General features: G+C 35.5%; 1 long non-coding RNA gene across 2 annotated transcripts; it reads left to right on the plus strand.

Moving 5' to 3' along the window:
* Positions 1–13,606: 13,606 nt before the first annotated feature.
* Positions 13,607–55,039, plus strand: LOC131998765 (uncharacterized). 2 transcript variants are annotated; one of them, XR_009398854.1, is made up of 4 exons: positions 13,607–13,705; positions 14,338–14,392; positions 53,315–53,440; positions 54,786–55,039. It is a non-coding gene; the product is annotated as an uncharacterized LOC131998765 (long non-coding RNA). The 2 variants fall into 2 exon arrangements; XR_009398855.1 differs by lacking the exon at positions 13,607–13,705 and adding an exon at positions 14,177–14,253.
* The last annotated feature ends 17,050 nt before the right edge of the window (positions 55,040–72,089 follow it).

Genomic DNA, 72,089 nt, shown 5'->3' on the forward strand with positions numbered 1-72,089 from the left:
GTTGAGTGAGCTGATATTTATGGATTCTTAACATTTTCATTTCTTATAATTCCTGTGCTAAGTTATTGGTTGCTAGTGTGTTTCTCACATTCTCTTGCTTTACTCTGTATTACAGATTTTTCTGTCTATTGACTTCTGGTTATATTCAGCAAATTGCAGATATTGGTGGGTGAGAAGAAACTAAATCAGGGTTTTACTCCCTATCCCTCTTTCCTGCCTACAGTCGCTTTCCTAGCAGTGATTATGTATCCATCTTGATTCCTGCTTCTGGTAGAAAGCCAGTGTTCCATGGTTCCTACTTCCATCTGCCAAGCCGTAGACAACCCTACCTTCTTGCTCTTCTTACACCATTTCCTCTCATTGTCCCTTTTTGCCCTAGGAATACTTGGTGTCTTCCTGCTGTTGCTGCTATTTGTCGTGCTTCAAGGCACTCATTTCGGTTCTCAACTTTAACACTCGTTTAAATGATAATGTTAAATTTGTTCTGTATGAAGGAACTAAATGGATTTCTGTTCTTCTTACTTGGTATAGTTCTTAAAAGTGGTCACATAATTCTGTCATAAGAGAACAGAATTCCTCCTAAGTCAAGTTAGATATGGTCTCACATGAAGACAGAAAATTAAGTTTTGTGGATTTCTCAATACTTCTCCAAGAATTATCATGACATATTATACTTTTGGGTGTTAAATGCAAATCAAAGAACTCATTTCTTTTGTTGCCTATGACATTTTACATTCCATCACTTCGTTAACAAGAAGTTAACCGTAGGATTGCTCCTCCCAAAATACTTTTTTTTATTATTTAAGTTTTAATAGAGGATTTAAAATGTATTGTTGGTGAATTGGAATCACAACTGGGACCTTTCTATTCGTGTTCTGATCTTAGCTATTTTAGAACTGATTGTGTTGTTTGGTGTAACTGATTTGAAAAATATCTCTAGGCTGAGTGTAAATGCCAGTGTTTAGAAGAAAATTTATAAAGACATTGTATCTTCCAATTTCATTCTATCAAACAATATTTCACTAGACACTAAGTGATTACATTACAGATTCCTTATTGCACTGTTCTTGAGATTCTTGCCATGGGCCCACCTTATAAGCAAGACTGGAAAACAATTACTTCAAGTTATTTAAATGGTTTACTGGGAAGACGTATGTATACAAAGGCTTTTTTTTTTAATCGTAGAGTTCCATGATTTATTCCCTTGATCTATATGTGACTCATTACTTTACCCATATTTTAAACATTAATGTAGCCCACTGTATCCTTAAGAGTATAAGAAATCTGGCCACTGTGCTGAGCTGGACTTTGAGTGTAATCCAGTTAGACCCCAGGGAGAGAGTGAATATTAAAAGCAGCATGCACTAAAAAAGAAGTCCATTGGGAGAAGAGCAACATTCTGTTCTGCCTGGATCTGAGCTCAGTGACCCAGATGCAGCTGAATGACCTTAGAGCTCCCAAAACAATTCCTTAACTTCCAGAGTGAATGGCAGCTGGTACTTCAAACTCTGAAAAATCATAGTTTACATGTGTGAAAAATGCTGAAATGTTGGGAAATCATGTAAGGACTGGATGCATACTGAGTATATGTACGTATGTGTTTGAAAATTTGAATTTAAGACAAATTAACATATAGTAAGAAAATCATTCATGTACATGTGTATATATGCAGATAGATGATAGATAGATGATAGATAGATATCCCAATTTTAAATCAATTACCTATGAGTTAATCTCAATATATCTGAGTATTAGAGAATTCTCTCAATCTTTTTATGATAAATACTCAGATTCTACAACCAAATGTAGTGTATGTCGGAAAGCCGTAAGTTGCTTCAAGGTGAAATTCAAAGGAAATAAAAGATTCCTCTACATGTTTTTTTTTTTTTTTTTTTTTTTTTTTCCAAATAGAGTCTCTCTTCTGGTACTTGTGATTGACTCTTTATTCATCATTAGAATTCTTCTCAACGAAGTAGCTGAGAATCTCCAGACTTTTATACGAAAAAGTTCTTCAGATATGATATTTCTTTTATAACACAAAAAGAATCAATAAAAGTCAGCTTTTTAGGATTAGAAGATTCACCAAATACTGGAGGGGTTTAAAGGAAAGATTTTGTTCCATTCCGTCTGCCAACAGGTCAGGTTCAATTTGATGCCACACTTTTGTTTTTGTGGTTATCTTAGAGCTTTAACACAGTTGTAACACAGAAGTGGAATTCCAAACAGCAAAGGAATAGAAGAAAAAAGTTTCTCAGAGTTCTAAAGGCTTTTATGAAGGAAGATTTCTCAAAAAAATAAAAAAATATATATAAATAAATAAAAAGTGAAACTAGGGCAAGGGAGCGTTAGAAATTTGGGCTTTTGAGTTTCAAGCACCACAGGAAAAAATATTTTGTCAATCTTGATCTAAATTTAACAGGCAATATGCAGGTGGTGAAGTATTTTGTCAACTACCTGTGGGTAATGAGGCTTTTCTTGACTACATATGAGTTTGCAGATCTCTAATTATATGCCAGAAATTCTGTACCTGAATTGGAACTAATATCTGTTATTTTCCTTATTATCAGTGATAGTTCAGTAACTAAAATTTAAGGAGGACTTAACCTGCATTTAAAAAGTGAAATACAATTATGAAGTTGTTGTTGTTTTAAATAATTGCCAAGTAATGCATAATAAGATAATTTCCTTGTTATAGGGGTTTAGTGTTCTGTTGACCCCTTAGGAATTATAGATAGTGTGATATGAAGAGATTTCTATAACAGTGCTTAGATTTGATATTATTTAAAACTATATTTTTATAACAGCCATATGGCATGACTGCCTCTAGGGAAGTAGTTCTGTCTCTAATTCCTTTATGAGTTGCTATAGTTTACTGATAATGAGATAATATTATAGTTCTCAGTGCATGCAGCAGAAGTCAAGATGTCCTATTGACTCAAACAATAACTCAGTGGTATCTACATTTATCATTTGTCAGGGTCAACTTTGCTCTACACTGCAGCAATGTTCTAAGATCTTACTGTAATGATAGCAAAATGTACCACAGAGATATTGTTTCACTTGCCTCAAATCTCACATGTTCAAAGTAAAAGTTGCTCCTTTGGGGGGCACCTGGGTGGCCCAGTAGGTTAAACCTCTTACTTTTGATTTCAGCTCAGGTCATGATCTCAGGGTCATGAGATCGAGCCCTTCATGGGGCTCCATGCTCAGTGGGGAGTCAGCTTGATATTCTCTCTCCCTCTGCCTCCCTCCCCAAATAAATAAATAAACCTTAAAAAGAAAGTTGCTTTCTTTCTCAAATAACTGCTCCATCCTCTACAGCACAGTGGCTAAGAACATGACCCCAGAGTTCCACAGCCTAAATTCGAATGTCGACCCTGCCAAGAGCTAAGCAGGTGACCTACAGCAAATTACTTGGCCTTTGAGACATCAGTTTCCTTACAAGTAAATGAGGAATAATGATACAAGTCATCTTCTAGAATTGTTATGAGGATTGAATTAGTTAATATTCAAACCAGTGTTGCTACTTAAGGAATCATGGGAGTGGTGTATGTACCTTATCCTTCAAGCCAGTGACTTAGGGTCTTCTGTCTCCCTCTCTTATCAAATCATGGTCAAAAAGTACTAGTTCTTTTCTTACTTTCTTTTGTTTTTTGTTTTTTTCTCCCTTTTTTTCCCTATCAGATTTGTCTTTCTCATATTTTCCTCCATTAACCTTGAACTTGGGCTATTACAACTGTTGTCTCTGTTCCATCTTTTATACTTTTATACTCCTGGTAAAGTATTTGTGAGATTTCCAAGCTTGAATCTACTCAGCAGTTTCTACTTGATTACTGCAGTGGCTGTCAAATTATTAAACAAACAAACAAAAAAAGCTTCATTTAAATCTTTATACAAAGGAACTCTTTCATAGGTGTTCAATACATACAAAAGATAAATATTGAAATCCCCTAGTTGCCGTGGGAAATGGAGGTAGTAATCTTCCCATTCACTATACTTTACCTCCTCTTGGTCTCCTCGTGCCATTGGATTGTGTAACCTATTCACATCACTACTCCCTTTGTCAAATAATCTTATCTGTGGACTCATTGAACTCATAGTTCTATGTATAATTTATATTACTTAAATTTTATATACTTTATATACTTAAGTATATACTTATATACTTAAGTATATACTGCTTAAATTTTATGACAGAATATCTCTGGTATTCTGTATTGCTATTTACTGGCCATCTTCATGGTGGTAAGTGTTCCTAGCACTGCATTAGTGATGAGGAAAGGAAAAGGTCATTTGAGTTAGATCCTTGTGGCACTGTGCTGATTTCAAACTCAGGGTGTCTGTGGGAGTCAGGTCTCCCAGGTGCCTCTCATCAGGAGACTTGACCAGGATGGCAAGGCTAAGGAGTTTCCGGGACTTCTGAGTTCCCACGAGATTCTGGCAGCAAGATACTGGAAGATCTGGCCTCAGGTGACTCAGCTACGGTGTTTTGGAGCTGGATGCAGACTGGCTGCCCTTTGTTTCCTCCACACATCATTGTGGCCCCAAGTAGCCCTCAAGGGTGAAACCCTGGTACTAATCAAAGGTAATCTTCCCGCGGATTCTGAGATGCCAGCTTGTGTAAGCTTTGCTTCTCACCAGTGTCCTGCCCAGGACCTCTAGGTTTCTGTGCATATGGACCAACCCCACCCCCATCAGTCCCTTTTCCTGTTCTTAGGGGTTACCAGCTCTGCACTTACGATGCCTAGAAGAGCAGGAGGTTTAAGTGAGACCAGGAGACCCCATGCAGCCCTGTGCCTAGGGAAAGTAAGGGAACCTGTGAGATTCAGGTCTCCTAGGTATCTCTTACCAGCGAACTTCCTGACCATACTGGGAATGCAAGGCTTAGGAGTTACTACAAAATCTGGCTTTAGGGGAATTGGTAACTTGAGCTTTGGCTAGGGGCACTAGGGGTTGGCGGGTGGGAAGTGGACCTCGGTATTTCTATGAATCCCCCAAAAATGTACACTGGGGACCCTGTTCATCCCCAGAATTCCTGGACCTGAGGGCTGATGGCACAGTACCCTTATGTGGAGACACAGAGGCTCACACATGCTCTTTTCACTCTTGGTACTTGCCCCAGCATTTGGCCCACACCCACTGTGGACTAGGGCCTGCCTTTGCTCAGCAAGCCATCTCCCTGAGGTAGCATTTCTTACATTGATCCATTGGTGAAGAGATTTGAATGATGGTTATCCTTGGACGATTTGTGGACTTCTTGTTTTTATTGGACTAAGGTCCTGTCTCTCACACGTGTTTCCCAGTCCAAGATCCTGGGAGATCTGGCTCTGTGATCTCGTGAGATCAGGAGTCAGAGGAATGTGCTACATTGTTCTGGAGCAGGATGGATCCTTTTATCCCTGCGTGTGTATTAGTTGTAGTTACATATACCTACAGGTAGTTGTGTGGCCCATCTGTGGCCAAAACTCTCAGTACACCCCTATGTTCCCAACTGGGAGAGAAACAGGGGGAACCAGGCCATTGACCCAGAGTACCCAAGCATTCTCTTACCTCCCTGCACATTTCCTATCCTCAGGCTTGTTGGATTCCCCAACTCTGTGTACAGGGGAAGCTCAGCCCAAGAGGCTATCTTCTTGAAGCTAGAGTTTTCTTGAACTGCACACATTGCACAATGAGGAAAAGTATACTTTAGTTAGTTCCCTTGTGGATCTGTGCTGGAAAGAGACTCATGGCCTTTGTGGGAGACAGATACTCTAGGTGTCTCCCATCAGCAGACTTCCTAGCTAAGGAGTTCCATGAGATCTGTCTTCAGTAGAATAGGAAATGTGCTTTAAAGCAGGGTGGCCCTTGGCAAAATAATTAAAAACAAACAAAAACTGCACTCTGCATTTAAGAACATACATGAAGCTTACATTTTTTATATTCCTTGAAACCTCTAGAATATAATTATGTATACAACAGATGCCTAATAATTTGTGAACAATAGATCATTTATGGTTCATATCTGCTTTCTGTTCTCACTTAGGCCAAGAGTCACCCTGTGTCTTTTTCATAACCCATACCTTTCCCTTGTGTTTCTTAGCCTTGAAATGCCTTCCCAGAGTACTAAACCCTCTAGTCTGCCTTTCATTCTTGGAGGCAGAATTCCTAGGAATATCTTAAGTCTGACATTAAACAGCTTAATGCCTGGTATATTAGTTTTCTATTGTTGCTGTGACAGATTACTACAAGTTTTGGGTCTTTAAATAATCCAATCTATTGTCTTACAGTTCTGTAGGTTAGAAGCCCAAGGCTGGTCTCAGTGGGTTAAAATCAAGGTAATGGCTCTATTCCCTCGTGGAGGGTATAAGGGAGTCTCTTTCTGTACCTTTTGTAGCTTCTAGAGGCCATCCACAGACTCATTGACTCATAGCTGCCTTTGTCCATGTGGAAAGCCAGCATTAGTGGGTGAGTCTCTCTCAGATTTCATCATGCTGATCTCTTCTGCTTCCTTTTTTTATTATAAAGGACCCGTACATTGGGCTCACTTACATAATCCAGGATAGTCTCCCCCACTCATCCTCTTTTATTTAAGTATACCTGCACAGCCCCTTTTATAATGTTGGTAACATATTCACAGATTCCAGGGATTAGGCTGTGCACATATTTGGGGGCCATTATTTTGCCCACTGATCCTGGGGTTATTTACTAGAATTATGTTTGACAATAATACTTTGTATTTTCATTATATGTGTACCGTTTTTAAATTCCTTTTTCTTATTTCACGTAATCTACACAGTATTTGACAAGGTTATTCCTCACACAATTTTCCTTATGTTAGTCTTAAAAACCTTAATTTATATATCTAGGATCATATAGGTAGTGTTAAATATATGATTCTCCACTATATCATAACTTGAACTTCTATTTCATTCATTTCCAAACAACATATAACTTATAGTTCATTTTCATTAGTTAAGTTACTGACTGAAAAAACTGAGGCTCAAAGGGGTTATGTCACTTCTCCAAACCAGTGTTTAAAATTCCTGAAGCTACAGCTGGTACTCAGATCTTTTGAATTATGTATGAACCAAAATTCCTTTCAGTTTACCCCAGTGCTGACAATATATTGGTTGACCATATAGCTTATCTTCTTTTAGTGTGGTTATAGGGATCTGAAGACTCATATTTATAAATACATTGGGAAGTATATAGTAATATAAGTTGCACACCATTATTATGGTAATTTAATGTAAAATTCCCAGGGTTGAAAAAATCTCCCAGAAAGAAATGAAGGAGTTTGACAAACAAAGGTATAGCAAAATCCTCAACACAAAATCTCTTGTAGATTGTTTCAGAATAGATTCTATTTCTATCAGCATCAAACATACCAAAGTAGTATTCATTTATGCATAAAAATATCTGAAGGAAGTAAATAAGTAATCAAGAAAATTAAGGATTCAGAAGTTTTTGTTCTATCTAATAATTTGGTGATGTTGAAGAAATAAATAATTTAACATAGGGGAAACTTGGAGTCTTAAGGAAGAACATAGACTTAGAAAAATTGAGGATGGGATGGTTTTAATACACTTAGAGCTGACAAAGAGAAGCAGGAAACCTTCATATTAAGGGTATTATTTCCATATAATCACTGAGCTGAAGAAGGCATAATTTGAGGTGTGAAATTTGTGAAGAAGGTCTGGATTAGAATTCCAAAACCTTTGGTACTAGTGACTTCATTGTCGCTTGGAACCAGCTGGTTACCATAGGCTTTATTTTGTGTGTATCTCATTTTCAATCACACAGAACAGTCACACTCTGAAGAGTTGTATGCTTTTTCTGCAGACAAATAAGATGACACTTATTTGAGGGAGATTTCTCTCTGGAGCTTCATTGAACCTTGTGTTTTTCATCCAGATGCTGTGAAGACCTATTAGGGCCTTAGGATACAACAAATTGAGCATAATGACTTCAGGCTCTACTTCTTACAGCAAAGAAATGCCTCTGTGTTCACCTGCTGGTGATAAAATGTCTTTGGTGTTGAAAAGAAAAGAAAAGAAAAGAAAAGAAAAGAAAAGAAAAGAAAAGAAAAAAGAAAAGGAAAGGAAAGGAAAAAACCTTCTAAGGTTTGCATAATATGCCACTAAAACAAAGAGATAGAGTATCTTCAACCTTCTTATACACATTCTTTGCTTGACTTTTATTGACTTTACAGACTTTCAAATTAACTTGCTATCTAATTCTGCCAGTCCGAAAGAGTTTGTTCTCAGTGAGGTTTTCTAAGTCCCTAAAACTCTTGGGGGATTTTATATCTAATAAGTAAGAATATCCATTAAATGTACTTAATGAAAGTCTGTAGTTAGAGTTTGATACATAAAGCACAGGTTTGTATTTTTTTTTTTACCTTCTCAGGAAATGATCCAAGATTGACACAAAGTAGCTTTCCAGGGTTAATCTTTAGGGAAATTCTGAGAGATTAAGTGAGAACCGCATCAATGATAGTATGCCATTAGGATACGACTTTAATAGAATAACCGTAATTGAAAAGCCATTGTCTTAATATGTTTAGAACAAACCAAGGCATTGAAAGCTGCTTTCTTTTTATTTTTCTCTTATGCCTAGAGATGGCATATAAATTTGAACAGGCCTCTGCAGATCATTTTCAAGAGAAGCAACATAGAGGGACACATATCAAGCAGAATTTAAGATCAGGAATGCAACTTTTATGAACTTAGTAATGTCATCATTTGTTTGAAACCAAGTTGTTCATTTTCTGTCACATAGATTTTATTCTGACCTTAATGAGAAAATAGCATATTCCTCTGTGTGTGTGTGTTTTCTTCTCTGAAGCTGTAATATAAAAAAAGCATAAATCAAAGCTGTTTTGACAGATGAACAACACAATTTTGTAACAGGATAGAAATTAAAAAAAAAAAAAGACTGAATAGCTGATAAAAGATGAGTCGAACTAGGAGGATTGATGTTAGAGCTGAAGGTACCATTAGAGATTAGATGCTCATTGGCTTTTCAGCAAGCCTGGTGACTCATTCTACATAAATGAAGTTTGTGATATGTAATGAAAAGCTTTCTATCTTCACTGCAAGCAAATTAGCAGGTATTTTGTGGCAGGAATGTTAATGTTATCTTGCATTTGTTTCTGAGCAGGAACACATTAACAGAGCAGGTTTGAAAAGAATTTCACTTTTATAACATCAGGTGCCGGAGGTATTAGAACAAGGTCACCTCTGTAAAGTAATGAGGGAAAATTAGGTTATAAACATGCAGCGCCTAAAAATACACTCAGTCTTCTCTGCAGAGTGAATGCCATATAGGATTGCCCCAAATTGCTAATATTCTTTTACTTCAGATTATACTCAGACCCCAAACTGAATCCAAAGAGTTAAATTAATAAAGCAAAACAGGGTGGAGGGCAGTTACTGAGGGTTATCATGGTCAACTGATCCAAATCAATGGTGTTCAAATATCTGTGTGTGTATATATATACACACACACATATATATGTATGTATATGTGTATATATGTACATACATACATATATGTGTGTGTGCGCATATATATACACACACATATATATGCACACACACATATATATGTATGTATATACACATATACATACATACATATATGTATATACACATATACATGCATATATATATATATGCACACACACATACACAACTTGCTTCATGATTTGGAAATCAGGACATTTAGAATGTGTTATATAATAAACCATGAAAGTCCACATTATCTGTTTGGGAGAAATAGTGGAAAAAGGCAAATGAAAGCTAAAGGTAAAACATTGCCTATTTTGGATGACATTAAAACTTAAGAGGAGAGTGGTTGCAGGGGGTATGATCAGGATTAAGAGAGATGAGCTAGAAGATAAAATGGCAATAAGGTTTTCAAAAAGTAGGGTAATGGGAGTGTGAATGATTCTATTCCTTTTATGAGTGCATATAAAAAGACAAGATGAGTAATTTATATGCAGAAGGCCCACCAGATCTGGATAATCGGGTTTTGGGCAGGATATCACCTTCTAGGATGGACCATTATGGCACCAATGACCCGAGTTCAAGATTGGGTAATCATACTTGCAGCTTTTCTGGATTAGAAAGAGACCTGCTGATGTAGTTCCTCATCTTGCTCTAAATATACACTCACTTGTCTAACCTCCTATCTCCTGAGCCATGTTTTCTGCCTTATTATTCATTTCTGCAACTAAATTAAAGCTTGTTGAAATCCACTTTGTTCTGCCCAAATATGATGAGACTATAGGGTGATTATTAAAATATAGGAAACCAACAACTGACCTCTAACTACAAAAATCCTTCAGAGTAATATAACAATTTAATTACTTAATTAAGCAATTAACTAAGCAGAAAGGTGAAAGAGTGTTTGGAATAGCAGTTAATAAAATTTTGTTCAATTAAAATTTCATTTTGGTAAGAATTTAATTGTAAATGAAAATGCACTGCTGGTTATGGTAGTCACTTCTTAAAAAATCATGAAGCAGGTTCAGCGACTGGTTGATATTGGTTGTGTTCAATCTGGACTTAGTGTGTCCAGAATCTAGTAGATAAAGTTTGTTAGTCTAATAAAAGATTAAAAACAAATCATCTAAACTTTTCATTTTACAGGCAAAAAAATCTGAGATTTGGAAAGATGAAGTGACTTGCCCAAATTCACAAGGTAATTACTGGCAGACCCACTTGAACCTAGTGTCTTTTGATTCTTTTTGGTTTTTTATCAAAAACCAAACCAAGGAACCAAACAAACAAAAACAATTTTATTGACTAGTGCAACATACTTCTCACACCTGGCTGTTTGTTGCTATCACTAATGTCCAGGCAGTACTCCAGGACAATATCTCTGGGGTAAGGTGCTCCATGCATATTTTTATAATTCTTCTCCAAGTGATGTGATGCAAAGCCAGGACTGAAAAACACTGGGCTGTTTGGAGATTCCATTAAAAAATGTTGCAGTTCCTTTATCCCAGGACTGCAGTGCTATTTTACCCAAGGTAATTTTGAGAGGAAAAACATAGGAGGGTTTGTTTAATGATTGGCATAGAAAGTGCCCTATGTATGTCTTTAATGTTTCTGACATGTATTCAGTTAACAGCAGGGCATGTATCAAGGAAAGAGCCAGTGTTAAGGTAACATAGACCTCATTTTTGAAGCAATCTTTAAAATGAGAGGTCTGGAAAGATGAAACTCAGAAAATAAATCAATGCTTGTCTAAAGGTTATAGAGTAACTTGGGAACTATTTGAGCTCTAGTGATTACAAGATCAGAAGATTAAAAAATAACCCTGAGGGTGTGCTTTAGGAACCATTCCCTCTGAAGATATGTGAGAGATTTATGATTGAGTTGAAATCATTTTTGACTGGAAATAACTCCAACCCACGAGGAACATGAGAGTTAATACGAAATGGTGGAAGGAGCATTGTCAGAATATGTTCTTTATTCTCATTCTAAAGGCTAACCATTTACTGAAAAAATAAGAGATTTGGAAAAATAAGAACCACCTAATAAATTACTACAACAACTAGTGAAAAGCCTACCAATCAAATAACTGCTAACTATAATTAAGTCAGTCGTAAGGATGAGATCAGACTACAAAGATCAAGGTAGTCCTCAAGCTCAGAGGCTTAGATATGACTCAAATATGACAAACATTTGAAAAGGTAAATAGCAAAAGAAGAAATAATTGACAATCTGATGCTATAATAGATTGTCAGTTATAAAACACTTATATAGTCAAATGAATATTTAAAAAATAGGTACTTTGGGGAATTCAGAGGCAAAGAGAGCATAGGCAAATGACCATCTTCCAGATAAAATCTAAGTACCTTTCCTTGTTCCTCTTGTTTGATTAAAAACGCCCTCCATCTCTATGAGGTGATGGATGCTAAGTAAACATTGTGGTAATCATTTCACAATATATGTAAATCAAACTATTAGGCTGCACATCTTATACCAGACAGTGACATATGCCAATTATATCAGTAAAACTGGAAAACACAAACAAAACCCTCCTCTAAAAGGGGGATAAGTTATTATAATCAATTAGAAGTTTGATCATATTTTGAAGGTAGTTATTTAAAAATTTCAGATTTTATCCTTTAAAGAGGAATCCTGCAAAACATAATGATGACTAGAAAGGAATATAATTTGATAGTATATTTTAGGTACTGCAATACATGGCTTTTTATTTGGTTATTCATTAAGTTAGTCCTCAAAAGTAGGTGGAACATAATTAATCGGTACGACTATGAGCCAGGCATGATGATGGCTCTAGGGTAAGATGAGACTCTTAAAACTTGATCTCTCACTGAATGAGGCAATAATATTGTGATTGAGAATAAGGTAGGCCCAGAAGTAAGTAAAATGCAAGATATATTATTAGTGTCATAGGAGAGGTAAAAATATTCGGGATCTCTCAAACCTGGTCCTCTTTCAGTGTTCTTTATTAGAGAGTACAAGACCATCCATTCAATTTGTTAAGTCAGATGTATAGGAAGCAACACTGATGTACCACTGTACAGCAACCTCATCTCTTAGCCATTGGCAAATTAGTGACAATTTATATTAAGATCTTCTTTCTATTCTTATGACTTTGCTCCATCTCCTGTGTTTCTGTGCATATTAAATTTAGGTTCATCTGTCACCTACACTATTGTAGTTTCTACCTAACTTGTTTCCATACACATGCTTCAATAAGAGTGTTCTTTTCAAAATGCAGATTGATTATATCACCACACAGATTAAACTTCATGAGGGCAAAGAATTTTTCTCTTCAATTCATTATATCTATAGAAAGTAATAGCTTGATAAATTCCAATAAAAAAATAAATTATAAAGTTGGGGGAAATCTTTTTTTTTATTTTTTTTTATAAACATATATTTTTATCCCCAGGGGTACAGGTCTGTTTGGGGGAAATAGTTTGATGGAAGAGTTCTCAATACTGTGAAAATTTAACTCAGCTGAGAGAGACTAGTTCGCTCATGCCAGAGAATGTTGCTCACACAAAGAGGCTTCCAGAACTTAGCTGGCAAAATGCCATTCACAGCTCATAATCTCCTAACTATATCTACTTATTTTATTAATGTGAATTTGTAGATAAGTTTGTGAGGACAATATTTTCTACCTAAATATTTTTGCAAATTTTTAACTGAAGTCCACCTAAAGTGAAATAAATAAAATTATGTAACTAAGAATGTCATTGGTACTACATAAACCCCTAGTGAACCAAAAAAGAAAATTTTTATATTTACAGCATACCAGTTCTTTACAATTTGGCCTTTATTTTTGTTCTCCCCCTTTCCCTCCCATGTAACACCCTGACTTACCTCAGTAACCACCCTTTCTCTACTTTCAGCCCTTGCTTATTTGATGGTATTTGACTTCTTTCCAGCTTCTGAAATTAGGCACTACATTCTTTTGGCTAGAGTAATTGTTTGGTGGGGGGTAGGGAATCACCTGACATAGAGCTAATGAGTTGTAATCAGAGATCTCCTGGGACTATAGAACTTGCATTCACAGGATATGAAGCTGAAGCCATTGCATCCATTTTGGCACCACGAGGGGAATTCCTACCAAAGAATGGAGCCAACACAAAGAACACAGAGCTGAGTGTTTGAGAAAGATCAGATCCTGGTAACATTAAAGTGAGCCCCAGGATCAAGTCAATCCCCTTCTGTAGGTGAGCTAATCAAGTCATTTTTGAATAAACTGGTTTGGTTTGGTTTTCTGTCACTGATAAACAAGAGAGCCAAAACTGGTAATATCAGCAGCTTCTATCTTCCCTGATGGCTGCAATGTGACGGTTCATCTGAGGCAATTGGCTTCAGCCTTGAAATGCGATAAATTGTCTTCTAGCCTGGGACATGGTTTCTTAGTGAGTCAGTTAGGCTAAAGAAGTGTAGGCTATAAGCACAGAAATTAAACTAGCCTCTGCCATGCAGACTATGCCGTGACACTTATCTAATTTCACTGATAATAAGCTGCACCTGTTACTAAAATCATTTCACGGCCAAAAAGACTTCCAAAGTGAAGCCTGAGACAAAAAAGGTGACAGAAAAATCCAAACTGACAAAACATGCTGCTGCTTAACAGAAACCATTGATTTTATGACATTTACTGAGTAAACACTCAAAGTAGGGCCTCCTCCATGTATGTTCAACAACCATGTGGGAAACAGAGATAGGTTTTTCGAGCAAAAGGAATTTAACATTTTATGATGCATTTTAGGTAGAAACACAACTCCCCTTTTTATTCTCTAATTATTCTTCCTTTTATTATTTTATCTATTGAATATTTTCATTGCTTCTGCAGGGACAGAGGGGCCACCTGAGGGCAGTCCATACTTCGACATGGGGACCAGAGGAAGGTAAGAACTTGGCAGCAGCTCAGCTAATCCTAGCCGGCTGTCTCTGCCACTCAAAATGGTGGAAAGATGAAGACAGCAGTTATGTCACCATATCTGTCTGTAAGTGTTTGTTTATGTATGAAATGGTATCTAGAGAGTGCCCCTGGATCAAAGGAGTTTAGGACGTGGGTGGATGAGGAAGAAACCAGGCTAGTAAAAGAGTTGAAGCCAGAAGCTTAGCTGTTTAATTTTTGCTTCATGGTGCAATGCTTTCTTAGAGAAGCTCCTGACAATACATCCTCCAGACTGCTATCTGCTTGAACTTTGGAAACCATGTGTCTGATCATGTATTGGGGATAAATGAGGTAGCAGGCATTATTGCTGTCCTTATCGGGTCTTATTCTCAAACTGTAAATGCTAATCCAACATAACTTGAGCTAAGATCCAGTGAGAGATATATAAAAAAAAAAGCGATAAAAAACAAGGAAGGTGGATGTTTCCATTGAGAGATTTTAGATGTAAAGAAGTTACATCTAAACTGTGACTTAAAAAATTAAAAAAAATAAACTGTGACTTAAAGGAAGGGTAAGGATTAATTATGTTGAGAAGAGAGAAAAGGATTTCTGGTTGAATCCTTGCATAAACAAAGCTCAGGGGAAAACAAGTGAAGTGTTTGTCAATGGGGAAGGTAAAGAAAAGAATTTGTGAAATAATATGTCCTTAGCAAATCTATTAAGGATCTTTTGGAGAGAATTACATAGTGTTTTTCTGTTATAATTTAACCTCATAGCAATAATTTCTTATAAATAAATTACCTGAGGGAAAATATATGTTTTAATTCACACTTGTATTTTAGAAATTAAAAAAAATATATGGAGTTAGCTTATCATTTTTGATGATCTGTAAAACTTTACTAGACCCAGAGGAATTCCAATTATTCTATTAAATTACTCTATAATTGAACTAACATCTCCACTCTCAATAAAACAGGTTCTAACGTCCAAAGCAGTGTGTGAGCTATTGCTGAGTGTCTTAATGGCTCCTGTGTTTGCCTACATACTCTCATACTAGCCTCCAACTAATTACTTTGTAAAGCACTTTGGGATAATTTGGTTGTGAATAGTATTGTATAAAGCAAACACATTTCTTTTCTCAAACATTGGCTCATGTTGGGAGATGAAGAACTACAAGTGCTTTCTTCTTTCTTTCTTTCTTTCTTTTTTTTTTTTTTTTTTTTTTGCCTTAGCAGTAGACGCTTTATGTTACACATGCATGCATTTTTAGGTCCTCTTTTAGAAGGACAGGGCACAAAAACCTTATATAATTAGTGGATCTATTCCTGCTGACATGGCCATGACACAAAGTATTTATTTTGTTCTGAAGTGTTTTATTAATGAATATGGAGTATTTTATAAATATTTCTCATGGAATACTTGTCCTTTAATATTTATTAGATTTGCATGCAGCAGACATTCAAATATAGGAATTTTTCCTCTCAGAATAAATACCAACAAAGTAAATTTTCTGAAAATTTGTTTGGAAAATTATAATTAGTGAACTCTGTCTCATCCTATGCTTTCTTTAAAAATTAGTGGCATTATGCCAGATTTATACACAGTTCTTTACTGATATTACTGATAATCCTTTTTTTTCCAAGTGCTGGAAATGGGATTTAGAACTTGTGCCTAGAATTTTTGGCTATTGTGCACATACACAAGAATATAATTGTTTCCCTACAACTCTATGGCATCTATGGAAGCTACTCTGGCTCTGGATTAGTTGTGACCTGTTCCAGTCATTTCTTTGTGGCTATTCCTAGAAAAACTCTTTCGTTACTACTCTTTAGTATTATGACTTTGACTTCAACATCCTGTGGAAAATTATGATTTATAATTTGTAAGAAATATGTGCAGTGTTTCCTTGTCCATATCTGAAAGCAATTACAGAGTTTGGGGAAGTATTTCACTCTCAATAATTTTTAGATAATCTTAAATCCATCAGGATTTATGGATAAAGGCTCGGTAATATTATCTACCTACAAACAAATCCAGGCTTTGAGTGCTAAAGAAACAAAAGCAGAATCTAAATTGTGCCCTTTAGATGGAATGGCCATTACTTATGTTCAGTGATCGAAATGCGTATGTATACACGTCTTCCACCTCTGAATGACAGATTTGAGAATCTCCATGTCCTATGCATCCATTTGGAGTTGGAATTAACATTTTGTCCCTTTGATAAACTACTAAGTGCCTTAAATGAAGTTTAATGATCCTTTGTGAGTTATTAGTGGATTGTTCCATGGTGCAATGGTTCGATTAGTGAAATCTCACAGTGGCATAGTAACTGTATCCAAAGCAATCTGGAAATTGATGGATCTCTATGAAAGGAAGTGATATCTTTATTCTTCCCAATGTGTCTCATTATGTTCTTTTCCTTTTCATATGTACCTACCACTATTAAGAAAATATGACTGTATTACCTGAATTTCAAGTGGACTATTTCATGTGAATTGTTTCAGGATACACTTATGTTATTTTGGAGAATAATTATACAAAATTCTCAACTGTCTTGTGTACTTGATGTTAAAACCCCTTAAGATTAAAATTTTCAAATGCAGTTTCTTTTTATGAGGTTTTACATTTGTGGTGGCAAGAGAATTCTTAGTCACATTTCTCCAGCAGCAATCTGTATTTGAGTACATTACAAATATATGATAACTGGTATTGAGGGCCAGTTGTTGACTTCAGATTGCACACAAACCAAATGCTGACACCATCCACTGAGTGGTGTACATAGTTTGGACATGGTTTGGGAATAAGGTGTCATCATGAGCCAGTGAAATTACGTGCCACTATGAACTGTGTTCAAGGGGATTTGCTTATAATTACTGTGGTTATCTTTGAACATCTTGATTTGGAAATGTGATATTTCAAGGAATGTTTTTATTGCTATGTATTGCTAAAAATTTGGCTATTGATAGATAACAAAACATGCTATAAGTTAGACAGGACAATCAAAGTCAATGAATTAAAAGAGAAAGTCCAAGGATTCTCTTCATTCATTATCCAATAGCCTAGAGACTGAACTGCAGTGCTGAGAGGCGAGTTGGGATTTTAACTCAGTATGACAATATGGCAAATGTCCAGACCATGATCACAAAACAGCTGTTTTCCTCCATAACAGGGTGAATTATAGTACATAGTGGAGCCAAGAAACCTCTTAGTATTTGTGCAAAAGCTTCTTTTGCCAGCCAGAGAGGAAGCATCAACAAGCACTGGCTTTGGAAGAATTGGCATCTACTTAACTATTTGCCTGTGATGGAAGTCTTTACTATGAGAAGTTTTGCTAACTGTTTCCTCAAGGATTTAAGATGTGATGAGGAAGAGAGTATCATAAGTGAAAATATGGGTGACATTTTCATAAAAAACCTTTTTTTGAGGGTGTTCTTGTGTGATCTAAATATGGTTCCCAAAGGTAACATCATTAGTGCCTAAAATATATTAAAATAATATAATTAAATCTGAAAACTAGGAAACCATTAAGACACATCATCATCAAAGTTGGAAAATTGGAGCCCATATGAAGTTACACTTCATTTCTAAGAAGGAGACTTAATTACCTTCCATAAAATAGTAATAAGATGTGGAAGTCATGCTTATCATACCCAGAAACTTAAAAAAAATAGACAAATCGAATAAGAGTTTTGGTTACTAATTGCAGGGAGTTTCAAAGAATGGGGAAAGTGAAGGCATTTAACTATGGAGAAAATATTATTCTTCCTATAGATAAATCTGGAAGAAAGCTAAGAATATGACCTCAAGTGGACAGTACCCAAAGGTGGGTATTATACCTTTCCTTTTGGCAAAGTCTGGACTGAGGGCTCCTGGAGCAGAAGTGGTGGATTGTGTCTTATATCCCCAGTCACAGTGACCAGTGTTACTTGAATTGACTTCCCAAAGAACGTATGTTTCTTTCTTTTCTTTTTAAGATTTTATTTATTTATTTGACAGACAAAGATCACAAGTAGGCAGAGAGGCAGGCAGAGAAAGAGGAGGAAGCAGGCTCTCCGCCAAGCAGAGAGACGGACACGGGTCTTGATCCCAGGATCCTGAGATCATGACCTGTGCCGAAGGCAGAGGCTTCAACCCACTGAGCCACCCAGGCGCCCCCATATATTTCTTTCTTATAACTACTTTTAATTTGTAGAATTAACACAGACTCTCAAAGCAAATACTCTAATAAGCATAGAATCGACATGAACAGCATTTTTCTTAACAATATTTCTTCTAACATGTAGTTCTCTCGGTCATCTCTGAAACTTTTCAAAAAGTGTATTTGGCTAGTTCTCTCCCTCTCAATATTCTAATTCAGAACTTTGGATATGGAGTGAGATTTCTTTATGTTAAAAAGGTTCATGGAATTTTGAAGTATTAAATGATCCCTGAATTGCAGAGATTATATATTTTTCTTAGAGAAGTCGAGCTTCTTATGAGTAACAATGGGTTTTACATGTCAGTGCTTTGACTTCTGTAAGAACGTGTTGCAATTCCACTGAAGTCAAGCCACACCTAGCAAAAAACAACTGCAAACAGCTGGTGTTCATTTTATTCCACATCTACCTTTTACCCAAATGCACTTCAAAACCAGTCTTGACTGCTTCATTGCATTTGTGCTCTGTTCATGTGACAGCCCTTTTGAGTGTAGCCTCTTGGTTCGGTGAACTAATAATTTGCATATCCTGGCTGGTCGCTGTATATTCCTCTTTTAGTTATAGTACATTTTATCTTTCCTGGTTAGATAATCCTGGGAATGGTGTCTAACAGACTCCCGTGTTCGGTTTTCTTGAATGCTTACAGAATTAAGAGCAAGGGGTGTTATTATTCCTAACGGTCTTTTATGATCCTTTGTATTTCTGTGGTATCAATTATAACTTGGCTTATATTTTTTATTTTCCCTGTTTGAGTCCTTTCTCTCCTTCTCTTGGTGAATCTAGCTACAGGCTTGCCAAATTTATTTATCTTTTCAGAACACCAGCTCTTAGTTTTATTGATCATCTTTAATTATCTTTTCAGTTTCCACTTCATTTATTTTTGCTCCAATATTTATTATTTGCTTCCTTCTAGAAGCTGTGGACTTTGTTCTTTTTCTAGTTCCTTGAGATACAAAGTTAGATTATTTGAAACTCTTTCTTGAGGTAGACATTTATTGTTATGAACTTCCATCTTAGAGCTGCTTTTGCTACATCACACAAATTTTAGTGTATGTGCATACCCTAAATTTGCATTTGTCTCAAGTTTTTTTAAAATTTCTCTTTTTATTTCTTTGTTTAGTAGAATGTTGTTTAATATGCACATATTTGTGAACTTTCCAGTTTTTTTTCCATATAATTAAGTTCGAGTTTCATACTATTGTGGTTGTAAACAATGCTTGACATAATTTCTGTCCTCTTAAATTTATTAAGACTTCTTTGGTGGCTCAACATATGATCTGTCCTGGAAAATGTTCCATGTGCACTTGAAAAGAATGTGTGTTTTGTTGCCTTTGGATGGAATCTTCTGTATATATGTGAAGTCTGTCTGGTCTAATGTGTCATTTAAGTCATGTTTCTTTATTGGTTTTCTAACTGGATGAGCTGTCATTTGATGTAAGTGGTATTTTACATGTCCCTACTATTATTATATTGTTGTCTCTTTCTCCCTTTAGGTCTATTAGTATTTGGCTTACATATTTAGGTGCTCCTATGTCAGGTACATAAATATTTATAAATGCCATATCCTCTTTTTGGATTGACCTCTTTATCATTATATGACATCCATCTTTATTCTTAACAGCATTTGTTTTCAAATCAAGTTTTGTCTGATGTATCACTACTCCAGCTTTTTTGTTTGTTTGTTTCCATTTGTATAGAATATCTTTTTCCATCTCTTCATTTTTAGTCTGTGTATTTACATCTAAAGTAAGTCTCTTATAGAAATCATATAGTTGGTGGTCTTTTGTTTTGCTTTTTCTTTTTATCCATTCAGCCACTCTGTTGTCTTCTTATTGGAAAATTCAGTTTATTTACATTTAAAGTACTTATTATGTATAGTTATGTGCCTGTTACCATTTTGTTAATTGTTTTGTCTCTTCCTTTCTTAACTTCTTCCTTTATGGTTCCTTTCGTCTGTTTCTTTGTGGTGACTTTTTAAGTGGTATGCTTTTATTCCTTTCTCTTTCTCTTTATGTATTTACTATAGGTTTTTGCTTGTGTTTATAATGAGTATTATATATAATCTGTAACAGTCTATTTTAAGTTGATAACAACTTAAGTTTGATCCCATTTTAAAGTCAACTTTTTTTACTCTCCCTACTAAACATTTTATTTTTGATGCCACATTTAAATGTTTTTTATCCTGTGTGTTCCTTAAGTACTTATTGTCATCATGATTGTATTTACTAGTTTTGTCTTTTAACCTCCCTTCTACCTTCTCTGTATATTTAGCTTTCAGTGGGATTTATTCTTTTGTAAGTCTTCTTGTTGCTCTTTTTTTTTTTTAAAGATTTTATTTATTTATTTGACAGACAGAGATCACAAGTAGGCAGAGAAGCAGGCAGAGAGAAAGGGAGGAAGCAGGCTCCCCACTGAGCAGAGAGCCAGATGTGGGGCTCGATCCCAGGATCTTGGGATCATGACCTGAGCTGAAGGCAGAGGCTTTAACCCACTGAGCCACCCACGTGCCCCTTCTTGTTGCTCTTTTATACCCTTACTTTCTAGCTTAAAGAAGTCCCTTTAACATTTCTTATAAGACCAGATTAGTGGTGATCACATTCTTTAGCTCTTGCTGGTCCAGAAAACTCTTTATCTCTCCTTCAATTCTGAATAATTTCGCTGGATAAGTATTCTTGTTTGGAAGGTTTGTTTTGTTTTGCTTTGTTTTTCCCCCTTCTCTTTCTTCTCCTTTAAGCACTCTGAATATATTATACCACTCTCTTTCTGCTGAAAAATCTGTATAGTCTTATGGGGATTCTTTTGTATGTAATGAGATGTTTTTTCTTGGTGCTTTTAATATTCTGTCCTTATTTTTAACTTTTGACATTTTATTTATATTGTGTCTTAGTGTGACCCTCTTTGGGTCCATCTTATTGGGAATTCTTTGAGCTTCCTGGATCTAGATGTCTGTTTCCTTCCCCAGGTTAGGGAAATTTTCAGCCATTATTTCTTTAAATAAGCTTTCTGCCCCATCTTTCATTATTCTCCTCTGGAAGCCCTATACTGTGATGTTAGTCCATTTGATGTTATCCTATAAAGCTCTTAAGCTATCTTTACTTTTTTTTTATTCTCTTTTCTTTCTGCTGCTCTTATTGGGTGAGTTCCACTGCCTTGTCTTCAAGTTGAACAATTCTTTCTTCTGCTTCATCTAATCTGATGTAACCCCATAGAGTATATTTTTCAGTTTTGTTATTGCATTCTTCAGCTTTGTGACTTCTATTTGGTACTTTCTTGTATTTTCCATCTGCATGTTGAACTCCTCACTGTTAATCCATTCTTTTCCCTAGTTTAGTAAGCATCATTATGACTATTACTTTAAACTCTTTTCAGGTAAATTACTTATCACCATTTCATTAATTTTTTTTCTGAGGTTTTATCTTGTTCTTTCTTTCATTTGAAACATTCCTTTGTTTCTTCATATTGCTTGACTCCTGTGTGGGTTTCTGTACAGTGGGTAATGCAACTGCTCTCCCAGTCTTGAAGAAGTGGCCTCATGTGGGAGATAAAACTTGCTGTTTAATCATTTAGGTCTTTGTCATCTCTAAAATTTTTGTATTTTCCCGAACAGCCTAATATATTTTAATAGTTCCCAGTACTTGAGGATGTGCCAAGGCCGGTCAGTGTCCCTAAGGGGAGGATCTCAGCATCTAGATTGAGTCTGTTTGGGAAGCCAGACCCTTAAGCAGCAGCTTTTAAAAGTATGCCAGTATATCCCACAGTATGCTATGGGACCATAGGCATAAGCCCTGCTGGCCCCCCAGAGTCAGGCAATCTGGCAGCAGTGATATAAATCAGGGCTCCAGATAAGTATATAAACTCTTTTCTAGGAGATACTGGTGAAGTGGAGCAAGGCAGGGGAGCAGCACTAAGATGGTATCCATGGCCTATATTCATTTAAGCTGCTCCACAAGCCATTAGATGTACAACAAACCTGAAGCCCGTCCCTCAGGCTGAAGCTCCAGGACTATTACCAAAAAGATAAGTAATAACAAGTTTTGATAAGGATGTGGAGAAAAGGGAAGCCTTGTAGACTGTTGGTGGGAATGTAAATCTACATTATACAAAATAGTATGGAGGTTCCTCAAAAATTAAAAATAGAAGATTGCCTGAGTGGATCTGCCAATTAAGCATCTGCCTTCCGCTCAGTCTTGATCCTGGGGTCCTGGATCAAGTCCTGCCTCGGGCTTCCTGCTCAGTGGAGAGTCTGCTTCTCTCTCTCCCTCTGCTCCTCTGCCTTACTTGTGCTCTCTCTCTCTCTCACTCACTCTCTCTCAAATAAATAAATAAAATCTTTTTAAAAAATTAATAGAGATACCATATGATCTAGCAATTCCATTTCTGGGTATTCATTCAAAGAAAATGAAAACACAAACTTGAAAAGATAATGCACCCCATGTTCATTGCATCGTTATTTATATTAACCAAGATAAGGAAGCAATATAAGTGTCCACTGATGAATGAGTGGGTAAAGGAATTGTGTGTGTGTGTGTGTGTGTGTGTGTGATGGAATATTATTAAGGCATAAAGAAGAATGAAATCTTGCCATTTGTGACAGTATGGAGGTATCTTGAGGATATTATTGTAAATGAAATCAGACAGAAAAAGACAAATATGGTATGATCTCTTATGCATGAAATATTAAAAAAAAAGATAAACAAGATAGATATAGAGAACAGATTGGTGGTTGCTGGAGATGGGGGGAGAAATGAGTAGAGGGAGTAAAAAGAAAAAGTAAAACAAAACAAAAATCCCAGAAACTGTCTACAAACATAAGTGAATTTCAGACCTGTACTTTGTAAAAGAGCTTGGTCCAATTTAAAGATGGTTAGGAAGCTCTATTCTTGTGCAATTACTTTAAAGCTATTTAAGGAACAGCTCATTCTAAGAAATATGTTTATTTCCAGACCACACACATACACATATGAATCCAGAAACAAAATTTTGCTTAACAATATTTATCCTTATTATAGGTCTTGTAATTTATTTGCTGTTCATTTCATTAATTTTTGTTTCTTTTTGACATACTAATGGGTTGAGACTTTCAGCCCAATAAACACGTTTAAAGGATAATTAAAATAAATGAAGGTAAAGCTTTTCATCTCTTATTTGTTATAAGACCTAGAAGAAATTTAAGTATAGTGATTTAAATAGTGCTCCCCCAAATTTCGTGTCCATCTGAAATCGCAGAACGTGACCTTATTTGGAAGTAGGGTCTTTGAAGATATCATTAACAAAGGCTCTAAATAGAAAATCATCATGGATTTCAGGCAGGCTCTAATCTGATGACCAGTGTCCTCAAAAGAAGAGGCAAGGACACAAACATGCAGGTGAAGAGGTGATAGCAGTAAGGATTGAGGTGATATGTCAATAAGCTAAGCAATGCAGGACCCACCAAAAGGTGATAGTACAAGGAATGGTAATATCTGGAGCATGGGAGCATGACTCTATTGACCCCTTGATTTTAGACTTACAACCTCCACAACAGAATTGAGAGAGGATACATTCTGTTAACTTCTTCAGGAATGCTGTATATATAGTTGACCATTTGTATTTCCTGTGGATTTGAAAATCAGCTTTTTTTATTTTGCAAAAAATAACTCATGAAAATTTTATTCCATGTTCATTTAATCTATTATTTGCATATATTTTAATTTTAATATTATTATATATTCTAATTCATGAACATAGCAGATCTTTCCATTTATCCAGGTATTTGTTTAATTTCTCTCAGTAATTTTTTTCACTTTCTATTTCTTTATTGCTGGCATATTGTAATTAAATAGTTTTTGCATATTGAATTTGTCTTTTGCAATCTTACAACATGTATTTTTAAAAATTTATCCATAGATTTCTTGGGTACTTTTAGTACTTCATAATTTTTACAATTTTTTTATTTGCTTTATTGAGCTAGCTGTTACTTCCCATTACAACTTTGAATGGAAAACTTCTTTTTCTCGTTCCCAATCTCAAAGGTAAAAGTGCTAAAATTCCCCCACTATGCATGATATTTGATTATTGCTCAAATAACCTTGACTATTTACATTTGTTATTTTTATTTGGCAATAAAGTGTGTCTAAAATAATATTGGAAACTGTAGATGTTATTATTGTCTAAGAGAAAGGATTATTTCTTTCTTATTTTGGGCAAGCAGAGTAATGTTCTGGTCACCTCAGTCCCTTCAAGAATTAGGCTGAGAAATACCTGGGAAAAGAGTTTGAATGAGACTGATTATGTATCCAAGTTGGCTTTGTATTCTTGTGTATTTTGACTTGGGAACTTGACAGATCTTTCTCTGCTCAGCTGGGTATGTTAAGTACTGACCTTCAGAGCCTTTTAATTAGCTTTTTAGCTTCCCATTCCATGGGGCTTCATAATTTGGACAGTGATAATTTCGACAGTGTTTTGAAGTGAAAACTGACCGTGTGTTTGAGGTTCCTGAAGTTGTCAATTGTATCACTACAGCTTCTGAATGCTAAAATGATTGCTGCTTTCCCTACCCCCATCAGCCACCTGACAGGACCGACTTTGGATTCTTACCCTCAAACTGCACCCAGCACTGGAACACACTGTGTGTACAAAGAAGCTCGGTTCAGACTCAGCGTCAGTCCAGCATCTCTTTAGGGCTTTTGTCTTTTGCCTGTTTTGTTTCAGGCTCTCTTCCTCTGGTAGCTGTTTGCTCAGGACCCCATGACTGGGGGAACATTTCATTCTGTCTTGCAAAAACTTTCAGCCAAACTTCTGAATTCAGCTTGAGGGGAAATTTGGTTGTGTTCTAGAGTCTCTCCAAGTCTCCAATTCTATTATTTGCATATATTTAAGGCTCTGGAAACTGTTAAAAGCTTTGCTGGATGTCTCTTTCCCAGAAACTGCCCTCGGCTTGGTCAGACTTTGACCTTCAGTCTTCATTCAGAATCACAGATAAGTCCCCTGGGCTCCAGCCCATCTTCCATTCAAGATTGGAAGAAATTAAAATAAAAACAGAAACATCAAAAAAACAGTTATTTATTATCAGCCCACTTCTGACAAGCTTTCCACTTTCTGGAATTTTAATTTATCTGGTTGTCATTATAGTTGGCCCTTGAACAATATATGTTTGAACTACATGTGTTCATGTATATGTGGATTTTTTTCAATAAATACAGTATAATACTATAAATGTATTTTCCTTATGGTTTTTTTAAACATTTCTTTTCTCTAGCTTACTTTATTATAAATGTATAGCATATAATACATGTAACATGAAATATGTGTTAGTTGACTGTGTTATCAGTAAGATCAAGATAAAAGATCTGTACACTGAAACTATAAGACATTGATGAAAGAAGTTGAAGAAGACATAAATAACTTGAAAGTTATCCCATGCACATGGATTGGAGTAAATATTGAAATATACAACCCAAGAAAACCTACAGATTCAGGGCTATCTCTATCAAAATTCTGAAGGCATTTTTTAAGGAAATGGGGAAAAAAAGAACCCTAAAATTTGTAGAGAACCACAAAAGACCCCAAATAGCCTAAGCAATCTTTAAAAAGAAGAACAAAGCTGGCAGGCTCACACTTTCTGATTTCAAAATATATTATAAAATTATAGTAATCAAAACAGTATGGTATTGACATAAAAACAGATACATAGATCAGCGGAACTCAGTAGAGTCCAGAAATAAGCCAATGTGTGGTTAGTTAGTTTAGGACAAAAGAGTCAAGAATATACAATGAGAAAGGACAGTGTCTTCAATAAAACCAGACCCACAGGCAAATCAAATGAAATTGGATAGCTATCTTATACTATACATAAAAATCAATGCAAAATTAAATAAAGACTTTCACGTATGACCTGAAACATTAAAAATCCTAGAAGAAGAAAAAAGTCCTAGAAGAAAACATAGGTGGTAAGCTCCTTGGTATCATTCCTACTGATTTTTTGGATCTGACATGAAAAACAATGGCAACAAAAGCAAAAATAATAAATAAGACTATATCAGGTTAAAAAGTTTTTCTGCACAGCAAAGGAAATCATTAACAAAATGAAAAGGCATTCTAAGGAATGTAAGAAAATATTTTCAAATCATTTATCTGATAAGGGATTAATATTCAAAATATATAAAACTCCTACAGTCAAGAGCAAAAAACTAAACATGCCAAGGGCAGAGGAACTGAATAGACATATTTTCAAAGAAGCCATACAAATGGACAACAGTACATGAAAAGGTGCTCAAATCACTAAACCAGATGAAGGATCAGATACATTGCTCAGACCATTTTTGAGAAATACAATATGCTTCCTCAGTCCTTCCTCTGTCTATAACAGTACACATCTCTGCCACATGAAAAATGCACTCACCCTCTCTCTCTCAAGGCTCTCCAGATTTTCAAACCATTACAGCCTCAGGTTTGCAGTCTAGGGTCTCATTATCTAAATCAGTTGTATGTGGAAATAAGGAACCTCAGGCGTGGTTCCTTGATCACAGCTTTTCAGTTAATTCCTTTTTACTTGAAGATGTGGGAACTAAAGAAATAAGTTGTCTATTCTATACCACTCAAATACAATTGTGGAACAAACTTAACAAGTAATGGTACAGCAAGAATAACCATTACACATCTTCTCATTCAAAAAATGGGATTACTCTTGACTCTGACTTCAAGGCTCTTGTTTTGCCCTCTGAGTCTCCCTCCCTTTTCAGTAGAAAGCCTATGTGTTGCAGCTGAGTAGTTCCTTCAGCCTGCTCTCTCTTCACAAAAGGGAAGGCGGGGTGGCTCAGCCAGTTAAGTGCCTGCCTCGCGTTCAGATTATGATCCCAGGGCAATGGGCTCAAGTCCAGCACTGGGATCCTTGCTCAGCAGGGAGCCTGCTTCTCCTTCTACCTGCTGCTCCTCCTGCTTATGTTCTATCTCTCTGACAAATAACTAAATAAATTTTTTTAAAAAAATATTTTATTTATTTATTTGACAGAGAGAGACACAGCGAGAGAGGAAACACAAGGAGGGGGAGTGGGAGAGGGAGAAACAGGCCTCCTGCTGAGCAGGAAGCATGATGCGGGGCTCCATCCCAGGACCTTCGGGGATCACGACCTGAGCCGAAGACAGACGCCCAACGACTGAGCCACCCAGGCGCCCCACTAAATAAAATCTTTAAAAGAAAAAGTTGAGGGAACAAAGATGGTAGATATGAATGGTATCTCGTAGAAGTTGTATTCTCTGTTTAATGATTATTTTGAGTGTCTTTCTCTGTATTTTTTTCTTGTAATTTGCATATGTGTGTCTTTTATGTGTTTCTTATGTATTATTGATCTTTTTGGAATTGACAGGAATTTTTAAATACATATTTTGTATGTTAACTCTTTGTCAGAGTAAGTGTGACAAATATCTTATTGAGTTGTCTTTTCATTTTCTTGATATGTTCATGATATATACAATTAAATAATTCCAATTCCACTCTAATCACGTTTTTTATAGTTTGTACTTATGATAAATATTTTTAACAAAAAATTTTTATTTTTTTAACAAAAAATATTTATTCCTTTCTGTCGCGAGCAAAACCCCTGCGTCCCGCCAGGAGGTCGCAAGGTGTAAAGAAGAGATAGAGAGATGAATATGATGTAACTCACTTGATCTTTATTGGGACGAGGTCTGCACCACTATCGTGGCCCGGTCACGGTCTGCTGACATTGTCATGAAGAAGGAGACGTCGCCTCACAATCTAGACAGAGAGGTCACCGCAGAAGTTGAGACTGAGAACCAGTGAGTGGTCGTCAACGAAACTGTCGGGACGTCGGTAGCACCGGCGATGAGGTCCTCCCGACAGGGAACTCGCTTCACCTCAGTCCAACCCCATGCCTCTTTATATACTGTGCTAAGTCTCCTTCATAAACATATTACATCACTTATTTTTCTTATGCTTACACACCAAAAACATACACACATCGTAAACGTGTTTTGGTTTACGATATTTCGCACAAGTTAAAATATTTACAACTTGTTACTCCACACTAATCTTATCACTACACACATATGGTCTAGGCTTATTTGCTATGTGGTTAGTTTGTTATCACTACATGCATATGGTCTAAGCTTATTTGCTATGTGGTTTGTTTGTATTTTGTTCTGTTTTTCATTTAGTAGGGGTTTGCACTTACTACATATTATTTATTTATTTATTTATTTATTTATTACACTTTATTTATTAAAGGTTCGTACTCACTATACTGTCCTAAACACTTAAAGATATCCTTACATTGTGTCTTCTCAAGGTTTTAAAATCTTATTCCTTACATTGTCTGATTTACCTATTGTGAATTAATTTTTTAAATATATATAATGCTAGGAAAGTATAATAGTTAGTTTCATGTATTAACTTGATGGGCTAAGGGATCCCCAGACAGCTGGTAAAACATTATTTCTGGATATGTTTTGCCGCTTCCAGTCAGCGATGAGAGAAGAATTAGGCACAAACAAGTCAGCTGCAAAAGACTGGGAGCAGGGGACAACAGTGGAAAAGGACTGCTGCCATGAGCACCTCCACAGTCTCACTTTTATTGGATAGAAAACAATAGCCAACAGAAGGATTGATGAAGGTCAAACGTTAATCCAGTCTTGCAGACAAGCAAGAAGGAGGATAAAGTTTATAGTTAAACAAGCACATTCAAAGGACCCATCTAACTAACAAAAAGCACTTCTGGGAAGAGAAAGGAGCGATCAGGAAAAAGGGAAGCAGGCGGTTTTCGTTCCACCCTGAGCTGACCTGGCAGTTCCCGGGTGCTCCGCTTCTGTGAAGGGGCTGCGTTCCGCCCTGAGTGAGCCGGACATCCCCAGCTGCCCAGCTTCACGGTCGTACATCGTCCTTCTCCCCAAAGACCTGTTGTCAGTATATGTGTTTCTTAAGGCTATATCTAAATGTGCTTGGCAACTAGTAAAATCCTCAGTGTAAGTAACAAATTGTTCCGAGGAGCAGCAGCATGGTTGTGAAGGTTTTTCTGGAAGATACTAGCATTTGATTCAGCAGACTAAGTGAAGAGATACATCCTTACCAATGTGCGTGGGCATCATCCAATCCACTGAGGGCCCTGATAGAACAAAAAGGAAAAGACAACTTTACTATCTCTTCTAGAGGCAGAACAGTTGTCTTTTCTTACCATTGGTCATTGAAGCCCCTGGTTCTAGACCCTTTGACTCTCGGACTTAAAACAGTAGCCCCATGGTTCTCAGGCCTTTGGACTTGGACTGAATTATATACTGGTTTTCCTGGTTATCCAGCTTTCAGACAGCAACCATGCAAGCAAACTTCTATAATAAACTTCTTCTTATATGTATCTGTATTTATCCTGTTGGTTCTGTTTCTCTGAAGTCAGTTTCTTTGACTAATACAGAAATTATTCAGTTTTGTTTTTTTTCTCCCAACTGTTCTTGAAGAGAATCATAGAAGAGTTTTGACTATAGTATTTTTCTATATATTAATTAGATTAACTTGTTAAACTGTATCATTCTAATCATCTGTAAATGTACAGATTACTTGATTGATTAATCTATTGATTACTAAAATAGGTTAAAATATCTCTCTCTAAAGGTAAATTTCTAAGTTTATACCTTAAGTTTGGTTAACTTTTTGCATTATTATTTTGAACTTATTAGATACAGTGTTAAATTTGTTATGTCTTTCAAGTGAATTTAACTTTTTGCCTAAATTTTATATACTGTAGAAAATACTTCTCCCTCTGTTTTGTTTTTATCCTAACTCAAAACTATAAATATTACTTCTTTGCAGATGACTTGCCTTATCTGTATTCTAAATTCTAACCCCTTCTCAGAGATATATTACTGCATTTCCAAAAACTTGCTAGATGTTTTCACTAGCACATTCCATTAGAATGTATAGTGTGTATATTCAAGTATAGTCTGTCTGAAATTAAATAACCATGTTCCTTCTTAAACCTACTCTTTCTATTTTATCTGTTTCTTTTAATAGTGTCCTTTTGTGTAAGATGCTCATGCTTATAGCAGGACCTTTTTGCTCTCCCTTGTCTTGTATTTGTGATTTAGTTGTCAAGTGCTGTTGATTCTACCTCTACAGATCAGTCCCTACACTCTGCAACCACAGCTGAAGGTCCTCGGTACTTTCTCTTAGATCATTGCAAATCAACATGATTTCCCTACTTCCAACATCAACTTCATCTTATGTTTTTTATCCATTAGCTTGCAGATTGAACTTTCTGAACAAATATTTATACCGTATAATGTCTCTTTAAAAATGACTTAATAGCATAGCAATTAAATATATGGCTTTGGAATCTGATGGTCTTCTTGTACTAGATGTCTTCTTTTTGTTTCCTCGTCTATTCACATCCAGTCTCTATTCATTTCCACCTTGTTTTAGACTGCAACAAGGGGCTGAAGTATCATGAACTGTCATATTCCTCCTGCTCTTCAGCTTCTTATAGATTGTTTATTCACCCTGACTTGTCCTTGCAGTCTTGGGTCTGTCTGTGTTCTACTGCTAAAAGCCACAGCTCCCATCAGTGACTGGTCTTCATCCAGTGCCCTCCTTCCAGTTTCCAGTAATAGCTTCTTTCCTGTATGCCTATACATATAGGAATATAACTATCTCTCCCTCCATCCTATCACTAGGGCTTTTCACTATCCCTAGTAGTTTCCTACATGATATCTTTATAGATAATCCATCCATTAAGCTCTTGTGTATTATACTAATTTTATTGTACCATCTATATCTTGATTGGAAATTATCTTTAAATCCTGGCCTTGCCACTTACTACTGGATAAATTTGGGGAATTTATTTGATGTTTTTGAATCTTATTTGGTCACCTGAAATGTGGACTAAGTAATTATCTAGAAAAGTTGTGTCATATATAATAATGAATAAATATTGTTTATAAAATAAAATATAATTCTTTAGCTTTTAATTAAAGATATGTCAGAGGGAAAGGAAAGGCAAAACGTATTCTTAATAGGCAGACAAACTGGGACACACACTAAGTGATACACAGAACCTCTCCAGTGGAATTGAGCCAGAGTTGTCCACAATGAAAACCAGCTCAATAAAGTAACCTTGAACTGGCTTTTCCTCTTTGTGTGTTCTTGCTATTCTGTCTTCCTACTCCTCTATATTTGATTGTCTTCCCAAAGAAACACTTTGTATGTAAACCCTTACTTAAGGCTCTTTTTTCAAGGGAATCACAAGCTAGCACACAATTACTGGGATTAATTTTGGGGTGATATGGTCAAAAGATTTTTTGGTTAAAAGGTAAAGATCAAGCTCTAGTCACTAACACATAGTGTTTGAGAATCATGGAAGCTAATATTTTACTGTTCTGCAAAAAGCATTTCTTATTCCTTAAACTTTTATCACCAACATTTTATCAACATTTATTACCAACTTTTGGGACTGAGAGAAAATAAAAACTATATGTCTATACGTAGTGGTATTGACTGTGAGGTATAGGTAGTAAAGATAAAAAACTCAGTGTGCAACTTTAACAGGTAAATGATGGAATATTTTGGTATTGGCTGTTAATGTTTAATTCTGTTGACATAAAAATAGTTGTTTCATTTGGAAGTATCTAATTTGTGGTAGTATCAAGCCAGTTTTGTATGATTTCATTTATTATGTGGCCCACTTTTTCCATTAATATATGAATTTTTATATACACTAAAAAGCAGAGTGCTCTAAATCACAGCAAAAAGTCCATAATAAAATGTTGCTCTTTTTGGAATTTATATTTCATTTTTGCTGGTTTTGACTGGATTATACTCTAATATGCATTTAGTGTAATTTAACAAATATTTACAGAGTGACAGTGCAATGGAACTAGATGCCTATACTTCAACAATTCTTTATCCCTGAGTTCAATATCTGGTTTATGAGGACTGAGCATCTGATTTAAAAATACGCTTGAAAATAGGAAAAGCATAAATCTTGAACAGACCAGGGCCCAATTTTCTTAAGGTCTGTTAATGCAATAACAGAGAGTATCAGTGTTACGCTGAATAAATAAATAAATAAATAAATAAATAAATAAATATAAATAGATATATATTTCTTTCAATATGTCAGACCTCAAGGGCTTACATTTTTCTTCTAAAGCCTAATGGTATAAAACACTCTGGAATCTTCCAGTGTGGCAAATATCCTATTCTGCATGCACTGTATTTCTCACCAAACTATTGACGTACTAGACATAAGTGACTAGACAGTCAATGAAAAGCTATGTTTATTTACTCACTTACAGCCTTTTCTAGTGCACCTTTGTCACAGCTTGTTTGCTAGTTCAGTAGCAAATAGAGTGAAAACAATAACCCTTCCTACTAGTTTTGAGAATGGTGATTATCTCTGGAAGACAGCAGAAAATATGATGATTAGGAAAAGAATAATTGAGTAGTATCTATAATATTTTGTTAAGATAATCTGAAGCGAATATGGTAAAAGCTAATGTTTAACAATTTATCATTGGGTTTGGGGGGGCAAAAATTAGGATACAAGCTAATTTTGTGTAAGTGAATCCTAAATACAGAAGCTAAAAAAGAGAATGGAGTCTGTTTTCACTATACTACATGGTAGTGTAGAAGTAGACAGTTCTGCTTCACAAACAAGATCAAGAGATAAGCTGGCTTTCTTATGTTTTAAGCTCTAGGATTCAAATGGGTGTTTGCCTAAATTGGATTGTTGAAACTGGCACATTAGTGGTGCTTCCATCTCTAGCCTAGGAGAAGGCAAGTAGAGAGGCAGTAAAAAGCAGACAATTTTTTTTTTTAGGGAAATTAAGAGTAGATTATATGTATCATTTTTTAAAATTTTTATTTTATATTTTTAAAAAATTTATAAACATATAATTTTATCCCCAGGGGTACAGGTCTGTGAATCACCAGGTTTATACACTTCATAGCACTCACCATAGCACATACCCTCCCCAATGTCCATAACCCCACCCCCCTTCTCTCAACCCTCCTCCCCCCCAGCAACCCTCAGTTTGTTTTGTGAGATTAAGAGTCACTTATTGTTTGTCTCCCTCCGAATCCCATCCTGTTTCATTTATTTTTCTCCTACCCCCTTAACCCCCATGTTGCATCACCACTTCCTCATATCAGGGAGATCATATGATAGTTGTCTTTCTCCGATTGACTTATTTCGCTAAGCATGATACCCTCTAGTTCCATCCACATCATCACAAATAGCAAGATTTCATTTCTTTTGATGGCTGCATAGTATTCCATTGTATATATATACCACTTCTTCTTTATCCATTCATCTGTTGATGGACATCTAGGTTCTTTACATAGTTTGGCTATTGTAGACATTGCTGCTATAAACATTTGGGTACATGTGCCCCTTCGGATCACTACGTCTTCGTCTTCAGCTGCAGCTGAAGCAGCTGCAGCAACATCTTCCTAGGAACATTGCCAAAGGCAAGGGAAGCAAGGGCAAAAAGGAATTATTTGCACAGCAAAGGAAACAGTCATCAAAACAAAAAGACAACTGACAGAATAGGAGAAGATATTTGCAAATGACATATCAGATAAAGGGCTAGTGTCCAAAATCTATAAAGAACTTATCAAACTCAACACCCAAAGAACAAAGAATCCAATAAAGAAATGGGTAGAGAACATGAACAGACATTTCTGCAAAGAAGACATCCAGATGGCCAACAGACACATGAAAATGTGCTCCATATCACTCGGCATCAGGGAAATACAAATCAAAACCACAATGAGATACCACCTCACACCAGTCAGAATGGCTAAAATTAACAAGTCAGGAAATGACAGATGCTGGCGATAATGCGGAGAAAGGGGAACCCTCCTACACTGTTGGTGGGAATGCAAGCTGGTCCAACCACTCTGGAAGACAGCATGGAGGTTCCTCAAAGTGTTGAAAAAAAATAGAACTGCCCTATGACCCAGCAATTGCACTACTGGGTATTTACCCTAAAGATACAAATGTATGTATCACTTTTTTAAAAGATTTATTTATTTATTTTAGAAAGAGAAAAAGTGCACGTAAGTATGAGGGGCAGAGGGAGAAGGAGACAGAATATCAAGCAGACTCCACGCTGCATTTGGAGCCCAATGTGGGGCTCAGTCTCTTGACCCTGAGATCACGACCCGAACTGAAACTAAGAGTCAAATGCTTAACCAGCTGGGCCCCCCAGGAACCCCCATATGTATTACTTTTATTCTTTTGCAAAGACTGAGTCCTTGTTCACATGCAGTAAAGAGATTATCAAATATGATCTTTAGCTGGGCAGCTAGATGTGTACTGCTAAAGCCCTGAAAATAGGACTTAGTTTCCATTAAAAAAGAACAGTCAGGGATGCCTTGGCAGCTTAGTCAGTTAAGTTGCTGCCTTTGGCTCAGGGCATTATCCCGGGGTCCTCGGATTGGGTCCTGCATCAGGCTCTTGTTCTGTGGGGGGCCTGCTTCTCTCTCTGGCTCTACCTGCCACTCTTCCTGCTTATACACACACACACACTCTCTCTCTCTCTCTCTCTCTGAAAAATAAATAGATAGAATCTTTAAAACAATATGGGATGCTGTAGTCCAAATGAATTATAGGTTGGCATATTAAGAGTGAATTACTCACCATTCCCAAGTATTATATTAATAGATCATAGTGAATTTAGAGGGCCATTATTGATGGTATCTTATAGAGTTTCTTCTTGAATTATTCAATAAATGTTGCAGAGGTGAAACCGAAGTGGGGAGAGAAAAGCAAACTGATAGCTGTTAAGGATTTGTTGTGTAGGCCCTGCTAAAATTTTAATGTGGAATGTAACCTTTTACACATATAATTTATTATACTTTATTATTAAAGGCAGATGGATGTTATTATCACAATTTTATAGGTAAACATGATTATATAACTGGCATAAAAGTGAAGTTTACTGAATCTATGGAAGACAAAGTTTAAGATAGCCAAAATATTGAATATGTAGTTAGAATTAGAAGCTGAAAGTAGCATAAGAATTTAGGTAGATTTTGAGATATTTATTGTGTTAAACAAGTATATATTTTAAACAAGTATACATTTAAACATTTACATTTAAACATTATATGTTTAAAAGTATATTAAATACATTTAAACAAGTATACAGTTGACAGTCAGTTGTAGTTGCCAAAAACAATGGAAGTTATATCAAATATTATCTGTAGAAACTGTGATGCTATCCCAAACATAGGGGTTAACATCCCCATAATATTGTTTTAGTCAAGTAGTTTGGCCTATTGCATTTACTTTGAGAGTCTTCATATTAATAGACATTAACTGCCTGCAATATGTCTGGATTAAAGGGATCAGAATCAAGGGTTATTTGGAAATTATGCTCTATGTAGGATGACAGGACCAAGAATAAGTATGTACGATATTATCTTAAAATTTTGAAGGATTTTCCTGGAAAATATGGAGTGTATTATTTATATCTTATGTCACTTACATGTCAAAATTAAAGCCATTGGTTTATAGGTAAGCAGATAATGACTCATGTAAGGAAAACATTTTTAACAACTTTGTAGTTATGGTTGTTCATAAGTGTAAAGTTACTTCCTATCAAGAAAAGAGTTCCAACAGAGAGAAGATCCCTCTCTAAAGTGTATCTGAATTTACTGGCAGGTGGAAATGGTAGTGGTTGTGTATCCTTTTAACTTTAAGTCATAGGAAATACTTCTGTCCCGTTCCATTTGTCTGATATTTGTCAGATACTGTTCATTGTTATCATGAAAAAATAATGTATATATAATATATATGATACATAATAAATATACATTAGTCCTTTAGACAATTGTATCTTAGATGATTTTGCAGAAGGTGAAATGGACAAAGAAGATTACAGGAAATACTATAGCATTTTTCCAATAAAACTTGAAAACATGAAAGCAGAAACTTTTTTCCTGTTTTTTCTTTTTTCCTCCAAAACATTGAATGTAGGAAGAATTCTCAGGCTCCTCATTCTACGGGTCTAACCTAGGACATTTCTAAATGTGGCAAGGCATTTTTGGTTGCACAGTGACCAAAAGATAGCACTAGAATATATTGGGTTGGAGCCAGGGATGCTAAATATCCTGTTTGGAACCCATTAAGAAACACTGTCGGGGATGTTCCACCTTAGGAACTGACTTTTGTTTCACTTACTCATTCAGGAAAAATGATAGTGATTAGTTTTGTTCAAGTCACATCTAGGGATAAACAAACACACAGCCAATGCCCAGGACAGATGTAATAAAGTGGAGAGGACTTGGGAGCAGAACATGAAACCCTTTGGCAGTGGCAGAGCGGGGCTTCTTCACATCCAGCAAAAAGTGTCTTTTTTTCAAAGGCTCTGTGCTTTCTTGGGGAACTCTGGGAGGACTAAGAAATTTGTACCTTTAAGTGGTAATATGCTGTATCACCTCATTCTTTATTTAATCATCTAAGTTTCTTTATACTTTTATTTAAAAGAAATGTAAATCCCTTAATTATGTCTGCTTGTTTCTTTCTATATCACACCAGTATTTCTCAGGATGACCCGAATCATTCAAGAAAAAGACGACTGAATCAATTTAGAAACATTTTAAAAAATCAACATTTTCTTTGAAAAGACAATCTGTGAAATTATCATTGGAATTATTAATTGAGTAAATACCAGTTATTTACACTGCCTTGTTGTTCAGTTGAATGGAGACTGGGGCTGAGAGTCAGGAGAAATGTGTCCTATCGATATCAATTTGATATCTAAAAAATTATGTTAATATGGTTTTTACTCAATCATATCATTGGAAAGTAAAGATAATCAATAATTGTTAAATATTGTTTTTATGGAAATAGAAATTTTATGATGGGATTTTTAAATGCTTTATAAAAGTAAGACTTTATTATTAAGGACAGTTGTAGATTATTAAAGACAGTTGTAAATTATTCAGAATAACTTAACAGATGTTTGGTAGTTTTGCATTCTCATTTCAAGATACCAAATGTGTAACTAAATCTCCTTGAAATTATGGTATCATTTTATAATGATTTCAGATATTGTTGTAAAGAAAGACATATCTGTGATAATACACATAAACTAGTGCAGCAAAAGAAACTAAAAAATGTATATCAAGCTCACTAACCTTGGGCTTTCGCCCCTCACAGGCAACACACATACAACAGAGCTTGTGACACTTCAAAATTCTCATTGAAATTCAGATTACAATAGTAAATAGTACAGAACAAACCACTGAAATCCATTCACAGCACAGAAAAACAAATAAGCAAAACACCAGGCTCCAGCATTGTCAAAACTGTACTGCTGAGTTAAGAAGTCAGGCAAGAAAATCAATTTTCTCTAACACATGAATTAAATGAATAAAAACTCAATATGAAGACAGAAGAAAAATAACCCAGCATTCCTAAGCCAACCTCAAAATGCCAATTTAATGGGAGGAAGAAACAGTACTCCTCTGCATGTTTTTACTTATTTATTCAACTATTAATGACTAGAAATAGTATTAGGCATTTGAAATACAGAGCTACATCCAATATGTGGCTTCTATTTTACTGTAAGTGCAAACATATGAGCAGGTACAATGTTACAAAGGTTTTGGTAAAGGATAAGGTGCATAGGAAGGAATTTTAAGAGGTACCTAATCCAGACTGGAAGGCCAAGGGAAGGATTCTTGGGTTGAGGTGACATTATGTGGCGCGCTGTGCCAGTTAAGAATGCATTAATCATGGCGATTCACAGACCTGTACCCCTGGGGCTAATAATACACTATATGTTTATTTAAAAATTTAAAAATTATTTTTAAAAAAGAATTCATTAATAATCAGATGAAGTGATGTAAAAGCATAAGCATACAAAGGAACAAATGCATAAATGGGAGGTGAGAATATTGACTGGTTTGTAATGGAAAAATGAAATAATTCAGTATCGTTAAAGCATAGGATGGAAGCCAAGCAAGAAGTGAAATTGGAGGTGACCATAGATCATGATGTGTGCCCTTCTGAGTACTATGAATGTGATGGAGAGTCAGGCATTTAAAGATCTCTGCAGGGAGTTAATATTGTTAGATAAAGCACTGGTCACAATCCTGGTACAACTGATAAGAGGATTTTCTAGGTATTATTGCATGAAAATCTTATTTTAATAAAAATAATAGTAGATAGTGGAGTTGAAAGCTGTACTTTATTATTCCCTATGTTTTGGTTAGAAATAATATAAAGTTGGAAATCATGGTCTTCATATATACTGTATTTCTAATAAGCCATGAGGTAATGGAAAATATGATACTTTGAATCACTAATTCTTTTTCCTAGACCATCTCACTGCCAGAAAAATTTGCAATTCCACTTGTAAAATGTGGAATGTAAAACGAAGTCATAACTGCTTTCTATCAGTTCACAGAAGCAGTAAGATTAATATGACAGTTATAAATATACATCTCAGAACTGATGGGCAGCCTGTTTACTTAGATGTAGAATACTGATAACCTTACAACTGGATGGATGTTATTAAGTATACAAATACAACCTTTCCCTATCTATTTAGAACACATGGTAAAGTTTATGCATGCCTCTTTTGGGGCCAGTGATTTACAATAAGGATTTGCAAAGGTTGCTTTGGAAAGCTGAATAAAAATTTCTGACTACTGTGTTTGCAACAAGATTTTTGTAGTTAGAGCTAATTATTGAAACTGCATGGATACCTCAAATAATAGAAATTATATTTAAAGACTTTTTTTAAGGGCTAAAAATAAAAAACAAAATGGTCTGTAAATTCACCTCAGCCTATGGAATTCCTGCAAGTCTGTATTTTCTTTCACATCAAGTTTTCCATGTGCCCATTATGCTTGGCCCACCTGTTTTCAAACTGGTCTTTCCCCTACCTGCTTAATCACTCCGGGAAGCTTTGTTTATCCTCCAAAACATTGTAAGATGACCCTTTCTTTGTCCCAGCCTTCTTATGGGACCTCATTCTCCTCCCTCTTTTAGACAGTGAGCTCTTAAGAAGTGTACACCATAAAAGAAAGAATAATCGGAACATGTTTAAAAATATTTGTAGAATTGGATCAAGACACGTATCTCTTTATAACCAAGAATTGCCAGCAATATTCCTCCTTGCTGTGTTATTTGTGAAAGACAAACCACAGCTTGTCAATGTCAAAATCACATGATAAAAGACTTACTTCATACACTTTAACTACTGTTTTAGTAGTGTTAAGGGATATTTTATGCTTTGAGAGAAAGATGCCACATGCAATAAGTCATGGTTAAGCAGAATATTTAAAAGGAAATTATTTTAATTATAGGAATTCTTTGTTCTTCGTCCATCCCCCAATGACACACACAGTATTTTTATTTAAAACCTTATTACAAATGATGTGGAATTTTATCTGCCAACTTTTCTGGGCTAGTCTATATAGAATCACGATGGAGTGAAGCATTCCTTGTGTGTTCACCATCTGGTAAATTTCATGGTCTGTACCTCAAAGATTGGGCTAAATCATAGTGAACCTAAGATATGTACCAAATCCTTCCTTGTAAGGGGGCATTATTGATTTTGCTTTCACTCTTGTGTTGTTGTTCACATTAACTTTACCTTACATTATTCCCTACATCATTTTGAGTATTAATCTATGGTTTTTAAGTATAGTTGTTTCTATCTTATATAGAATTGATGCTCAAAATAATAGAAACACAGCTTTCCTGCCTTATAGAAGGGATTTAAAGATAGTGCGGTAGTCACGTTTCAGAATCACTGACACCAACAGCTTAAAGTAAACAGATGCTTTGCTTTCATAGCTCTTTGGGTGTTAAAAGGTAAATTCCTCCTAAATTTGAGAACTATCTTTTCTTGGTCAGAAGAAGAGTATGTCTAGGAAGGTTTTTTGAGGAATAAAAGAAATTATGTCTCCTCCTTAGAAAGGACCATTTTTGAATCAACTATAAACTGTTCTCCAGAACTTCCTGCCTAGAGTGTGCTGACATAGAATATAGAACATCTGCATAATTGTTATGTGAGATTTTCTAGTCTCCCCATGTGATACTGACTTCTGTGTTTGCAAGCATTTTGGAGCAAGTTGAGTACTTTTTCATGGAAATGTAGTTTTTTTTAACAATCATCAGCACTAGTACTGGGACATCTCATACCATCTTATAACCTTTGCATGCATATTTTGCCTTATTTTTTAAAAATTTATTTATTTGAAAGACAGAGATCACAAGTAGTTAGAGAGGCAGAAAGAGAGAGAGAGGAGGAAGCAGGTTCCCCACTGAGAAGAGAACCCAATGTGGGGCTTGATCCCAGAACCCTGGGATCAATGACCTGAGCCGAAAGCAGAGGCTTTAACCCACTGAGCCACCCAGGCACCCCTTGCCTTATTTTTAAAAAATTCTGAGTGTTAGGATCCAGATTTTCCCATTGTACTACATTTTACCATGACTAGTTATTTAACTTAAATATGGAGTAAGTGAAGAAAGGAAAGAAAGTATGCAGGCCAAATCAAACCAGAGTAGCTTGCAATGATGAAGTCATATAAAAATGCCAGTAAGGATTTTTCGAACAAATTAATTATGGTTTTGGGTTTTGTTTTTTTTTTTTTACAGATGGTAGCTTAGAGATGTTTCTAGATAGAGACATTCCCCCATGCATCCCCACCTTATTAGGAAGATTGCCCTAGTTACATTGACATATGGAAATTTGATGAGTTTATCATGGACAGATCAAATATTCTCTCCTATAGTATATCTCATATATGCATGTGCTTTCTGATGCATTGCCTTATGTCAACAGATAATAATACAAATTTAGAGCTCAGCAGATATATAATTTAAGTAAGCAATCAAATTTAGTATTTTTTAAGGAAAAGAGAATCATGTCTGTACCCAAAAACTAGTTCATCATGAAAAATGTGAGCTTTTTTACTTTACTCACATAAACACATTTTATCATTCATAATAAAATATGCAGAAAATACATGATGAGAGCTGGCCCATTTTGAAAGAGCAATAAGTAACCTAACATTGTACTGTAAAAACGAAACAAAACAAAATAAAAACGAGGACAGTTCATCAGGAAGAGGTACTTTCATGGGCATATTGTAGAAAAAAACCTTGTTTTCTAAGGCTACTCCACATGCTGCACACTAACTTATCATTACATTATTATTTCCCTCTAAAATTTGAAATAGTGTGATTGGAAAAGATTTTTTACTTATCAGGAGTTCTAAATTCTTAAATTTTCAGTGCTTTGCATTTTCAATTCTTTATATACTAAAAGAAACAAAATGTTCCAAGCTCTCTCTTTATTTTTATTTCTGTTCAGAGATGCTGTAGAAGCTGTCACAAAGAGGATTATCTAAACATGTGCTGAATTTAAAGCATGTATATGGATAAAGAGATATATGATTCAAGAGGAAAGAATAAAACCTCCTGTATGAAAGTGCTTTTATCACTATAACTGATTCCATGCAATCATTATTATGCAGATAAGTTGGAAACAGCTAAATATTGTGAGCTTCTAGCACAACATAATTAAATCAACACATTGTCCTTTGTGTTTTCAGGAAAGTGGCTATAGAACTTGCAGCCTTTGGCAGTTCTCCAAGGCTGGTGGGCATCTGTGGCAGCGTATTTTTGTTCTCTGACGAATGAAAACTATAATTAACAAATGGTCTTATATTCTGAAGTGTGAGGAGGGGGGAAAAAAAGATATGTTTCAGTGTGTATTAGTTCTTTGTTAAGTATTGATATGTTATCCCAACAACATTTTGTGAAATATCCTAGCTGCATAATGAGGTACATGTTTGCAATTGTCACACCATATCTTGTGATACAGCAAGAACACAGTACAAGGGTGTCCAGATCAAAGTCATTTACTTCAGAGTGTGAAGTTAGATAAGAAGAGATGAAGGCGGAGCTCGGTTGAAAGCAGGAGGCAGGCTATAAAGTAGGGAAAATTTGTAGGGAGAGAGGAGGGTGAATTCTAGAGAGACCAACGATATGACCAAAAAGTGTTATCAGTCTTCAGATAAGAGGAATGAGAGAACATTTTAAGTAATGACTAAAAACCCACATGAATACAAGGTTGTTTCTCCATAATTTATCTGAGGACTGCAACATAAATAAAAATAGCCCTGAATACATAGGAATGGTAAATCCCCCATCCACTCTTCAATCTTCTTACAAGTATAGCCACTTGGCCATTATTTAAAACAGAATTCCTCGACCTCAGTGATAATTGACTTTTTGGGCCAGATAATTCTTTGTTGTGAGGGGCTGCCCTGTGCACTGTAGGATATTTAGTACCATTTACGGGGTCTACCCACTAGATGCCAGTAGCACACACCCTAGTAAGGACAATGACAACATCTGCAGAGATTGCTAAATGTTTCTGGAGGACAAGTGCATTTCTAGTTGAGAACTGCTGATCTGGAGTTTCTATCTCAAATGCTACATGTTTCTTAGAACAGAAAGGCTTAAGGGATTATATGTCAGCATTATTGGTTTTAGCATCAAATCATCCTTCCTCATAGACTAGTCTTGAGCCTGTGTTCAGTTTTATGAGAAGCAGACTCCAAACTGTGCTTCATTTTTTTTTTAAAGTGGACTTCTCCAGTATGACTTCTGCCTATTGTCTCTGTATTGTTAATTTGAAAATGATTCCACCGTTCTAGTAAACGGATCACTCCCTTACTCTTACCAAGGATCGTTCTTTCTTTCCAGACATATAGTAGCTTTTTTCCCCCCTTACACTCTACTATAATGATTGCCATAATATAATAATAATATTCATGATAAGTTTTGCTAATATGGCTGGCTTGTTCACCTAGGATCCAAAGTAGGACATATCTTTCACAGATATGACTGTGAGTGAGTTTTATGCTTTCTCCAATGAGAAAAGCAGGTTTATTGTCAAAGACCAAGTGAAGAATGAGAACTTTCACATCTAGTCTGGCCAAGACAAAGTCATAAGGCACTCAAAGCAGAGATTGTTTTAGAATGCCAATGCTTCTGTTGGGAGCCAGAAACAAAATTATTGAGCAAATTTATTGAGAGAGATATATTGGAAGTTGTCATATAATTTCTTTGTGGTAACTTTTTGTTAGGAACCATATATATGTTATCACCATGATTCCTTAACAATATCATCTACAATTATACCTTTCACCCTTCTATATTTTCTGAAAGAACACTTGTTGGCCAAAGTAGATTTTCAGAGCATTTGTTATATAACCTGAATGAGAATAAGGACAAGAAAAGTTTTGTTTACAACCATAGCATTCATAGCTGTATACTTTGAGCAAAACATCCAGTAGGCTTCAAAACAACCTTTTTTTTTTTTTTAAGATTTTATTTATTTATTTGTCAGAGAGAGAGAGAGCACAGGCAGAGTGGCAGGCAGAGTCAGAGGGAGAGGCAGGCTCCCTGCGGGGCAAGGAGCCCGATGTGGGACTCGATCCCAGGACGCTGGGATCATGACCTGAGCCGAAGGCAGCTGCTTAACCAACTGAGCCACCCAGGTGTCCCTCAAAACAACCTTTGATGTCATATTATTTCCCCTGTATGTTTTGTTCCTACTTCCCTCTCTGTTTTGCTCTCCACTGATGACCAAACTTTGTACTTAATTCAGAAATCAGAAATAATCAGACATGTGCTTTTTTTTAACCTTACCATCACTAAACTTTAAACCCATCCACATCTGTGACCCCTATACTGTCTGACTTACCCATTGTTACTTTGGATTAAGTATCCTTCTTCCAATTAAACATGATAGGTGTATCATGCATTCCACCTTTCCCCAAAATGTGACCTCCGTAATTACCCACCTCTTTCCTGTTCCTCTGGGAGATAAAGGCAGCCTGGACTAAGGTTATTTGTGGGACCAGAAAGAGTACATAGATGAGAAATATGGTAGAGTGAAGATTGTAGCACATTTTCTAAACAAGCAGAAAGTGCCATGAATTGGACCTGGGGAAATAAGAGAGGAACATTAATCTTATGATCTTTGATTGATTCACATACATAAATGCAAAATTACTTCCTATCTTTCCCAGGTGGAGAGGATGTTGTGTCTTTCTATGCACTTACAAAATTTCTAATGCATCCATGAATTCTTCAATGTTATTTCTAGAAGAATCCTTTTACTTTTTACCTCCCACCTTTAGGAGAACCTTTTTCACATTCTAGTTAAAATCGTGCTCTATGCAGGGCACCTGGGTGGCTCAGTAGGTTAAGCATCTGCCTATGGCTCAGATCATGATCCCAGGCTCCCAGCTCAGTGGGGACACTGCTTCTTCCTCTCCTTCTCTCCTCCATCCCAACTCATGCTCTGTCTCTCGATCTGCTGCCTCTCTCTCTCTCAAATAAATAAATAAAATATATTTTTTTAAACTGCACTATGCATAAGAGGAATTCATATATTTATCTCGCTAATGGAATCCCAGTGTTTTCTCTTTGTGATGGTGGAGGTTTTATTTTCTTGCACTATATTGCCAAAAAAAATGTAAGAGCCTTAAAGGGAGAAATATAAAAAAGAAATCTAAAATGATGGTTGTAACTAAATTTCACATGTTCCAATGAATATTAATTCTTCTGATACATAGTTTGATATATAGTTTGATAATACTTATTCCTTTCTACTTTGAGTTATTATATCAAAATATTAGACTTGTTTTTCATTTTTCTAATCTAAAAAAAAATATTTATTTATTTATTTATTTGAGAGAGAGAGAGAGAGAGAGAGAGCGCATGCACAAGTGGGTTGAGGAGCGAGGGAGAAGCAAACTTTTTGCTGAGCAGGGAGCCGGATGAGGGGTTTAATCCTGGGACTTCAGGATCATGACCTGAGGCAAAGGCAGCCACTTCAGGGACTGAGCCACCCAGGAGCCCTCTTTTTCATTTTCCTAAAGCTTTTTTGTCTTGATAAAATTTACTTAACAGTACATAGCTTTTTATTTAAGAAATTAAAAGTGTTATAACTGATATTAATCTACTAGGTTCTTCTCTGAAATTGATAGCCATGATCTCTATTTCATTTTGAAACATATAAGCAGAACTTTAATCTGTTGGTTTCCACCAGTTGTCAATATCTATCGATTTAACAATCTTGAACATACAGCATTGGTTCTACACAAACACTGATACACACATACAATTTTATAAATGTTTATAAACTTTCACAAAATGACAGGATTTGTAAGGTAAATCCCATGAAATCACTTCTTTATAAATAAAAGGAGTTGTGTCTATATACTTCTTCTTGTATCGGCTGTTCATCATAAACTTGGAAGAGGTCAGTGAAAAAGGACCAATGAAAGGTACAAGGGAGGAAAGCCAGTAATATAGCAATAAGTTACCAGATTTTAAAAAAACTTAAAAATTTAGTATCCACTTCTATTTGACTGATCTCTATGGTTTAACAAGCATATATCAATTTCTTGGGACAGTATTGGTTTCAAATTGTGTGTTATTTTCCCCATGAGCACACTTAAATCAAATTATTAGTTGAAGGTTTGATTTAGAATATATTGCTACTCTACTTCAAATGAACTCAGACTCAATTTTTAAAAGTTTCTACAATCAAACGTGTTCTGAATCTATGTTCTAAAACAAGTAGAGGTAAATACTAGAATAGAGATGCCAAGGTTTGGTGAGTGCATTATGTTTCTTATATTTCCTTATAAAATCCATGGACACTATTCTCAATGAAACCCATATGTAAAAATGGGAATAATTCTCTTTGTAAAAATCATAGAGAAAAGTGAGATGATTTGAGATTCCTAAAATTATTAAAGAAACAGCATTAGCCTTTAGGTTTGTCTGGAGATAATCACATCATGGCTAGCAAAGCTTTCTAGGTCTTGTACTGTATCTTAACTCTTCATCTAAGCTTTTCATTTATTTCTCACCTCTATGTTAAAGAAAATTTACATATATATGAACTATTGAGGTCCTGAATTGTCCCAGTTTTTAAAAATAAATTTTAATCTCTCTTTGAAAGATTAACAGTAGCAATATAATCATTGTAAAATTATGTTTTATCTTAAATTTTTGCTCTTGGTTTGACATAGAACTTCCTGGAACAAGTGCTCTCTAAAGCACAAATTCCTGGGTGCTGGTTGGTCAGTTGCTTAAGTCTCTGCCTTTGGCTCAGGTCATGATCCTATGGTCCTGGGATGGAGTCCCACATCTCACATTGGGCTCCCTGCTCAGCAGGGAGTCTGCTTCTCCCTCTACACCCCCTCTACTCATGATCTCTCTCTCTTTCACTCTCTTAAATAAATAAATAAAATCTTAAAAAAATAATGAAACACAAATTCCTTGAAAGTTTCTTTATACAATGAATTATATCAATTATTTCAAATCATGCCATAACAAAAATTTTTCAGTAATAAAATATCCAGATTAGTTATAACCACGTAAGCTTCTGCTGTAATAATATGCTACATTACATAGTTTAAAAATGTACTTATTAAAATTGGTCAAAATTGAATTTTTTTATTTCTTTTGCAGCTACAAAGAAGCCATAACTGCCACTCTTAGTATTGATTGTTAGCAGAGTAATTTCTTAGACCACCCCCCCATTTCATAAAAAGCATCAAGAACAGAAATCCTATTCATTTGCATTCTCTCAGTCATCCTGTTAAAATAGCATGAATTTTCCTTACAGTTTTCCAAGAAGGATTATCAGGTACACTTGTTGGTCCAGCGAAGCAACAAAACAGACATTAGCATGAAGCAGTGACCTGGCAATTAGAAGATACAGATTTTGTTTCTGCCTTCATCACTTTGTTCATTTTGTCACTTGACCATTACTCCTTCTCTTTGAGCCCAAGCTTTTATGTCTACAAAGTGTCTTGTGTAGTACAATAGATCCAGGGGATCCTTAGGAAATATTAAAAATGATAAATGGTAATGGTAAACCTAGCTCTTACCTCTTGACTGCAGAGTGTGCTTTGTGACTGAATAATCAAAAGGCTTTGAAATTGTGGATGAATTTTTTTTTTTCCTAGCAGTAGTTAGTGCATTATTCTCTGCTTAATTATGAGCTGAACATAGAGGAACATACTCACGGAGACAGTGGATATCTAGATCTTTCTTTGATATGCTTACTGCTTAAAGCAGTTCTTCACCCTCTTCTGCTGTTTCCAACTTTTTTTTTTAAGATTTTATTTATTTATTTGACAGACAGAGATCACAAGTAGGCAGAGAGGCAGGCAGAGAGAGAGGAAAAAGCAGGCTCCCTGCGGAGCAGAGAGCCCCATGCAGGGCTCAATGCGGGGCTCCGTCCAAGGACCCCAGGATCATGACCTGGGCGGAAGGCGGAGGCTTTAACCCACTGAGCCACCCAGGCGCCCCATGTTTCCTACCTTTCTTAAAGGTTTATGGAAGACAGCAGATATGAAGTTGAATATACTGTAACTTTTCTGGTACTATAAGGTTATTTGAAAGTTGCCTTTCTCTAATAATAATCTTCTTTGAACTTTTGAATAAATTTCATTTCATTTCCCTCCAGATGTGTGCCTTATGTGTTACATGTATTTTATGAGTGGTTTTATCTATTTGTTTGTTTGTTTATTTACTTTGGGCATTACTCTTACAACACACAAAATAATATTGCAAGTGGGCTGAAAGAATAATGCATCATTTGGTGAGTGCTGTGAAGTGTGTAAACCTGGCGATTCACAGACCTGTACCCCTGGGGATAAAAATATGTGTTTATAAAAAATTAAAAAATTTAAAAAAATAATGTATCATCCCAAAACAAGAACTAAATTCATAGTTGATATCTGAATATGATTGGTTTTTTCAGATGTAAAATCATTTCAGAGCTGGGTTAGGCAAGCCCTTAAACTTACTCACCCCTCCCTAAAATTCAAGCTACACTTTAAAAAATAAATGCACTTACTTTAAAATTTGAAAAGATTTAAATCTCTATTAAATAAGCCAGTTGTAGAATTTTCTTTTAAATGGCTTTGTTATTTTTATGTTTTATGTGAAGCAGTTCTTTCAGCCTTACTTTATAGTCTCAGGTTATCAAGATAATGGATATCATCCTTTTAATTTATCTCAATTCTTACCTTTTTATAAGAATTTATTATTTTCAGCCACAATAGGGGAGAGCCATTTTTTTTATCAAAATGGAGCTGATATTTATTGAAATAAACATGTATTTCTGATAGCATTTCTCAGAATCTAAGCAAAAGAGTTCTCTGGCTCTTTTTTTGTTTTGGTTTGTGTTTAGTTATGCTGACTTTGTTTTTGGCATATGATATGTTTTCTCATCTTTTAATCACTTTTATGTTTCTTTATTGATTGATAATGCTTGTACACAAAAACAGGACGTTGCAAAAATACTCAGCAGATAGTGAAAAGGTCCGAAAAGTATTCCTGGAAAGTCAGTAGTTGGAATTCAAAAATAGTTAGATCCTGCATATGACAGGCATTTTTTTCCTATTTGTACTATACCTGAGAGGAGATTTCATTTTACATGCATAGAATAAAGTCTATTGTATGTATTAAAGCAACTTTATGACAACAGGGAATCTTTGTGGGTCTGAAAAATCAATGAAATATTTATAAGAAAAAATAGTTACTGAGAACATCCAGTCCCTGGTCATCATCCCGTGTTATAGGTGATGGCTTCAGCCATTTTCGAGTTACAAAATACAATTTATTACTGTAAAATCTTCCTCAACACAAAGCTGAGTTGTTTCCAAATTGATACAAGTTATTGCCCTGCAAGGAGGCAATGCCCATCTCCACTCAGAGCTCAAATAGTTAATGTTCAGCACTTGGGACCAATTTGGCTGACATGAAAGAGCCCCTGAAGCAGTAATGGCTCTTTGCTGGTGGTGATCTGTATATTACTGCACTTAAGTTCTAGAATGCCCGGAGTGCTTCAGATGTGATTTTATTTTGCTACTGGGCTTAATGCACCTACTTGAATATTTAGCCAAGTCAATTTTCTGTCAAACGAATTTATTTTTTGTGAGTATCAGGCACTTAAAGATAATGCTAATAAATAGGCAATGGATAGAATTTTTTTTTCTGCTTTATCAGGTTTTTGTTGTTGTTGTTTTGTTTTGTTTTTTCTTATTCTGGAAACACTAAGATCTGTATAAGCCTTCACATCCATTTTGAACTGGAGCAGCTATAGATCAACATGAAATATATAGACAAAGATGGACAGACCAACTTTGGTTTTACTTGGCCAGGTTTGCACTGCTATCATGTGTGGCCATGCATCTCGGGAATTGCATAACTTTGTAGTCAACTCTAGTCTCTGCCTGGATAGTGCACAATTCACATGACAGTATGTGGAGACACTACACAGATTCAAAGCAAGTGAAGAATTTGATTAAACCATTATTATGAAATTGCATAACATTTTCATGGCTGGTTACCTGAGTAAATCAGACCCTTACCTGATCTCATTGTTTTATTTTCTTAATGGCCTTTAATCTTAGGCTATAAGACTCAGAATTAAGAGTTCCTCTACTTCAAACTTTTTACTATCTAGGAATAAACTAACACTCTTATCATCCAGGGACTGAACTAAGCCGCATAGCTAGTTAGTGGCTATCAAAGCTAGATCTAAAATCCCAGTTTATAGACTTCCCTTCCAGTGATCTGTTTTCAAAATTCTATGCCCTCTTTAGCTTATTAATGTGTTGACAGCCACCTTTCACCTGAAGATTATACAACACAACACAGGGAAGTGACCTTACAATAATAGAATCCTGGTTTTAGTCTCTCTTCAAGTCCATTCTGCTATAGGGATTCTTCAGTTTTGATCTTGGCTTGTTAACCTCATTAGCATTGATTCTCAACACCTGTGCCTGTGGTTAGATGGGGACCTAGGGTGTATGACTTCTATGTACCAGAGCCCACAACCAATCATCATTTCTCTTGTGTCCTAATAGAATATGAATAGCCAGAAACAGTGAATCTGAAATCAGTTATGGATGTTAAGTAGGTTATAAAAATTTTGTGTATAATATATATATTATACATTAATTCATATATATAGATATATAGATATAGATATTTCTATATCTATATAGATATATCTAGATATCTATATCTATATCTATAAACAGAGGTTTTGGACCATAGGCAAAGCATGGCAAAATAATTTAATTTCTTTTTCTTTCTAGTGAGGCTGATGGGGTTTTGTTTACATTCCTAATGAGATGCTGATTTACATGTTTTGGAGAACCACTTATTCTGTGTTCTCTGTGCATGGTTTCAGCCTTGCAAATCTGGATTGGAGTCATGCATGAGTTCAGAGCAGATGTGTGCAACTGGACAAACCATTTGCCATTGCTTTTCCTTGGAATGGTAATCCACATGCCAGGATTTCAAATGAGTTTAATACACATTTTCTTGATTAATGGAAAATGGCAGAGTGTAGGAGACTGAAACAGTTCGTGCTTTGCTTGATTAATTAATAAGGGACTCTCTTTTCCCAGCTTCAACTCATTATGCTAATGAAGTGTCATCAATTAAGGCTTTCCCTTGATTATTGAATCTGTCAGGTACTGCTCAGTGAAAATGCTGCATTCCTTTGCTGTCTGGGTGGAATTGCCATTACAGCCCTTTATGAGCCGCTCCTTCCATTAGCTGCTGTTTGTTCTCTTTTCTCATTATTGTGTCTTTTTCTTGACCTTAAGAAAGATGATTATGGAAAGCTTGGAATAAACTGGAAAATGTTATCTCTGGGAATATGGATCAAGAAAATGTGGTAACAAAAATATATATCATTCTTCATTCAGAACTCATTTGTAATTAATGACACAGTAAAAAATGAATCAAAAGAATACAGTGAACTTTCTGAAGTAAGTCTCTGACATTAGATTAGATAAGCAGTTCTGAAATAAATGGTCATTAACAATTCCTCACTCTACTATTCAAACTAAATTTGGAGAGGAAGGGCTTTTCCTAAGGGAACTACTCTGAGAATAAAAGAGTGTGTTTTTAAATGCTTTATTCTATTCATGTGAAGTTCTAATTTGTTTATAAATATTACTTGTATTTGGATCCAAGGTGAATAAGGTGACAAAATGTAAAAAAAAAAAAATAATATAACCAAATACAGCCTCTAAGACAAGTTTATATTTTTATGAAATTTTTTAAATGTCTTAGTGGCCTTTGCTTTTCACTGAAGATGAGACTTTTGTTATGGATGAATTATATCCACTCATGTTGCCAAATCCACTCATTAGGGAATACCTTACTTAAAGATTAGATAGTATCCAATAATGAGAGACTGTTTTCATTTTTTTAAATTTAATTTTATTTTTTCAGTGTTCCAAGATTCATGTGTATGCACCATACCCAGTGCTCCATGCAATACATGCCCTCCTTAATACCCACCACCAGGCTCACTCATCCCCCTTCTCCCCTCCAAAACCCTCAGTTTGTTTCTTAGAGTCCACAGTCTCTCATGGTTCATCTCCCCCTCTGATTTTCCCCCACTCACTTTTCCTTCCCTGCTCCTAATGTCCTCTATGTTGTTCCTTATGCTCCACAAGTAAGTGAAACCATATGATAATTGACTCTCTCTGCTTGACTTATTTCACTCAGCAAAATCTACTCCAGTCCCATCCATGTTGATACAAAAGTTGGGTATTCATCCTTTCTGATGGAGGCATAATATTCCATTGTATATATGGACCATATCTTCTTTATCCATTTCTCTGTTGAAGGGCATCTTGGCTCTTTCCACAGTTTGACAACCCACGGAATGAGAGAAGATATTTGCAAATGACACTACAGACAAAGGCCTGATATCCAGGATCTATAAAGAACTCCTCAAACTCAACACTCAAAAAAAAGTATATTATGGCAAAAAATGGGCAGAAGACATGAACAGACACTTCTCCAAAGAAGACATACAAATGGCTAACAGACACATGAAAAAATGTTCATCATCATTAGTTGTCAGGGAGATTCAAATCAAAACCACATTGAGATACCACCTTACACCAGTGAGAATGGCCAAAATTAACAGGACAGTAAACAAGTGTTGGACAGGATGTGGAGAAAGGGGAACTCTCTTACACTATTAGTGGGAATGCAAGTTGGTGCAGCCACTTTGGAAAACAGTGTGGAGATTCCTTAAGAAATTAAAAAGGAGAGACTGTTAAGCCATCCACTAAAGGCTGTGATGGAAGACCTGAGTAATCCACTCACGATCACCTATCCCATCTTGGCTTTAGTAATGCATATCTTAGGGAAGCAACATTAACACATGTGTTTCATTTTCTCATTTCATTTAACATAAATAAAAAAAAAAGTAATTTTATATTTTTATGTAACATCTCTGACTTTAGGGACAAAAGTTTTAAACCAGTGGTATCATCTGTTTAATTAACCCATCCATGTCTCTGTCTCCTTAGTGTAGAATGAGGAGATAATGTTCATTCATGGGTACTTTTCTAGAGATTTTGGGTATAAATAAATGGGAAAGAAAATGGGATACTTTGCTACTTGCTTTTAGGGAAAACATTTATATTTTGGTGCTCTGAGTTTTAAAATTAGAGGAAGACAGTTGATAGAGCTTATTGCTGAGTATATTGATACTTAGTTACCTCTATCAGTTATACTAAAGTTTAACTCTTTTTTAAGAGAGCACTCTTTTTCTCTTATTCTCTTTCAGGAATAATGTTTCCAGCTCAGTGGAACTCTAGATGTGCTTGTCTTTAGGTCATATCTTTAATTCTCTCCTAGGTCCCAAACTTATGACAGTGCTGAGGAAAGACTGATTCATAAAGTGAACAAAGTATGCTGCTGAGCAGAGGCATTATCTACTGCCTCAAGAAAGAATCCCTGAATTATCTTCTCAGAAGGATTCTGGTAAGAAATATATCTAAATATAAGGGTGGACAAGTGGGAGGCTGGTATTCAAAAGAACTCAGGACTCACATTGTAGCAGTGCTACTCCTTTAGTGGACTAGCCCCAAGGACCAGATTCTTCACATGAGGTCCCCCACAAGGGCCATTTACTCAGCCTTCAAGGCCAGATTTGATTTGGTTGTCATACTTGCATTTGCACATACGGTTTGGAGAAATGGTAAAATAACCTTTTAAAACAGAAACTAGTGGAAAATCAAATTTCCCAAGTAAAGAAAAATTGGTTTTAAATTTTAAATCCAAGCCACAGTACATGCATTCATTGTCATCATTTTAACCTTCTCTTCATTTTGTTTTGTTTTGATATCAAAGTCATGATGATTGACCAGGCAAGATGCAAAAGGCTAAAAGATATCTTTTAGAATACATTACTCTCCATAAATTTCTTCTTTTTAACAATAAAACTTTACTTTCATTGAAAAAAAAACAACTTAATTTCAACTTTGCAACAAAGGTACATGTTCATGCTGTCATTAAATTTGAAGTTATTTATAACACTGCAATGTTGGTTGAGTGAGAGAAATAGAAAAGTATCATAGGTTTAAGGATATGAGATATGACTGTCATTCATAACTAAAGTCATGCTGGGTGTATAACATAATCTCATTGTGTCTTGCCTGGTTGGAAATACTAAAATGTGTGTAGAGAGGAATGCCATATTTATGAATTTTAATTATTTCTAACAAAATAGACTTCAGGGCCTGAATATATGTGAAGTTTGCAGAGCAACAGATAAACAAAAGGTATTTTTTTCATATGGACAATGTAATGTGTTTAGTCAATTACCAAGAGTTAACCAAAAGGCAATAGGATATAATTAGTTTAATAAGCATGTATTATAAGAAAGCACTTTACTCAGAGTGCCAGTGGGTCACTTGTTCCTCTAATAAAATTTATTCTTTGTGGGAGCTGAGCATTATGTGAGACACAGCATAGAGAAGTGGTTAAATATATAAAGCATGGAGCCAAACAGCTGGAGGATGAATCCTAGCTCTCTCCTCTTTACCAACTGCATACACATGAGCAATCTCTTTAACTTTCCCATGCTTCACTTTCATCTTCCATAATAGTAATACATACCCTGCTTGATTGTGTGGATTAAATGAGTTACTAGATGCAAAGCTGCCAGAATTATGTTGGCACTGGGTAAATGCTATAAAAGTATTTGCTATTTTAATATAGGGCAATATATTATATTGGCAATTTTGATTGAATTTTAGGATCAGATAGATGGATATTTATATTCTGTCACTATAGGTAACTTTATTATTTTATTTTTTGTTTTTAGATCTTGGGTACATACCAAGACTATTGAGCCTCGATTTTCTCATCTGTAAAACAGGCACAATGACAGGATCTACCATATGTTTCATGAAGATTGAACAAGCTCTGTTAATCACTGCTTAATAAACATAATCATTATCTTTAATTTTTATGTACACATGGAATACCATTGCCACACTAATATAGTTTATTGTCCTTGACCACGTGCAGGATATATTAAAATCCTTTTGTTTCATATGTATAAGCTAGAAAGAGGTATAATTTAATATACTCCAGATTCAATATTAAACATGTACTACTTAGCGTTTATTTTGCAGTCCAGTGTTCTTCCTTGCTGCAACAAACTCCTGAATTATATCAGGAAAACAGACATGACAACCCTAACATAAATGAATTATGCAGACACAGAAAATCCTTCCTACTGTTAAAAGATATTGGTTTTCTTAAAAAGGAAAGTAATGTTTGCCCTGTGACTGGCATAATTATTATCTAAGCCACAGAGTGATCAGAAATTAGAGCTTTATTGAAACTTGGAAGTTTACTTTCTGCCCTTTCATTTATTTATTTTTTGGCTAGATGCAAATTACTCTTGAAAAAATATAAAACCTCACAGCCTAATAATAATTTCATCATCACTGATATCAAAACATGTATAAGCAAAGAGACAGTGACCAGGAAAATACATATTTTTCATCCAAGGAACTGAAAGAGGAAGTCTTTCCTTTCAGATTATAAAATGTAAATTATGAATGACTATAAATTCACTGGTTACTGTTGCTCTCTCTGTTCAGCATGTTTTACTTTTACTTTTCTTCACCCTTAATACTTTTATGTTTTTTATACATATTTGATTCCTCACGAGTTATATAACCACTTTTGAGAAATTCAGAAGTGAGGTAAAGACTACTACCTGCTCACCCACTCTTTTTTTCCCCCCCCTGGGTGCAAAACTAAGGCTCTTTTGATTTCTCTTGAAGATTGCTGTGAATGTAACCCAGTATCTTCTGGTAAATGTAAGGAAAGTGATATGCACATTTCTGGGTCTGTCTTATAAAAATCATCCATGAACACTGCTTTATACTTCTTCCCCTTTCTTCTGCCCTAAATAGAAAATCCTAGAGTGCCTCTACCCAACCACCAGAATTGGCCATTGCCTAGGCAAGTCCTGAGACTGTTTGCATGACAATAATACTGTTATAAATTACATGTTTAGCTCCATTTTCTATAGCCCAGCTCACCCTAACTAGTAGAAAAATGATCATATCAAAATGGAGTGCTGCTATAAAAAATTTAAATTATGTTATAACATAAAATTTTGCTCAAACAACAAAAAACAAATGGAAGTCGTATGGTAGGTGGTGAGAAAAAATGAATGCAGCAAGTGACAAAGTGGAATCAGGAGTTATGTGATGGCAAAACGTCTTGAAAACTCTCAGGTGTAATTATTTGGAAGGTAGAACAAATGCCTGCTGGTCCCATAGTTCTAGGGTAAGTGATGAGAAAAAGCTAGGAAGTTTATAAATGTGTGACTGTTATTTGTTACAATGAGCCACATATTATGAGAAAGAACTGAGCTCAGGGAAGAATTAGCTGGTTTTAAACACAGATTGAAGGGAATAGGAAAGCTAGATTAAAAGCATCATAGGGTTTGAAAATGCAACTTCTCTGAACCCTGAACAATGAGAGATAAGACTGAAAAAAGCTCTGAGAACCAAAGGCACATTAAGACCGTAAAATCAAAGGGTGTCAGCTCATGCAAAAATCACCTTGAGAGGGGCCATCTTCATGTGCACTCCTACTGTTTCAGATGACCTTAAAGCAATTTTGGTGAGAGAGAGAGAGAGGCAGGCAAAGAGAGGAGAGAGATGGAGAAAGAGGAAGAACCAAGATATAAAGCCAACTTAATAGAGATGACTTAAAAATTATGGCTAGGAAAAAAACTTTGGCAGCATTTACTGGAACATGGAAATGACTGGAACATGGAATTTATAAGGAGCATATACATTTTTAATGGAATTATATTGTCTCAGAAACCACAAGTCCATAAAATTATTAACAATTTGGGAATTTCAGTGATACGGATATGGGGATTTTAGTGTTATTCTTTCAACTTTTCTATAAGTCTGGTTTTATATTAAAAACTTAAAAAGAAGCCCTCATCTCCCTGTAAGGGGGCAAGGTAGAATGTGATCATCACAACCAGTCAATGCCAGGAATTTCACCAGCAGGGGTATAGTTATCCAAACTGTGAAATTTCCAAGTAAGATATACCTTACCCCACCCACTTAAGATGTAGCCACTGAAGACAAAAAGAAGGGACTTCTCAAAGAGCCAAGAGCCACAGGATACACTAAAGAAGAATGAAATATCCACCTGGAGAGCATATTGGATATAATCAAAACTTTCTGTAGGTACCTGGGAAGGGGCCTTCCACAGTGCCTACCTTGCAGGATTTTATCCGACCATAAAGTAGCAACTGATATGTTTCTCATTTTGTCCTTTCTTAAACAGGAGTTTTCATACAACAATCCCCACTTTTGCCCTATTGTTGAGTGTGGAGGGGCTCATAACTTCTCTCTCAATTCATAGGTCATTAGAGTACAAGGAACCAAACTCAAACCTAATAGACTTCCCTAAGTAGTGGGTGATTAGGCTGTCTCACTTGGGCAGGAGTAAAAATACATGAGTGGTGGGACCAACTTGGGTGGCAGCTATTTGCAAGCCTCCAAGAAAACATATTCTTCTTTCTCCTAAACTACATTTCCAGCTACTCCGTCAGACAGATATGTGCATGTGCCTATATTTACTTCTATGAATACCCCTCATACACCACGATCTCTTAAAAGTACTCCTCCATGCTTATTTTCCATTCTGACTGGGAGTATGATCTCCAAGGCAACCTTGAACACTCCATATTGAAGTTAGAGAAGTTGCCCTCAGTTTGGATTCTCAAGTGATTTGGGGGAAGAGACATTCTCCATACCCTGTAAACTTGGAAATTCCAAGGAGCAAGAGTAACTTCCCATCATGCTGATCTTTTATATATCTAAGTCCAGTCTTTTGTTTTGTTTTGTTTTGTTTTATTTTGTTTGATGCTAGATTTTCCCAAAATATTTATTAAACTTTAAAGTTAAAGTTGTTACTCTTTTAAGCAATTAAGGTATGATAAATTATGTAATAAAATGTATGTCTTAGAGGTTCACAACATGTTCTTTTAAAAAAAATAATAAAACAAGTACATATTCATCCTAGGAGGGTTAAAAAAAAAAAAAAGAAAGGAAATTTACCTGTAATTCTACCAAGGTATGATCACTTTCTCTCTAGCTTCTTTCTTCCTATCTATTTCTCTATCTACCTTCCTATCTACCTATCTATCATATATCTATCTATCATTTATCTCACCTAATCTGGTATACTTTCTAAGCCTGTGTGTGTGTGTGTGTGTGTATGTGTGTGTGTGTATGATGTATTTTCTTTATTCTTACCAAATTGGATTATACTATTTACACAATTTTATCTTCTTCTTTATTTACTTCACTATGTTGTGAGTATTTTTATATCACTTATAATTATTCTTATAAAATAGAATTTTAGATATCTTCATGGAATTCTTTAAATAGATATACTATATATTCAGTCTATTTACCTGTACTCAAACATTTACAATTTCTAATTTTGTCTCTTACTATTTCTGTAAACACTTTTGTCACAATTCTGTAGCCCAGTTTTTATAATTGTAGATTCTTAGAGATGAAATTCCTTGGTCACAAAGGAACAGCCTCTTTTAAAGCCTGTTGACTTTAATTGCCAGAGTGGCTTCAGACTAGATGTACTAATTTATTTCTAGCCTACAATGCTTAAGAGGGCGTATTCATTGTTCCCTAGCCAACATAAAGTATTATTCTCATTATTAAAATATTTGATAATTGATCATTGAAACTGCATCTTTTTACTTTTTAATTGGCTTTTTTACTCAGAGATTGTATTTAACATCCATTTCTATGTTTATCTGTCATCTGTATTTTGTTTTACAATTTACATCTACATTAATGGTATAAACTGGAATGATGTTGAGAAATTGAAGTCATACCAAATATATTTTTCCTTAGTTTCTGAATTTAATGGAACTGCCCTAACAGTTTAGCTGTAAAATGTGATGTTGACTAAAATCATAGAATTTTAAACATAACCTTTAACTGAAGAGCAAAGGGAAAATCATGTGCTTATTTTACCTGTTCTTTTCGTTGTTTTTCTCTATTTCACTGCCTCATTTATTTCAAAGGAAAATGTTTCAAAGAATAATTATGCTGAATAATTTATATAGAAATTGAAATTGTCTTTTTCTATAATCTACAGCTGTATGGAACAAAGTAACAACAGGAATATTTTTCCTCACTAAAATATATGTATTTGGTTTAATATAACAAAAATTATCTAAGTTAGATCTCAGTAAACTAAAATGTAGCATTAATTACTCATTTACAGGATGGACCAAATTTAGTGTTTCAGTTTTAAAGGTTTGGATATGTAAATTGATTTTATAAATTTTAAAGAGGGTATTCTTAACCTATCTAAAATAAACTATTTTGAAGAATTTTAGAAATATACTTTATATACAAATATATTATGTGCTAAGTTCAGCTATTTCTTGTCCATTTAATAAGCAAGTCTGGCAAAAGAGGCCTATTCAGCAACAATATTAGCTGCTAGTTTTGTGTATACTATCAATTTTATTTCTAAATCGATTATACTTTTAAAAAACTACAGTAAACATGATGGAACACATCCAAGGAAGTATTATATTCTTTAATATTGTAATTCTGAAAGTTTCTATGCTGACTTTAATAACACTATCACTGTTTAAAACATTTTAAAATCTCCTCTGGTCCTGGCTTCAGTTGTTCTAAAATACTATCTTGAATATTTTTACTAGTTGCAATTATATTTTGAGTTTTCAAATCATAGAGCCATGTGGAGCCACATAGCTATATTAGGATATATGAGTGTTGTTCCAACACTATTTCACAAAAAGTACCACATGAACAAATGACTTTTTGATGAAGAACACTGTCATCGGACATTGATACACTTCATTTTTTTGCATTAAATGTAAACTTCCAGAGTCCTTAAAATTTAAACATTATAAATTTGACTGATCATATGACATTTCCACCCCTTTTTATGGTATAATTGACCAAATAGGAGTTGTATATATTTAAGGGTATACACTTGATGATATATGCACATATAGTGAAATGATCATCAAAATCAAGTACTTAATATATTCATCGCCTCTCATAGTTTACATTTTCTTTTCCTTTCCTTGGTTGTGGTGAGAATACTTGAGATCAACCTTTTTTTTTTTCTTCTTTAAGATTTTATTTATTTGACAGAGATCACAAGTAGGCAGAGAGGCAGGTAGAGAGAGAAAGAGGAAGGGAAGCAGGCTCCCTGCTGAGCAGAGAGCCCAATGCAGGGCTTGATCCCAGGACCCTAAGATCATGACCTGAGCCGAAGGCAGAGGCTTTAACCCACTGAGCCACCCAGGCACCCCCTTGAGATCAACCTTCTTAGCAAATTTCAAAAACACAATAAATTATTATTAAGTGTAGTCACCATAAGGTATATAAACTCTCAAGAACTTGTTCAAATTCTGTAACTGAAATTCTCCACCTGACCAACATCTTCCCATTCCCTGCAACCCCCACTACTGACAACCATCATTCTACTCTCTGCTTCTATGACATTTAGATTCCACATGTAAGTGAGATTATGTAGCATTTGTCTTTCTGTGTCGATTTATTTCTCTTAACATAATGTTGTCTGGAGTCATCTACAATGTCACAAATGGAAAAATTTTCTTCTTTTTTAAGATTGGATAATTTTCCATTTTATATATATATATATATATATATATATATATATATATATATATTTGTTTTGTTTTATTAACATATAATGCATTAGTAGCTCCAGGTGTGCAGCTCTGTGAATCGCCAGGTTTACACACTTCACAGCACTCAACATAGCACTTACCTTCCCCAATGTCCATAACCAAACCACCCTCTCCCTACGCCCCTCCCTCCACCAACTCTCAGTTTGTTTTGTAAGATTAAGAGTCTCTTATGGTTTGTCTCCCTCCCGATCCCATCTTGTTTCATTTGTCCCCCCCCTCCCAACACCCCATGATGCCTCTCAACTTCCTCATATCAGGGAGCTCATATGGTAATTGTCTTTCTCTGATTGACTTATTTTCCTAAGCATAATAACCTCTAGTCCATCCACGTTGTTGCAAATGGCAAGACTTCATTTCTGTTGATGGCTGCATAGTAATCAATTCTATATACATACCACATGTTCTTTTTCCATTCATCTGTCGATGGACATCCAGGTTCTTTCCTTAGTTTGGCTATTGTAGACATTGCTGCTATAGACATTCAGGTGCATGTGCCCCTTCTGATCACTACATTTGTATCTTTACAGTAAATACCCAGTAGTGCAATTGCTGGGTCATAGGGTAGCTCTATTTTCAACTTTCTGAGGAAACTCCATGCTGTTTTCCAGAGTGGTTGCACCAGCTTGCATTCCCACCAACAGTGTAGGAGGGTTCTCCATTCTCCACATCCTCGCCAGCATCCATCATTTCCTGACTTGTTACTTTTAGCCATTCTGACTGGTATGAGGCAGTATCTCATTGTGGTTGTGATTTGTATTTCCCTAATGCCGGGTCATGTGGAGCACTTTTTCATGTGTCTGTTGGCCATTTGGATGTCTTCTTTGCAGAAATGTCTGTTCATGTTCGCTACCCATTTCTTGATTGGATTCTTTGTTCTTTGGGTGTTGAGTTTGATAAGTTCTTTATAGATTTTGGACACTTGCCCTTTATCTGATGTGTCATCTGCAGATATCTTCTCCCATTCTGTCAGTTGTCTTTTGGTTTTGTTAACTCTTTCCTTTGCTGTGCAAAAGTTTTTGATCTTGATGAAGTCCCAAAGTTCATTTTTGCCCTTGTCTTTAGTGATGTTGCTAGGAAGAAGTGGCTACAACTGAGGTAGTAGAGGTTGCTGCCTGTGTTCTCCTCAAGGATTTTGATGGATTCCTATCTCACATTGAGGTCCTTCATTCATTTTGAGTCTATTTTTGTATGTGGTGTAAGGAAATGGTCCAGTTTGATTTTTCTGCATGTGACTGTCCAATCCCAACACCATTTGTTGAAAAGACTTTTTTCCATTGGACATTCTTTCCTGCTTTATCAAAGATTAGTTGGCCATAGAGTTGAGGGTCTATTTCTGGGCTCTCAATTCTGTTCCATTGATCTATGTGTCTGTTTTTGTGCCAGTACCATACTGTATAGATGATGACAGTTTTGTAATAGAGCTTGAAGTCTGGAATTGTGATGCCATCAATTTTGCCTTTCTTTTTCAATATTCTTCTGGCTATTCGAGGTCTTTTCTGGTTCCATGTAAATTTTAAGATTATTTGTTCAATTTCTTTGAAAAAAAAAAGGATGGTATTTCGATAAGGATTGCATTAAACGTATAGATTGCTTTAGGTAGCATAGACCTTTTCACAATATTTGTTCTTCCAATCTATGGGCATGGGACATTTTTCCATTTCTTTGTGTCTTCCTCAATTTCTTTCATGAATACTTTATAGTTTTTTGAGTACAGATTCTTTGCCTCTTTGGTTAGGTTTATTCCTAGGTATCTTGGGTGCAATTATAAATGGGATTGACTCCTTAACTTCTCTTTCTTCTGTCTTGTTGGTGTATAGAAATGCAACTGATTTTGTGCATTGACTTTATATCCTGAACTTTACTGAATTCCTGGACAAGTTCTAGCAGATTTGGAGTGGAGTCTTTTGGGTTTTCCACATATAGTATCATATCATCTGCAAAGAGTGATAGTTTGACTTTTTCTTTGCCAATTTGGATGCCTTTAATTTCTTTTTGTTGTCTAATTGCTGAGGCTAGGACTTCAAGTACTATGTTGAATAGCAGTGGTGATAATGGACATCCCTGCTGTGTTCCTGACCTTTGTGGGAAAGCTTTCAGTTTTTCTTCATTGAGAATGATATTCGCTGTGGGTTTTTCATAGATGGCTTTAATGATATTGAGGTATGCATCCTCTATCCCTACACTTTGAAGAGTTTTGATCAGGAAAGGATGCTGTACTTTGTCAAATGCTTTTTCAGCATCTAATGGGAGTATCATGGTTCTTCTTCTTTCTTTTATTAATGTATTGTACCACATTGATTGATTTGTGGATGTTGAACCAACCTTGCAGTCCTGAGGTAAATCCCAGTTAGTCATGGTGAATAATCCTTTTAATGTACTGTTGGGGCCTATTGGCTAGTATTTTGGTAAGAATTTCTGCATCTGTGTTCATCAAGGATATTTTGTCTGTAATTCTCTTTTTTGATATTTGTCTGGTTTTGGGATCAAGGTAATGTGCTGGCCTTATAAAATGACTGGAAGTTTTCCTTCCATTTGTATTTTTTGGAACAGTTTAAGCAGAATAGGAATTAGTTCTTCTTTAAATGTGTGGTAGAATTTCCCTATGAAGCCTTCTGGCCCTGGGTTCTGGTTTCTTTGGATATTTTTGATGACTGCTTCAATCTCCTTACTGGTTATGGGTCTGTTCAGGTTTTCTATTTCTTCTTGGTTCAGTTGTGGTAGTTTATATGTCTCTAGGAATGCATCCATTTCTTCCAGATTGTCAAATTTGCTGATGTGTAGTTGCTCATCATATGTTCTTATAATGGTTTGTATCTCTTTGGTGTTGGTTGTGATCTCTCCTCTTTCATTCATGATTTTATTTATTTGGGTGCTTTCTCTTTTCTTTTTGATAAGTCTGGCCAGGGGGTTATCAATCTTATTAATTCTTTCAAAGAACCACCTCCTAGTTTTGTTGATTTGTTCTATTGTGTGCTTTTTGTTTTGTTTTGTTTGTTTGCTTCTACTTCATTGATTTCTGCTCTGATCTTTATGATTTCTCTTCTCCTGTTGGGTTTAGGCTTTCTTTGTTGTTCTTTCTCCAGTTCTTTTAGTTGTAGGGTTAGGTTGTGTACTTGAGACCTCTTGTTTCTTGAGAAAGTCTGTTTTCGCTATATATTTTCCTCTCTTGACTGCTTTTTCTGTGTCCTATAATTTGAACTGTTTTGTTTTCATTTTCATTGGTTTCCATGAATTTTTTCAATTCTTCTTTAATTTCCTGTTTGACCCATTCATTCTTTAGAGGGATGCTGTTTAGTCTCCATGTATTTGGGTTCTTTCCAAATTTCCTCTTGTGATTGAGTTCTAGCTTCAGAGCATTATGGTCTGAAAATATGCAGAGAATGATCCCAGTCTTTTGGTACCATTTGAGACCTGATTTGTGACCCAGAATGTGATCTATTCTGGATAATGTTCCATAGCACTAGAGAAGAAAGTGTATTCTGTTGCTTTGGGATGGAATGTTCTGAATATATCTGTGATGTCCATCTGGTCCAGTGTGTCTTTTAAGGCCTTTATTTCCTTGTTGATCTTTTGCTTGGATGATCTGTCCATTTCAGTGAGGGGAGTGTTAAAGTCCCCTACTATTATTGTATTATTATTGATGTGTTTCTTTGATTTTGTTATTAATTGGTTTATATAGTTGGCTGCTCCCACGTTAGGGGCACAGATATTTAAAATTGTTAGATCTTCTTGTTGGACAGATCCTATGAGTATGATATAGTGTCCTTCCTCATCTTTTATTATAGTCTTTGGCTTAAAATCTAATTGATCTGATATAAGGATTGCCACACCAGCTTTCTTTTGCTGTCTATTAGCATGGTAAATTGTTTTCCACCCCCTCACTTTAAATATGGAGGTGTCTTCAGGTCTAAAATTAGTTTCTTGGAGGCAACATATTGATGGGTTTTGTTTTTTTATCCATTCTGATACCCTGTGTCTTTTGAGTGGGGCATTTAGCCCATTTACATTCAGGGTAACTATTGATAGATATGAATTTAGAGCCATTGCATTGCCTTTAGTGTGATTGTTACTGTATATTGTCTCTGTTCCTTTCTGGTCTACTACTTTTAGGCTTTCTTTTGCTTAGAGGACCCCTTTCACTATTTCCTGTAGAGTTGTTTTGGTGTTTATGAATTCTTTCAGTTTTTGTTTGTCCTGGAAGCTTTTTATCTCTCCTATTTTCAATGATAGCTAGCTGGATATAGTATTCTTGGCTGCATGTTTTTCTCTTTAGTGCTCTGAATATATCATGCCAGTTCTTTCTAGCCCGCCAGGTGTCTGTGGATAAGTCTTCTGCCATTCTAATATTTTTAACATTGTATGTTATAAACTTCTTGTCCTGGGCTGCTTTCAGAATTTTCTCTTTGTCACTAAGACTTGTATATTTTACTATTAGATGATGGGGTTTGGACCTATTCTTATTGATTTCAAGTGGGGTCTCTGCGCCTCCTGGATTTTGATGCTTGTTCCCTTTGCCATATGATGGAAATTCTCTATAATAATTCACTCCAGTATACTTTCTGCTCCCTTCTCTCTTTCTTCTTCTTCTGAAATCCCAATTATTCTAATGTTGTTTCATCTTATGGTATCACTTATCTCTCAAATTCTCCCCTTGTGGTCCAGTAGTTTTTTGTCTCTCTTTTGCTCAGCTTCTTTATTCTCTGTCATTTGATCTTCTATATCACTAATTCTCTCTTCTGCCTCATTTATCCTAGCAGTAAGTGCCTCCATTTTTTATTGCACCTCATTAATAGCTTGTTTGATTTCAGCTTGGTAAGATTTTAGTTCTTTTATTTCTCCAGGCAGTGTTTCTCTCATATCTTCCATGCCTTTTTTGAGCCCAGCTAGCACCTTGGGCATCATCATTCTGAACTCTAGATCTGACATATTACCAATGTCTGTATTGATAAGGTCCCTAGCCTTCAGTACTGCCTCTTGTTCTTTTTTTTTTTTTTAAGACTTTATTTATTTGTTAGAGAGAGAGCGCAAGCACAGGCAGACAGAGTGGCAGGCTAGAGGCAGAGGGAGAAGCAGGCTCCCCGCCGAGCAAGGAACCCGATGTGGGACTCAATCCCAGGACGCCGGGATCATGACCTGAGTCAAAGGCAGCCGCCCAACCAACTGAGCCACCCAGGCGTCCCATCTTGTTCTTTTTTTTGGTGGTGAGTTTTCCATCTTGTCATTTTATCCAGATAAGAATATATGAAGGAACAAATAAATACTAAAAGTGCTCAAACATTCTCATCTCCCTGGGCTCTGGCCACACTCCAAGCTTATCCAGCCTGTGATCAAGTGTCTCTGTCTCTGGCATACAGCCCCACCTGGAGTCTCTAAACTCAACAGATCCCTGCTGCTCTTCTTGGGAGTTGTTCCTGGATCTGCCATGTGTGGAGTCCCTGCTTAAAGAGCAGTGTCCTGACTGTGCCTCAGATCACAGTGTAAGGTAACCCCTAGTTGAGAGCTCACTCCTCAGCTCTGTCTCTATAACTGGCTTCCCTGCTCTAATACCTGCAAGATCTGCAACACTCAGACACCCCCGATCCTTCTGTGACCCCACGGGACCATGCTGTCCCCGTGTGGGCTCCGCCCCAGTTTAGCGTCTGGAGAGATGTCCCTCAGTGGAGCAAACTTTTAAAAGTTCTGATTCTGTGCTCCGTTGCTCTTCCACTTGCCAGTACCCAGCCCCTCCCACCATGTTCTGTCTTCTCATTGCTTTGGATTCACTTCTCTGCAGGTCCTGCCTTTCAGAAAGTGGTGGATTTTCTGTTTCTAGAATTGCTGCTCTTCTTCTCTTTGACCTCCTGTTGGATTTGTATTTGTTTGGAATCATTTGATAAACTATCTAGCTGACCTCCTGCTACCTGATGTCATCTCAGCCTGCTACTCCTCTCCCATCTTGACTCCTCTCCCACTATATATATATATATATATATATATATATATATATATATATTTTACCCATTCATACTTTGGATATTGTAAATAAAGCTGCTGTGAACATGGAAATGCAAATATCTCTTTATGATTCTGATTTCAATTCTTTTGAATATGCATGCAGAAGCAAGACTGCTGTGTCAGATGGTAGTTCCTTTTTCTTTTTAAAGATTTATTTATTGTAGAGAGAAAGAGAGACAGAGAGTGCGAGTGGAGGAGGGGCAGAGAAAGAGAACGAATTTCCAGCAGACTCCTACTGAGTTTTGCCTGAGTTCATGACTTGAGCCAAAATCAGATGCTTAACTGACTGAGTCGCCCATGTTCTATTTTTAATTTTTTGAGGAGTATCCATAATGTTTTTCATAGCAGCTGCACCATTTTACATTTCCATCCACAGTTCCAATTTCCCAACCATCACCAACACTTGTCATCTCCATCCTCACCAACTTTCCCCATCCCTCACCAACACTTGTCATCTTTTATGCTTTTAATAATAGACATCCTAACAGATGTGGGGTAATATCTCACTGTAGTTTTGATTTGATCCAGCATGTCTTGATACTTAGAGTTTTTGCTCTGTGTTCAATATAGTATATATCACAATCTTAGAAGAAACTTTGTTTTTACTCAAATGAATTCATTTCCACATGTTTACATTCTGCCTTTTATGCCAAACTTAGTCAAAAAATATAATTGATCATATTTTGAAAAGTGAAATAAAATAGTATGTAACTTCTTTTTTCTAGTGGATATGGACATATTTGGTTAATAAAGAGTTGTCTTTATGTGATTTAGTGACTTTAGCAACAACAGTGAAACTATACTAATTTTTAAATGTTCAAATAACTAACTAGTTAGTTACCAATTATCTGACTGGACATTTAAACAACAGTAAAAATTTGAAAAATAGCCTTAGGTTGGATATCTTTACATAATGCTCACTCATATCATGATGATAAAGCCATTATATTATGCCAGGGGAAAAGATACATTTAGTAGGTACTCATATTTATTCAACTCTGACTCTAATAAAATGGTTGGTACTCATATCTGTATAATACCAAATGGAATCCTTGAAGACAACATGTGGTTTTGATAATGAAAGAATAGTGGAGTCTTCAGTGAAAGAAATAGGAGGTCAAATTTACCTCCTTTGATCAGCCATTAAAAAATTAGTGTTACCGATTTCAGAGTTTATCTTTAGAGTTAACTTTTCTTTCAAACTCCAGATTTCTGAATCAGACTTTTACTGGATGTCTTCATAATAATGGTTCCACAAGCACCTTCATAAAATTAAGCATCTTTTTTTTTCCAAAATATTTTCTATTACCACTGCCTCTGCCCCAGTCTAGACACTTGCTGTTATACATTATCCAAATTTTTTCACTCGAATTGTTGGAATTATCTCTTAACTGGTTGCCCTACTTCTTGCTCTCTAATTGTTTTACTATCTGTACTGAGTTATATATATTTTTTAAAGATTTTACTTATTTATTTATTTGAGAAAGTACTTGATCCTAGGGGCTCCATCCCAGGACCCTGAAATCATGACCTGAGCAGAAGTCAGGTGTTTAACTGATTGAGCCACCCAAGTGTCCCCTGATGAGTTTTAACTGAGACCTGAAAAAAATTTGTTGGATTCCTCGTCAGATGGGTGTTGGAGAGCTTACATTCATGGAGAAAGGAATCTGCACGAGCAAAGTGGCATGAGAAAGCTACCAAGAGCAACTATTTTGATAAAATGTGAGTGTGGTGTGCCTAGTTGAGATAGTCATGAATATCTAGTTTGTCACATTGAGCTAATGGACCACTTAAGCAATTAAAATGCAGAAATGGCACAATGTTATTTGTGTATCAGAAATATAACTCAGTGGGGTGCCTGGGTGGCTTAATCAGTTAAGCTTCTGCCTTTGGTTCAGGTCATGATCCCAGGGTTCCCCTGGGATGGAGTCCTGCATCTGACTCCCTGCTCAGCGGAGAGCCTGCTTCTCTCTCTCTCTCTCTGCCCCTCTCCCCCCTCTCTCTCTCTTTCTCTTTTTTACTCTCTCTTTCTCTGACTCAAGTAAATGAAATCTTAACAACAACAACAAAAAAATCAAAAAACACCTCATCAGTAAAGTCATATCTGACTTCTCAAGGTAAACTTATGCTCTACTTCCACATATGAACAGTGCCATTAATTACACTTAAATTTTGTTGCTCAGTTTTCTTCTCTTGAAATTTAAGATCTCTTGAAGTAAAAGATCATGTGGGTTTTTGTTTGTTTGTTTGTTTGTTTGTTTGTTTTTTAATCTTATATTTACATCAGGAAACAGAGTGGTTAGCCTATGGCAGAATCTAGTGCAATGATAGAACTCTCTTTGGGTACCACAGTGGAGTTGGCTATATTCACATCATTGATGGGCTCTGAGTCAACCATTACAGATTCAGTTTGAGAAATTGCCCATTTATCTGCTCTGCATGTTGGACTGTGGCATAATTTCTTTTGGGGAGAAGAAAGGCTATTAATTTTTGTTAAATAATAGAAGAGGTATAAGGTTTAGACTGAAAACGACTTTGCTATAAAAACTTCTACAGCATGTTGTCATTACTTGTTCTTGGACAGGTTACTGAATATTGAATCTTTAAAATAAGACTCACCATCTACATTTGTGAAAAGTAAAATGAAATAAGATACTGCTTTTATCATAAACTCATAGTTGTATAGCTTATTCGTTCCTTTATTAAATGATACTTTAAAACAGAACCAAAGTTACAGGTTGTATGAATAAATTTATGCATGGGAGATCTTACAGGTATAAGAATCATACCATAGGATTTTTCTGTATTTTCTTGAGCATGAATATCACAAGTCTATCACTAGACTTTTTTGGATAAGTCTAAGAAAAAAATTAAATATTCTTTTTGAACATTTGAGTAAGCAAAGTTGATCATGAATATTTACTATAGAACTTTTCATGTGGGCCACTACATGAAGTATTTTTCCAAGATATTTTACTACTAAACTTTTACCACTTATTTTTCATGGAACTTCTGTTCACATTTCACAGAACTTATTTTCCTATAAAATTGAGTTTGCAACATTATACTTAACCCCACAATTCCTCTTTAGTGAGACATAAAATACGATATTCCATCATAAGTGGTATTGAAAAACAAAAGAGTTCAAGTAATACTCCTGGTCATTTTACCAGCAATGCAAAGTAGAACTTCCTCTAGTAATGGAAATGGCCTATAAACTGAGCTGTCTGATACTGCATCCACCAGCATCATGAAGCTATTAAGAACTTGAAATGTGTATATTGCAGTAAAGAACTGAATATTTTATTTTATTTTAATTGATTTAAATTTAAATTTAAACAGCCATATGTGGCTGGTGACTTTTTATTAGACACCTTGGTTCTAAGCAATTATTCTGTTTTGGACAATTACTGCAAATTACCTGTCATTAGATGGTATGGATTAGTTTTCTTCACTTTAACTGAAAGTTGAATCATGCCCTAGTTTTTCTTAGTAATTTTTTATAGTTCTATCATTCATCAATTTGATGAAAATCATTTTGAATCCAGTTTAATTTCCTGCCACTGCCACTTCTTGGAACAAATAGTTCTTTAAGTTTATTACTCACTATGAATAAGGGCTTCCTGATCTTTACTCTAAGATAACTTTGCTCAGCTTCAGTGTTTTACCTCTTATCCTCTGTATCAGAATTAGGCAAATAAATGCATTGATAACTTGTTATTTCCCTGTCTACATAGATTTTGATCCTGTTTTTCCATACCTTCACATTTGATTTTATTTATTTTTTTAATTTATTTTTTATTTTCAGCATAACAGTATTTATTATTTTTGCACCTTCACATTTTAAATTAAAAGAGTACCATCAGACAAATGTATTAGGTGATGGTACCTAATTTTCTAGAAACACATTTTTAAATTTTTATAAATTTATTTCTTATTCATTATTTTCTTCTTTCTAATAAAGAGGAAGGGGAACAACAACAAATAACCCCAAACAAACAAACAAATCTGACAACTACTCCCCTTCTCCCTTCTTAACAACCATCTTATCTCAGTTTTTTACAAAGGTTGTTTTCCCATGTTAGCAAGGGTCATCGTTTCAGAGTTTGAAAGATGAGAAATGGCTGTCTTGGTTGTTCATGCTCTGTGCTGCTGGAACTGAGCCCTTGAGTGATAATTATATTGGGAGTCAGGAAGGTGCTCTCCACAACATGAACCTTGTTCTTTAAAAGCATATTGTTTGGGGCGCCTGGGTGGCTCAGTGAGTTAAGCTTCTGCCTTCAGCTCAGGTCATAATGTCAGGGTCCTGAGGTGGAGCCCTGCATTGGGCTCTGGACTCAGCAGGGAGTCTGTTTCCCCCTCTCTCTCTGCCTGGCTCTCTGCCTACTTGTGATCTCTCTCTCCGTCAAGTAAATAAGTAAAATATTTTAATGAATAAATAAATAAATAAATAAATAAAAGCAAACATTGTTTTATATTGATTCAGGGCATTGTATTTTGGTTTGTTTCTACTGCTGTAATTAAAATGCATAAGAACTTGTTAAATATTTTAGTTGTGCCAACACGGGCTTTTGCCTGACGGTGAGAGAAAAATGACAAACCAAACCAAACATTGCCTCCAATATATTTTTTGTCTATAGATAGTTACACACAGTTTGAATTTTGTGCTGTTAATGTTTTTTTTTTTTCTTTGACCTTCCCTATTCATTCTGGCTTCCATTTTTCTGCTGATTTTCACTTAATCATGAGATCTTATCTTTATTTCATTAGTGTCTTTCATTTATCAAAAAAGTTTTATGTTATCCAGCAACTTTAAGATTTCAAATCTTAGAGGCTTTATGAGTTAAAAAGATTATGATACACCCTGATCTCCATATGTAATCCCAAATAAAAGCAATAGAAACGTGTTAAATGACTATGCCAAAGTTCAAATTTCTTCTGACTTTTTCACAATTTTTCCATAATCCTGAGCTTATACAATGTATCTAAAAGGCTTTTGAAACAATGTTTTTTAAAAAAAATTTAAAAGCTTAAGTTATATTGATGCTTTTGCTATGGTCATTCCTTCTCGCTAATAAGAAATTAATTATATATTAAATTAATCCAATACCATTTATTCCAATTTTGCAAACTAGATATGTTTCTTTTTGTCAGATCCCATAAGTACTTATAAAATTCATCTTTGACTGGTTCTCTCCTTTTTTCTGGGCACATCCCCAAGCCCTTGGAGTTAGTCGCCAATAAATGACTCATGTTTAAGATGTTTGGGAGTTCAAGTTTTTTTTTTGTTTTTTTTTTTTTCCTTATTTAATAAACATATATTTTTATCCCCAGGGGTACAGGTCTGTGAATCACCAG

Source organism: Mustela nigripes, chromosome 13, assembly GCF_022355385.1.
Source record: "Mustela nigripes isolate SB6536 chromosome 13, MUSNIG.SB6536, whole genome shotgun sequence".
Classification (NCBI taxonomy): domain Eukaryota; kingdom Metazoa; phylum Chordata; class Mammalia; order Carnivora; family Mustelidae; genus Mustela; species Mustela nigripes.